Source organism: Vombatus ursinus, unplaced genomic scaffold, assembly GCF_900497805.2.
Source record: "Vombatus ursinus unplaced genomic scaffold, bare-nosed wombat genome assembly UNPS02014833.1, whole genome shotgun sequence".
Taxonomy (NCBI): Eukaryota; Metazoa; Chordata; class Mammalia; order Diprotodontia; family Vombatidae; genus Vombatus; species Vombatus ursinus.
In genome coordinates, this window is record NW_020954611.1 from 5988045 (window position 1) to 6060133 (window position 72089).

General features: G+C 38.2%; 3 protein-coding genes and 1 pseudogene across 3 annotated transcripts in view; 3 read left to right on the plus strand and 1 right to left on the minus strand.

The window, feature by feature from the left end:
- Nucleotides 1-9336: 9336 nt before the first annotated feature.
- On the minus strand, nt 9337-18360 carry LOC114026201 (interferon-induced protein with tetratricopeptide repeats 1B-like). Its single transcript, XM_027839826.1, is given in 2 exon segments — nt 9337-11104; nt 18242-18360. Coding segments are annotated over 2 exon segments (1413 nt in total). The 3' UTR covers nt 9337-9810.
- A 24359-nt stretch (nt 18361-42719) lies between these two features.
- Nucleotides 42720-52774, plus strand: LOC114026199 (interferon-induced protein with tetratricopeptide repeats 1-like). The gene is made up of 3 exons (XM_027839824.1): nt 42720-42738; nt 45033-45144; nt 50827-52774. Exons 1-3 carry the CDS (start codon nt 42735-42737, stop codon nt 52277-52279), a joined length of 1569 nt encoding a protein of 522 aa, XP_027695625.1. The 5' UTR covers nt 42720-42734; the 3' UTR covers nt 52280-52774.
- A 1783-nt stretch (nt 52775-54557) lies between these two features.
- Nucleotides 54558-55541, plus strand: LOC114026192 (annotated as a pseudogene).
- A 14121-nt stretch (nt 55542-69662) lies between these two features.
- The window catches only part of LOC114026200 (interferon-induced protein with tetratricopeptide repeats 5-like), a 7504-nt gene continuing 5077 nt past the window's right edge, over nt 69663-72089 (plus strand). The window contains exon 1 of the mRNA XM_027839825.1: nt 69663-69807. Within this exon, the coding sequence (XP_027695626.1) occupies nt 69803-69807 (5 nt within the window). The 5' untranslated portion in view covers nt 69663-69802. The remainder of the gene's footprint in view (nt 69808-72089) is intronic.

Here is a 72089-nt window from a genome sequence, read left to right on the forward strand (position 1 = left end):
CAGACAAATTGAGAAAATGCAGTGAGAGTGAATGCTGATGGGGAAATCCAGAAAAAGTCACAGTGAGTCCTTTGTCCAGCCAAGATCAGCAGATAGACAGGGAGGTCTGCAGATAATGGGAACAGGTCAGGCCAGGAACACCCTTCAAAGCACTCTAGTGCCCAGGGAGAAGCTATGCACCAGGGCAAGAGGAGGTCTCAGACCCAGACTAGGCCACCTCCAGACCCATACTGGGGCACTGCAATGAAAGCAGGCACAAACTATCATCTTTGTCACCCATTACCCTGTTCTGGGTCCCAGATCCAGGGAAGACTGAGAAGAGAACCTGTGCAGGAGAGTAACATTCTAGACTAAGAGGCCCTGGGCTATGTATGGAGAAAGGAGGAAGATCAAAAGCCATCAGCAACACCAGCATCGTGGCTCAGTACCCAGGCACAGAGTAGGGTCTCATTTTCAGCATCTCATTCAGCCTGCAAAGGAATAATCAGGGCAAGGATCCCAGACCAAAGGGCAACCAACCACTCTAAGATACCAGAGCTTTACAGCTGGCTTATAGGAGTAGAGTCCAGCAGAAATCTACTCTTGCACAAACCCAAATCCAGGTCAAGAACTTGAAAAGATTAGGAGGAGATGGAGGAGGAGGAGATGGGGCAATCTTAGTTTGCTTTGGCCCCATCCACTGTGGGAGCACTGAAAGCTTCCAGATTCCTAGTATGTCCCTGAGATCCTGGAATAGCACAACACTCAATAGGCAAGAAACAAACAGTAGGATCAGCCCAGACCTTCCCTCGAGAAGTGTGACAGAGCACAGTCCTAACATCAAGTCCAAAGTGAAGAAGTAGGCTGGAAGGATAGGCAAATAAATAAATTTTTAAAAAAAACTTTACCATAATTAGCTATTATGGTGGCAGGATGCTTGAGACAAACACAGAAGAGACTCCAAAACATCTACAAGCAATGCTTCAGAGAAAAAGACAGCTCAGGCAGAAACTCCACTAGAATTCTTGGAAGAGATAGAGCAAGAGTTTTAAGATATTTTTTTATAAATGGAATGAGAGCACTTAAGGAAAAAATTGGAAAAGAAATGAGAGTTATGGAAGAAAGAATTGGAAAGGGAATTAACAGCTTAGCACAAGAATATAAAACTTTACTGAGTAAGCAAACTCCCTAAAAATTTGAATGGACCAAATAGAAGCCAAAGACTTCATGAGGTAAGAAGAAAAATTAAAACAAAGTCAAAAGGCTGAAAAAAAAATAGAAGAAAATGTAAGACATCTCATAGCAAATACAACTGACCTGTAAAACAAATTGAGGAGAAAAAAAGTTAAGAATCATTGAATTATCTGAATGTCATGACCCACCCCCAATAAAAAGCTAGACATCATATTTCAAGAAATCATAAAAGAAAATTGTCCAGATCTCTTAAACTCAGAGGGTAAGGTAAAAATAAAGAGAATCTAGTAGTCAACTCCTGGAAGAAACCACAACATATAAATTCCCAGGAACATCATAGTAGAAATCTAGAGCTCCCAGGTCAAAGAAGGAATAAAACAAGCAGCCAGAAAGAAAGAATTCAAATATCAGGAAGTCATAGTCAAGATCACATATGACTTAGCAGCCATCACTATAAAGGAGCTGAAACTTGGAAAATATATGCCAGATGGTAAGGGGATGTGGGCTGGCAGCCAAGAATAACCTACCCAGCAACCTAAATAAAATATTATTGGGGGACAGTTAATGAAACAGAGGACTTTTAAGCATTCCTGATGAAAATAACAAAGCCATGGAGAAAATTTGAAGTTCAAATACAGGAGTGAAGAGAAACATAAAAAGGTAAACATAAATGAACAATGAAAAAGAACTAAACAAGGATACACTGCCTACTTTTAATATGAGGAGACAATATGTCCCCACCTGAACCATATCATGATCAAGGTTTATTAAGAGAGTCCAGTTAGATAAAGCCTGAGAGTGCATGGAAAGAAAAAAGGAGAGGAATGAGGGGGAGGGAACGGCAAAAGGAAAAGGAAGATTAGGGGAAATTATCTCACGCAATCAGTGTGCACAAGTAGATATCTATACAAAGAAGAAGTGGCTGTAGAGAAGTGGCTGACACTTGTACCTCACTCATCTGAACTGGTAAAAGGAAAGAATACACACATGTACACAGTTGGATATATTTCACTCAATAGGGAAATAGGAGAGAAAGAGGAGAAGGGGGGGGGATTGGAGCAAGAGTAGATTAAGGGAGGATTTAGTCTAGCAAAACAAATTCTAAGGATATGCAAAATATTTATAGCTCTTTTTGAGGTGGCAAACAATGGGAATCTGTGGACATGCCCGTAAATTTGGGAATGAATGAACAAGTTACGGTATATATACACATGTTAGAATACTGTTATGCTGAACTCTTATCAGCATGACCAACCAGAATTCTGGAGGATTAATGATGAACTATGTTACCCATGTCCTGATAGAGAGGTGAAGAGCACAGAATGCAAAATGTGACAATTTTTTTTTAGGATATGGCCAATATGGACATTTGTTTTGATTGATTGATTGATATATGTTGGTAATGTGTTTTGTCCTTCTTGAATTCTTAGTTAAAGAAGAAATTAATAATTATCTGTTAGAGGGGTAGGAGGATGAGAAGGTAGATCTTGTCTAAGTAAAACAGTTTTTTTAAAAGAAAACTTGAGATCTCTGATCAACACAATCACCAACCATAATTCCTTAGGACTGATGGTAAAATATGTCACCCAACTCCTGAGAAAAAGGTAGTAGACTCAGAGGGCAGACTGAGACATGTTTTTTAGACATGGCCAATGTGAAAATTTGTTTTGCTTGACTATAGATATTTGTAATAAGGGTTTTATTTTTCTTGTTTTCTCAGTGAAGGAGGGGTTAGGGAACATGAAAGGGAAGTGGGAGAAAGAAAAGGCTCATCTTTGTTTCAAAATAAATTAAAATTTAATTTAAAAATAAAAAGAGTAAGCTGAAATTCAGGCTCCATGTGGGGCCTTATGATTTTATTCTTGGATAATAGCTATTTCACAAGATCTATTTGGAAGTAAACAAGTTTCTTTTACATTTGAGAAGCTCAATGACATGTATGTTATTAGCCCTTGCTATTACTCAGTGAAAGGAGGTCTACTTACTCCAAAATCTTCTGGTAAATTTTTGGCATATTTATCATGAAATCAAAGAATGTCTGAGTCTTCCTCCTCCTTTTGGTAAAGAAATGTTGGCTGTTTTATAGCTGCCTTAGGGTAATGGGCCCCATGTTTTCTTGTAAGAGATTTTAAGACACTTTCTAAGTATGTTATGGTTCATTTCACAGTTCCAAAACCATATATTAAGAATGGTGTTATATGGACCTGGGTTCAGTGACCCTGGGCAAGTCACTTAACCCCCATTGCCTCCAAAAAAATAAACCTAAAAAAAAAAGGAATGGTATCATATAGGTGTTAATTACTTCTTAAAATGTCCTTTCCATTCAACTTTGATTCTAGGATGCTGATAAATTTCTTAACATAATCAGTATCAACCTCCATAATATGTCTTGCCTAGAGCAGGCTAAGGTGCTTGTAGGTATCACCTTTATAATGCATAGCATGATATCTGCTACTTAATAGACACATAAATTCTTGTAGATTGATTGACTGATTAATCTACTGGTTCATTGGGATTTCTGGATTCAAGCTTGAAGCCTTCAGTTTCTGTCTTTCTTTGGTGTGTGTAAAATCTGAACAACATTTTGACATCATTGGAGAAAGATTCCATGCGACAAAGGAGTTGTTGAATGTATTATATCATGGAGTCATATAGCTTGATGGCATCCATTTGTATAAAATGATTAATAAGACATTTTTATTTGATTCTCTGTTTTATTTGAAAGCCACATTTGGTTCTATTAAGGAGAGATAATAATAAATTTAAGGTTAGGCAAAACCATAATGAACTTAAACTGTCTCTTGAAAATTCCACACTTCAATACACTTGTTTTTTATATTATGTTGGCAGTGTATTTTAAGAAAGATTTTTGTGAACATCAAACACTAACATCTTCACTATGCAAGAGTTTATTTTATGTATTTTAATTAAAGGAATAAGTTACAAAACTGAATCAAAGACTTTATAATAAATAACAAGGGCGTTATAAATATTATAGTGTTTTTGGGGTGGCTTGTTCAATAATTACTCGATCAATAAAAAAAGATGCTCTTTATACTCTCTGGGATTTTTTTTTTGCTTTTTGGTGAGGCAATTGGGGTTAAGTGACTTGCCCAGGGTCATACAGCTAGTAAGTGTCAAGTTTCTGAGGCCAGATTTGAACTCAGGTCCTCCTGACTCAAAAGCTAGAGCTCTATCCACCACACCACCTAGCTGCCCCTAACCCTGGGACATTTTAGCACACACTTTTTGCTCTTTGTTTTCCTTTAAGTGTTTATGGATTTTTCTTTTTAGTGATACAATCTGTGAATACCATCTACAAAGTGCACAATATTTAACTGGTCTATATTTGCAAAAATCACCAGTAAGATATATGTGATGCCTCCTGATTAAAAAAAAAAGTGGGATCAGGTTTGTGATTCATAAAAATTGGGGACGTGCTTTGTTAGTAATTTATGCAGCACTGTGAAGTATTTGAATTGAATCAATAATTGTGGTTCTTATCTGGACTCTCCACTTTCCACTTCTGCAGAGGAAAAGGCAACTATCCTCTTTGGCAGAGAAGCTAGAAATTTCGGTCCCCTCCATTGATGTAATTATCTGGTCGTTCATTCATCTTACAAATGGAATGAAAGCTTTCTGTTTCTCATTAAAGCCAAACTCCATCTTCATTGCGTGGGATTTCTTGTGATCATAGATGGACAGAAATTTTCCTCATTTTTTTCTTTTAGTCTCTCTCTCTCTCTCTCTCTCTCTCTCTCTCTCTCTCTCTCTCTCTCTCTCTCTCTCTCTCTTTCTCTCTCTCTCTATTTCATTGTTTCTCAAAACTCTGTATTAAATATTTTGATGATGTTGAAAGTTTTGTTTTACTCTTTGAACTACTCTGATGCCTTGTGTTACCTTAATATTTTATGTAGTTGCTGATGGAAGTAAACTAGAATTGTAGATATGCTTTTCACCTGAATTCCTTTCTGCATAGATATTTCTTTGTTGTTGCTTTTAATTGGGCAATATACCATTTAAGTTTTCTATTGCTTGGTTCAGCTACACATTGATGTAATTTTCCAGTGCCTTTCTGTAGATTTTCAATAGCTTTCTTGGATCCCTTCTGCCACGTTTATGTTTGCTGTCTGTCCTTAAGGGGTTTTCTTTCATAATTCCTCTTTGCTTCCTATGGTTCTTACTATAACAACAGCTAGCAGGTATATTGCTGTGTGAAGGTCTTGAAATGTATTTACACTTTTTAAAAATACTGTGGAGAATACATTCATTCATTGAGGACAGTTATAGCAGATACTAGCTTTGCTAAATTACTTTACTTCAGAATAATTGGTCTGCTAATTGGACTCATACCATCAAACTTGAAAGAACTTTTTAGAAGTCCATAAAAAGTATTCCCATCTCCTTTTCAGAATCATTTCAAATACTTCAGATACATTCAGATATTTCAATGTTTTTTGTCATCTATTTTACTATTAATTATAATTTTTGGAATTTGCATTAAGCAAATATTTTCAATGGTAGTAGCTCACCAATTTCATCTCTTGTTTGGTTTAACCTTGGCTTAGAGTTGAAGTCATTTCTTATGATTGTCCTTCTCTGCTCAGCAATACATTATTACCATATTCCATTACATAATCATCACTCCCACATAATCATTGCACCCTGTTTTTTCAGTCCAAAAAATTAGCTTATAACCTTTCATCATGTAATCATCGCATGGTATAATTGTTTGTCACACAACTTAAAAGGCAGACAGAGCAGCAATGTATTCACCAGTGGCATATGGATATGCAGTTATCTCTCACTCATTGTGAGCCATGAGCCTAGAATTCTCCACACACAAACGTTGTCAGTATGTTTCCAAAAGCCGACTTGTGTGGTTTGTTTAGAGTGCTGCAGTACTAACAGTATTATCACTCAACCCAAGGAAGAGCCATGGGCACAAGGGAACAAGCAGGCAGGTGAAGCTGCCATGAGTAAGCCACATAATATGGTAAAACTTGTATCTTCCTGAGCTAGCCAAACTGTACAGTTCATCTGCCAGTGATACAATTTGGTAATAAATGATTTAAAAGTAATATCAGCACAAATTGTTTAAGCTTCACATACCTTTTTGCAAAAATTGGCATAAAATCAGCAATGACTATGCAGTGAAATCCAGCATGTGATTTGAAGCTGAGAATACCATTGACCAAAAGCATTACCAAGACTTTCCCTGTAACTGATTAGATGTGTTTTCAATTTTTTTTATAAAGAATTGCTGGCACATAAAGGATTTTTGTCTTTTTTCATTTCACATGAATTCATGGTTTGCCTACTTTAATGGTCAGCACCTAACTTTTCTGTTGTTGTTTTTTTCTTTGTTACACCTGTAACACTAGGTATTGCTGTGGATCATGAGGATCTGTACTTCTTCATTTTCCCCTCTTTTGGTTAATAGGGAAGGAGTTCAGCTACCAGGACCTTCACTAATGCCCTCAGTGGCATGATGCTCAGAGAGTTTCAAGGAAAAGCTAAGTGAGTCCAGAGTTTGAGTTTTAGAGTTCTGCTTGGGAGAATTATAAAATCATTCATAAAACTAAACTGTGACTCAATAGTCCGTAGTAGGTTCTTTTAACCTCTCATGCTAGAATTATAAGGTTTTGTGTGGATAGTCTGTGAAGTACAAAACCCCTCAGGACCATTCCTCTATGAATAGTCTGATCCCAAGTAATGACATGCCTAGAACTAATAAGAATGAATTAATTTATAAAAAGAGAGAAGCAAGATTACAAAATAGCACCAACAATGGTAAAGAAATAGGACATAGTTGTCTTTTTTTAGCTTTGCCTACACATGCAGAAGGATGGAAGAGGGGAGGATAAAAAAGAAACTCCTCAGCTGATAGGTTTTACAGACAGAAACTTTCAGTACCAATCAGGTCCTTCCTCCAACTGGGCTGTTGCAGGTCTATGTGACTACTTTGGATGCTGAGGCTGGCCACCAGAGGGAGCCCAATTGTTTTTTCCCCACTCCCAATAAACGGTATCTGCACCGCTTCCCAATCACTGTAGCCTGTCACATTGTATTCCAGCACTCCTCTGTCTCAGTACCCCAAACTTCTTGCTATCTCAAGCTATCATACCCTCTCAGTACAAATCCTGTGAAGTCAGGATAGACATCCCCACCCCGCCCAAGGAAGGCATCTCATTGATCTGTGGAAGTTTGTGAGAGGTGTCATAATAGAGTTAACTCTCATTAGTGAGGTACAGGTATAGGAAGGGGTCTATTCAGAAATGACTAATGTAAAAAAGGAAAGGAATCAATTAAACTAAATTGAAATTAAAACAATGTCAAACTTTCAGTCTCCAGAAAAGGGATTGTAGGTTTAGAACCAGAAGGGACCTTCAAGGTCACAAAGTCCACACCTCAGATTTCATAGATGAGGAAAGTGAGGCACACAAATGAAGTAACTTGACCAAGTTTTCCATGCAGAGCCAAAATTTGAACTTACTTCTCCTGACTCTGAAAATAACGCCTTCTTTTCCCACCATTTCCTAATGAGTTTCCAGGTCTGTTGGCCTCTGGAGTTTGATGGGCTTATGGGGCATCAAGACTTTTGTCTAAGACTCTTGAAAACACTTGCCAACAGAGAATGTGAACATGCCCATTAGCACCTTTTTCAGAGGATAAAAGTCAACTCCTAGCTAAGTCTCATTGACTGTGCCTGCTCCAAGATAAATTGGTTGGTTTGAAACCACCCTCTGGAGACCTCTAGGCAAGAGATAGACTTTAGTCACTGAGGCTGTCTCCAAATGAATTTTTTAGCTTAGACTACTGGGAGGATGGATTCCTGTTGGAAAAGCCACACCCTTGTACTTGCCTGTAATAGAAGTATTCATCTAGGTTTCTTTTCCTTGTTTTCTTTTTGCCTTTCTCCTGATGGAAATCCTGAAAATCCAGTAGGTGAGGAAGGTGTAGTTGGAGGTAGAGTTTTAGAAAAAGTTTGATGGGGCTAAGGCGTCATTAATGGCTGCCTTGTGACAGAAGCCCATAGAAGGTACACATGTTCACAGAAGTGGCCTGTGAGTTCCTGACTATCTTTCATCTCTTTGTTCTATTTTGAGTGCTGGTCAGAGACCTGAGACCTGAAAGTGTGAGAGAAAACGTGTCCAGCACCGTTCATTGCTTAAATATTTACTTACCATATATACACATACACATAACCCTGTCCATATACACATGCACATATACAGCAAATAGAGAGTGAACGTATGAGAGCTACTAGTTTTTTCCTAAGAAAGAAGCTCACATTTAGGGTATAACCACTTAATTTAATGTTTCAAGATAGCCCCAAAACAGTGCCTCCTGCACTGTCCTATCCTTTTTCTGCTGCCTTGGCAGCAATAGCCAAAAGGAAGCACATAAGATGAAGAACGATTTTTTTTGTCTTTTGTTTCATGAATTTTTTTAGTCACTGCCCTACTGGTGGTAATCCTCTCCATGCTTACTTATATTGGCTTACCTTAAACACTGGCCGTGTGTTCCTGGAATCATAATCAATGTCATTCCAGCATGGTAGAAGGTAGGGTATGGACTACCTTGGCACAGTCTTTAAGATCCTAGAGTCACCCACGTGATATGATTAGTCTTTGAGGTAGAAATTATGAGAAAGGCACTAAATCTATGCCTAACACATATCTGTCTACTGTGTGTGGGTGTATGAGAGAGACAGACAGACAGAGAGACTAAATGAGAGAGACTGAGTGAGAGAAAATGAGGGGAAGAGAGAGAGAGGGAGAGAGAGAGAGAAAGTAGAACCAGACGGGAAATGCATGACTATATTTTGTGATGGGTGGTGCAGTGGATAGAGCAGTGCCTGGAGTTAGAGGACCTGAATTCAAATTCAGCCTCCGATGCTTACTAGCTATGTGACACTGGGCAAGTCATTTAACCCTGTTTGCCTCTATCTCCTCATCTGTAAAATGAGCTAGAGAAGAAAATGGCAAACCTCTCCAATATCTTTGCAAGAAAATCCCAGATGGGGTCACAAAGAGTTGGACATGAATGAAATGACTGAACAACACCAATACTTTCCCAAAAGTTTTAGAATAGTGAATAGCATTTAACTTTTTACTTTTTTTCTTAATCCACAATAAATGACTGAATATTGGGGCTGATTGAATATTCATTCTTATTTATTTGCACACTTCTTTTTTATTTTTCGTTCAAACTTAATAAATATCAGAACTGCAAATATTTAAGCACCTATAGCAGATATGGAATAAAATTGTACATAAACCCATAACATTTAATATGGTAGAAGCAGAGAATTAACAGATGACAAATGAATATAAAATGTGCCTTTGTGTCCCTCTCCAAGACTACCTGAGGTTTCACTACATTTGGCTCTATTTTCTTCTTTTATGTATAGTTGTATCAGATGTTGCAGTCTGGCTGATCCTATTTTGTGTCAAAGACTTTTAAAAGCAATATACTGTAACAAATAAGTACTGATTGACTGTCGAGGCAGATTTCCCAAACAAACTTGATGCACTCAGCTACATGTCACAGAGTCTCCATAGATTCTTCATTCCTAGCATCTCATCTCTGAGCTTCACAATTCTCACGGACAAAATCTAGGCGAAGTAAATATTACATATCATCTCTACTTTGATGAAGTCGCTTTGCATCTAGCTTCTTCACAGCAGTTAGAAGAAGGGACCTTACATATGTCTCTTTTTCTACTTTTAATCCTTCCAAGTAGTGATGGAGGGCATTATCCTCAGACCTCCTGTGAAATTCCTGAAAGCGGCCATAATTGTAGTGGATCTCTTGCTTTCTCACATCCTCAAGCTTCTCCATGTGCAACACTCTCTGAAAGTTTTCTTCTGCATTTGTGTAGTCACCAGTTTCTGCATACATTTTGGCCAAATCCATATAAGCCAATACAAACCGAGGCTTGTACTCGATTGCCTTTTTAAAGTGATGCAAGGCTGATGTAATTATTCTGTCAAGAAGTTCTCTCCTTTGAGGCTGGTTTTTTACAGTTCTCTTTATCTTAATCATTTGATCCTTATAACAAAGTCCCATCTGGTAATGCAAGAAAGCAGATGATGGTATTTCCTGCAAAGCGAGTTTGGAGAAATGAAGGGCTTTCTCTAGGGAGCGTTTTGTTCGGTAAAATTTGGCTGCATAGCGAAAGACATAGGGCTGTGATGATCCGGCTTTTAAAGCCTCTTCAATGTACCTTTCTCCCTCCTCTGGATTTTGTTCCTGAAGTCTCAATGCAAGAAGAGCCTTAATATAAGCATCTTCTGGATTGAGTCTGACTGCCCGTCTTAGGGGTTCCAGAGAAACAGTACGAAGATCCCCTCGGAAACATTCACCCAGACGATACACCGCAATTGCAAATCCAGTGTTAAATTCAGGGTTGTCTGGCTTTAATTGAAGGGCCTTTTGGAAACAGTCTCTGGCCTTTTCATAATACCTCCCCCCAAACTTGAGCAGGGCCCACCCTTCCTCACAGTCAATTTCTGGAAGCTCCACTCTATAGCGAGAGGAACTTGAAAGCGTCATGCAACTTTCTTCTACCTTGTCCAAGTAAGTCTGAGCTTCTAAGAGTCTGCCCATGTGATAATAGATCCAAGCATAGTTTCCCCAGACCACAAGGCTTTGTATTTCTGCTTGGTCAGCGTGGTCCTGTTGGATTAATTCTTCAGCCTTTCTCAAGCTTTCCAAGGCTCCCTCATTTTGTCTTCTTAGGTGCTTTACATAGGCCAATGTGCTATATATTCCCACACTGAATTTTGTGCCCAGGAATGTAATCTCCTGCAAAATTCTGTCCTCTAAATCAGGTAAATCAAGGTCTCCTCTTGGTAAATCCCATGTGAAGTGACATCGCAACTGGACCAGGGCATCCCTCGTGGGATTTTTCTCAGACACCTCACTGTGGATACAAAGAGTGTTCCATTAGTAGGAGAGAATAACCAACATTGTCACCCCAAACCATGTAACATCCATTATACTTTCAGTTCCCTTCCTGCCCTATACTCCTGAGCCATGACTGGATAATAGTGGTTACCTTCTCACTGCTATGTCTTCTTTTGGGGACAGGGGTTCTTAACTATTTTTGTGTCATAGTCTGCTTTATCAGTCTGGTGAAGCCTATGACCTCTTCTCACAATAATAATTTTATATGTGTAAGACAAGATATAGAAGAATTACAAAGGAAACCAGTTCCAATGATATGTAGTTATCAAACTATTTTTTTAAAAACAATTCATTAAACCTAAGTGAAGAACCTTTGTTCTAGAGGGATCAGTATTGCTAGAATATGTCCATATCTCCATATCACTCAGAGCCCTGTGTAGTAGAAAGAAGGAAGCAAGAGTTTCAGGAACCTCCCTTTCTTACCTGCAGGAGCTGATATCTCACCCTCTGTAAGTGAACTACTATGGGAGCTGTTTCAAAATTAAAATTACAGTTAAGCTTTATGAATTCCTTTCTTGTACCAGAGAGGAAAGGAGGAAATAAGCATTTAAATAACACCTACTATGTGACAAGTACTAGGCTAAGTGCTTTACAAATATCTCATTTGATCCCTACAACCCTGTTGAGGTAGATGCTGTTATTAACTCCATTTCACAATTTGAAAAACTGAGACAAACTGGGTTAAGTTATTTGCCCAGGGTCACATAGCTAGTAAGTGTCTGAGGCCGGATTTGAACTCAGGTCTTTCTTATTCCCTGCCCAGCATTTTACCTACTACCTAGCTGCTTCTAGAAAACCCATGTGGGTGAAGAAGGCATGAAGAACATCCTTTTCATCCATCACTATTGCCCTTTGAATGAGTGTCATGCTTTGATTGGTGGCAGCATGTCAAGAAAAATGATTATTTTCTTTTTATATTAATAACCAATTTAATATATGGGATTCAAAGATTCTCTTTTTTGATTATTAATAACCAATTATTACTAGCTAGTTATTAGTAGGGGTTTTTTCCCTCTTTTTATTTCTTTTTTCACAGTCCAGGCCTAATGAAGGACAGAGATGACAATGAGACATTCTCCTAAGTCTTGGGTAAAATCTGGGAGAACTTATTTCTGATTACAGGGTAAAAAGATGTCAGTGACTGGTGCCATCAGGAAAGAAAGTAAGTGGTGCCATGACTTGTAAGTGAATTGTATTTAAGTGAGGGAAGGCTGTGTAAAGTCACTAGCCTCACTCCCTCCCCTGGAGCCATCTGGGTCCAGTGGCAAGATACAGATCAGGAGGATTGGAGATGGCCCTGGATGCAATGGGAGACCTTGGCCTTTTTAAGCTCAGGTCTCTCCCAGACACAGTACATGCAAGACGTGGTTTGTCCCAGGATATAAAGATGCCCATGACAGCACCACAATGAATCCTTTACTTAGCAGGTATATGGGGGGTTGGGGAGTGGAATGGGATTCTTCAGGAAGGAAAATCTTTGCTTGCTTCTGCACAATCATAATCTCCCCATGTCAGGGCAGGTACCCTAAGAGGCTGAAATCTGTATCAGCTCATCCAGACTGAGATGAATGAAAAGCCTGAGAAACAGAGTTTCTGAGTAATTAATAATCAATTTATTAATTAGGCTAGCACATAATCAATAAATCGAAATCAGTGATTCTCTCAGAAAGCAAAGACCCTGCATGGAAGCTACTGAATGTTAAAATACCCTTAGAAAAGGGGGTGTCCCTGAGGTTGAAAATCAATTCTGATTGGTTAACATTTAAAGAGAGAATGAATATTATAATGAGAGGCCTGGGGTGGGGGTTGGGGGATAACTTGACTTTGATTATGTCAACACTCTTGGACAAAGAGACTCATCTTCACCTAGACCACGTAACCAAGGCCCCTTCCAGCTCTGATATTTTACAAACTCTTTTTATAATATGATGTATAAGTCCTTATAATGTATGTATACCATCTAAAATATGGGGTTATCCAGAGCAGGGAAAAATAATGAATAAATTAATGAATTGTATTTCCATTCCTGCTCCCCAAGCTACTTAAGTTACGGTTTCTCAATCAACCAATCAAAAAGTACTTTCTGAGCTTCTACTAAGGCATAATCAGTGTGTTATGGGATACAAGTGGCATATAAGATAATAGTCCTGGCCTACAAGGGATCTTTATTCTTGATTTCTGCCATTAGTAAATGAAAATGTCTTTACATTTCATATTCCAAAGCCAGGCTGAGCAAATATGCTGGTATTAGGCAGTCTTTTAGATCAATGGGACCTAAGCACTGGCCTAAAAGCTAATCCTCATTGCTAATCACCTACTTGGGCTAACTGATCATATTTATTAAATAATGCAGCAACCTGAACCTTTACCTTCTCTAGCACAGACACATTTACCTTCCTATTGAAATGTAGCTCTCCCAGAGATACAAAGGAAAACACATCATCCTGGAATAGTGATTAGTACCTGATTGAATTAAAATCAAGATGTGGGTTGACTAACCACTGGAAAATTAGCCTCCTTGGCTGGGTGGGCAGCCAACTTTAGTCAGTTTATCTGGTCTACAGTGTTGCCTGCTCAGGTAGGTCCCATAGGCATAACCCATCAGGCATATAAACACAAAATATTTTCATGTCCCATTAACTCTAGTTAAAGCCAAAGGCAGCCTAGTATAGTGCTAAGCCCATTTGAACTTGGAATCAGAAGGCATGGATTTGAATCCCAGTGTTGCTAGGTGATAGCTGTTTGGCTATGAATAAGTTATTTAACCAATGATATCAGGAGGGTAATGTCCTGACTTGCATGTGAATTGGATTTAAGTGAGGTAGAGCTCCACAAAAGTCATCAGCCTCACTCTCTCCTCCAGAGTCATCGAAGTCCAGTGGCAAGACAAAGCTAAATGAACTGGTTATGGCCCAAGACAAGTGAATGTCTTTGGCCTTTCTAAATTAAAGTCTTTTGGAGGTCTCAGTTTGTCTGAGGCAAAGCCCATTTAATGACTAAGGCTAGATAAAAATTAAGACAAAAGATGGCCTAATTTACCCACAAAAATATCAATCTGGGAGGGTGAGAGTCTCAAAGTTTCTGGCCAGAACAGGAAAACAATTGCTATTTACAGTTGTTCTAAGCCATCAAAAGCTGAACAACAAGCCACAGAGGCTTGGGCTGGGGGCTACTATTGGCCATTCAACAGAAGCCCAGAGTGATTTGGTTTTAAAGGTGTACTCAGGTAGCACCCTTTGAAACACTAGGGGCTTTTTAAAAGTCCTTTGGATGGACAACAGCAGCAAAAGCCTACATTTAACCTCAGTTACCTCATCTGTAGCACTTTTGCTAGCTAAAACATCGTATTGTAGTAAAGCCAAAAGAAAAGAAGTGTTCTAAATGTTTCATGAGTGAAACTATACAAAATGAGCTTAAAATTTTTTCAGACAAAACAAATGACCTAAAGAACAAATATTTTAAAAGTAAAGCAATGCATATGAATTTAGTCACTTGCTCTCGAAGCCTCATAGACACATCCTAAATAGAGCCTTAATTCTCTGTTTCTAGATGCTCTTTTACTAATAAACTAATAAAACTGTCAACCTGGAAGGTATTTTAGAAATCAGAGTCATTAGCTTAGTGCAGGGCCCAAGAAAGATAGTATCCTTAGAGAATACTTTTTGATGATGATGATTATAAGATACTTTAGCCTAATATAAAGTTTCAGCTTCAAAACTGATTTGTGGAGGGCAGAACCAAGATGGCTGAGTAAAAGCAGTGACTTGCTTGAGCTCTCCCCTAAACCCCTCCAAATACTTGTAAAAAAAATGGCTCTAAACAAATTCTAGAGCAGCAGAACCCACAAAAAGACAGAGTGAAACAAATTTCCAATCTAAGACAACCTAGATGGTTGATTAGAAAGGTCTATCATGCCAGGCTGGGAAAGGAACGCAGTGCACACAAAGACCAGGCCTCAGTGAACCTGGAGCAGGCCTCAGGAAACTGAATCATGGGCAGCTGTGGCAGTTTCCAGACTTCTCAACCCACAAATGCCAAAGACAACTTAGAAGGTCAGTAGGAAAGGTCTGTGACCACAATGAGAGAGAAGCTCAGTCTGGCCCAGTCTTGGCACAGCCCTAAGGTGGTGGCTGCTTCCAGAGCTTCTGGGCCATAGAATGAGGTGAAATCTAGTGGCTGATCAGAGGAGGATTGTGGGGATCTTTTTGCTAGTGCTGAGGCAGGATTCTCTTGCTTTGCCTGTGCTTGGCTCTGGGTCACATTTCTGGATGGTGGTCACAGGGTGAGGAGGAGCACTGGCATGGTGGAGCTTGTAGTGATAGCAGAGAGGGAATCCTCCTCACAGTTCCAAGGCAGAAAAGAATGCTTGTGGGCACTCATAGACCAGAGCACAGGCCAGGAAAGGAGTGAACACCTCACCCTTGATCATAGCACCTTAGAAGAACTGAAAATTTACAGGTCCCTAGAAGTATCTCTGAAAACAGCTGCACAAAACTCCCGAAGCTTGGGACAGTACATTCTCCACACTGGAAGCAGACCCCTACCTTAACAAAGAGTTTAAAACTCAAGTAATTGGCTGAGATCATAAGCAAACTGCAGGAAAAAAAAAAGTCAGACCATAGAATCTTTCTTTGGTGACAAATAAGATCAAAACATAGAACCAGAAGAAGACAACAAAGTCAAAGCTCCTACATCCAAAGCCTCCAAGAAAAATATGAATCAATCCCAGGCCGTGGAAGAGCTCAAAAAGGATTTTGAGAAGCAAGTAAGAGAAGGAGAGGAAAAACTGGGAAGAGAAATGAGAATGATGCAAGAAAATCATGAAAAACTAGTCAACAGCTTGCTAAAGGAGACCAAAAAAAATATTGAAGAAAATAACACCTTAAAAAATAGACTAACCCAAATGGCAAAAGAGGTCCAAAAAGCCAATGAGGAGAAGAAGGCCTTAAAAATCAAAATTGGCCAAATGGAAAAGTAAATCCAAAATACTTCCTTAAAAATTAGAATGGAGCAAATGGAAGCTAGTGACTTTATGAGAAATCAAGACATTGTAAAACAAAACCAAAAGAATGAAAAAATAGAAAACAATGTGAAATATTTCACTGGGAAAACAACTGACCTGGAAAATAGATCCAGGAGAGAGAATTTAAAAATTATTGGACTATCTGAAAGCCACAATAAAAAAAAAGAGCCTAGACATCATCTTTCAAGAAATTATCAAGGAAAATTGCCCTGATACTCTAGATCCAGAGAATAAAATAGAAATTGAAAGAATGCACCAATCACCTCCTGAAAGAGATCCCCAAAGGAAAACTCCTAGGAATATTGCAGCCAAATTCCAGAGTTCCCAGGTCAAGGAGAAAATATTGCAAGCAGCCAGAAAGAAACAATAAGTATTGTGGAAACACAATCAGATAACACAATATTTAGTAGCTTCTACATTAAGGGATCAGAGGGCTTGGAAAATGATATTCCAGAGGGCAAAGGAGATAGGATTACAACCAAGAATCACCTATCCAATGAAACTGAGTAAAATCCTCCCACCATGGACATTTGGTGAAATAGAGGACTTTCAAGCATTCTCGATGAAAAGACCAGAGCTTAATAGAAAATTTGACTTTCAAATACAAGACTCGAGAGAAGCATGAAGAGGAGGCTGGAGTGCACACCTTCCAGGAATTGCACAGGCAGACTCACCTTGGAATTATTGTCACACACACACACACTCAGAAGAAAAGTTTGTATCGGTGCCCTCTATTTCCCAAAATCTTCCTAGGCTCTCCCTCCCCAGTAGAACATAAGCAACTTGAGGGGAAGGACTATTGTCCCTCTTTTTGTCCCTAGTTCCTTAAGCCTTTTCCTTACTGCTTATTAAGAACTATCTCTGAAAATCTGAAGCGGTATCCCTGACTGCTCAGCTGCCCACATAAACCACAGGAGATCTCCAAGTGTTTGCCACTCCCTATTTTTGGAAGCCACACTTCTTTGTTCCTCTTTTCGGAAAGAAGAAGAAAGTTTGGAAAGGATAGACTCTCACCTGGAAGATGATATTTAGGAAGGAAGGAAGGAAGGAGGGAGGGGGAAGGAAGGGGGAGGGAAATAATGAAGGAAGGAAGGAAGGAGGGAGGGAAGGAAGGAAGGAAGGAACAAAGGGAGGAAGGAAGAAAAGAAGGAAGGAGGGAAGAAAGAATAACACAGAGACAGGATCAAAGAAAGAAACAGAGTGGAAAAGAAAATCAGGTACAGAGACACAGACAGTAAAAGATAAGGAGAGAAAGTTGAAGGACTAAATGCAAGAGTGAATGATAGGGGGGAAAAGATACTTCAATAGAGACAGAAACAGAGATCTAGAGGAAAAGAAAAACAGAGAGAAACAATCACCAGAGACAGATATTTAGAGACAAAAAGGAATATAGGGGGGCAGCTAGGTGGTGCAGTGGATAGAGCTTTGGTCTTGGAGTCAGGAGGACCTGAGCTCAAATCCAGTCTCAGACACTTGACACTTAATAGCTGGGCAAGTTATTTAACCCTAATTGCCTCACCAAAAAAGAAAAAAAAATAGAGAGAGAATAAATGTAGTATAGATTGCATCTTCTATTTTCCCCCTTCCTTCTTCTCTCCAGATCTTTCCTCTTAGCATCCAAGCATAAACAGGTTGCTACTATATTGTAAATAAAACAAAACTTTGCCTGACCCTATTGACCCTTAAAGTTTACCACCTGAAGCCAAAATGAATCTCCTCCCATCTGGCCACAACTCAATACTGGCAATATTGGGTCATTTATAGAACATGAAATGCACTTCAGAAAAGTACAGGGTCACTGATGGACATAAGGAAATTAGTTAGCTACACCTATAAATATGGTACAAATGAAAAGGACAAGTATGTTCTGTTGCCCACCAGGAAGAAGTCACTATAAAATATTGATTATGGAATCTTCAGGAGTGCTGATGCAGAGGAACTGCTTCCATCAGAAATTTAGGCTGCCTAAATATGAGCTCATATGTTGATATGAGCTCAACAAAGAATATTGATTAGAAATTTTGAACGTAATCAATGGCTTAAGGGGGAGAAGCAGAAAAAGACCCTTACCTCATGGCTCTGTGTATACTTGTCTGTGTTCCTGAAGAATTGTAGCCCAGCATGATTTATGCTCCAATTAAGGAGGTGGTATCTTTTGGCTTATCATGGAAAGTTGGTGAAGTAAACATGAGTGTGTATGCAAGATAAGGGCACCTGTTAATGGATAACATGTGTTGGCAGGGGGAGAGAAGGGAGTGAAAACACACCAGGAAAAAAAAGTAAACCAAATATAAAATAGAATTACATCTAAGCTAGAGTCCCATTTGGGGGAAAGGAGCATTTAGACAGTAAATAACAATAGCTGTGAAAGAGGTCTGGTTGAAAGGAAAATCTCTCTCATGGGTCAGATGATTTGGAAGACATTTAGGAAAAGTAGTTTTACCTAAAGGTAGGCTTTCTAGTGAAAGTCAATGTGACCTAAAGAATCAAGAATGAGAACTTGGGGGAACTGGGATGTAGTCGCAATTCAATTTCTGCCACACTGTGAAATCCTTACAAAGTCAGTGAGTTCTGAGTGCCTAGTGGTGACCTAGTCTACATTCTCCATTTAAAATGGAAAGAGAGTACTAGGTATTCCTCTTTTACAAAGTGACAGGAGGAAAGAGCACTGACTTGCAAGTCAGAAATGTAGGAGAGAAATGTAGGTTTGAATCCAGATTTTACCACTTCCATTTACTCTTTACTAGCATAACATACTAAAAAGAATAGTAGACTCGGAATCAGGAATCCTGGGTCAAAATCCTGACTCCAGCTCTGTCTAGTTAGGTGACTCTGGCAAAGTTACTTAATTTCCCTGAGTTATTATTTTCTTATCTATTAAAGGAGACTAATAATACTAGCAATGACTACTTCATAGGGCTGTTGTGAGGAGAAATGTATAAACCTTAAAGCCTTATTTATATAAATGTGGGCTGTATGACCCCCAACAAGTCATTTAATCTGTGTCTCAATTTCTTCATCTGGAAAACAGCTCTAAGACTTCTACTTCCTACCTCACAGAGCTCTTGGGAGGGTGTGTTGGAAAGTGCTTTTTGATCGTTAATTACAATATCGTTATGAGATGCTCTCGTTGTCACTGTTGTCATCACCATAATCCCAGAACCCTCAGTAGTATTGAGAATGGAAATGACCTTCACAACCAGCTCAGATCTTCATATCACAGCTTGGTTGCTGACAAGATATTTTTGCAATGAATATAACTTTCAAAAGCAAATATGTATTTGAAGTGAGATTCAGAAGACCAGGGTTTTAATCCCAGCTCTGCAACTAACTGGCCCCATAACCTTGGACAAGTCTTTTTAAAAAAATTTCTAGGTCCCATTTTTCCTCTTTTTGAAATGAGGGAACTGAAGGAAATAATCTCTAAGATCACTTCCAGTTCTAATGTACCTTGGCATTGTGCCAAAGTATGCCCGAGGATGCCCTGGGCAACCCCAGGTTATGTCCACAGCTCTATGGACCCATTTCCCTCTCTATTGAAAAAATACAGTGGATGAGGGTTCCCTGACAACACTCAACAGAATTTTCTCTAGAACTTATCAGGACTGCACTGGGTGCTGGGTGGAGGACAGGTTGGTGTGCTTCATTTGTCAGAAATTAAATTTAGAAATTGCAGTTTTATACTTGGTACTGGCTAAGAAATAGAGTGGTGGATCAGTGGAATAGGTCAGGTATACAAGACGCAGTAGTCAGTGACTATAGTAATCCACTGTTTGACAAACACAAAGACTCCAGTTTCTGGGATAAGAACTCACTATTTGACAAAAATTGCTGGGAAAATTGGAAATAGTATGGCAGAAACTAGGCAGAGACCAACATCTTACACCGTATACCAAGATAAAGTCAAAATGGGTACGTAATTTAGATATAAAGGCTCATACTATAAGCAAACTGGGAAAGCAAGGAATAGTTTACCTGTCTGATTTATGGAGAATGGAAGAATTTATGACCAAACAAGAGATGGAGAACACTATTAATGCAAAAATGGATAATTTTGATTACATTAAATTGAAGTTTTTGCACAAACAAAGCCAATGCAACCAATATTAGGAGGGAAGCAGAAATCTGGGAATGAATTTTTACAATCAGTGTCTCTGATAAAGGCCTCATTTCTAAAATATATAGATAACTAAGTCAAATTTATAAGAATACAAGTCGTTCCTCAGTTGATAAGTGGTCAAAGGATATTAACAGGCAGTTTTCAGATGAAGAAATTAAAGCCATCTATAGTCACATGAAAAAATGCTCTAAATCACTATTGATTAGAGAAATGCAAATCAAAATAACTCTGAGGTACCACATCACACCTATCATATTGGCTAACATGACAAAAAAGGAAAATGATAAATGCTGGAAAAGATGTGGGAAAATTGGAATACTAATGCATTGTTGATGGAGTTGTGAACTGATCCAGCCATTCTGGAGAGCAATTTGGAACTATGCCCAAAGGGCTATAAAACTGTGCATACCCTTTGACCCAGCAATACCACTTCTAGGTCTGTATTGCAAAGAGATCGTACAAATGGGAAAAAGACCCACATGTACAAATATATTTATAGCAGCTCTTTTTGTGGTGGCAAAGAATTGGAAATTGAGGATCAATTGGGGAACAAGTTGTGGTATATGAATGTAATGGAATACTATTGTGTTATAAGAAATAATGAGCAGGCAGACTTCAGAAAAAATTGTAAAGACTTATATGAACTGATGCTGAGTGAAATGAGCAGAACCAGAAGAAAATTGTACACAGTAATGACCACAATATGTTATGACTAACTTTAATAGACTCATCTCTTCTTAGAAATGCAAAGATCCAAGACAACTCCAAAGGACTCATGATGCAAAATGCTGTCCACATCCAGAAAAAGAACTATAGAGTCTGAATGCAGATCAAAGCATATTATTTGCTCTCTCTCTTTTTTCTTTTTTTTTTTTGTTTGTTTGTTTCTTCTTTCTCATGGTTTCTCCCATTGGTTCTAATTCATCTTTACAACATGACTAATATGAAAATAGGTTCAATATGAATGTATATGGAGAGCCTACATCAAATTACATGCTGTCTTAGGGCAGATAGAGGGGAAAGATGGGGAGAAAATTTGCAACTCAAAATTTTATGGAAGTGACTGTTGAAAACTAAAAATAAATAAATTTTTAAGAATAAAAGAAATTTTAAAACTTTTTTTTAAAAATAAAAGAAATTACAGTTTTGAAACACCAACTATCCTTACTAACTTGATAGTATACACTGGACAAAGGAAATAATGCATTAGAGAGTACATACATACACACACACACTTTTTAATTACCCCTAACCCTCCAACTCCAACTCTAACCCTGAATGTAGACATTTGGTAAAGCTGTGTTATGCATCTCTTTTCTATGTCAGCTCTTTGCTACATAAGAGTAGGAATCATTGTCATCATCATCATCAGAAAGGCAGCATGGCATGGTATTCTATCATGGATAGAATCAGAAAGTCTTAGGTTAAAGACCTATCTTCGAACACATTGTCTATGAGACACTGGATAAGTCACTTAACCATCCATTGCCCCCAATAAGTAGAACTATAAGTTTTGGAACAAATGCTGACCTACCTTGGTAGAGGGGTTTCTTTATGTTGATTTCCTTATATCAATGAAATTACAGATACAGTCCAAAAACAGTAACAAGAACAATAATAATAACTGACCAGTATAGAATTTTAAGGTGTGCAAAGCCCTTTGGCCTGCACTATATCATTTGATAATGGTTTTAATATATTAGAGATTCATCAAGGTATGGTAGAAGATTTTGGGGTTTTTTATTTTTAATTTTATTTTTTCTCAATTATATGGAAACAAAGTTTTAACATTCATTTTTAAAAGATTATTTTATTTTATTTTTAATAATATTTTATTTTTCTCCAGTCACATGTAAAGATGATTTAACATTCATTTTTTAATATTTTTCTCCCCAATTACATGTGCAAACAATTTTCAACATTTGTTGTTTTTTTTAAGTTTTGAGTTTTAAATTCTATCTTTCCTTCCATTTTCTATCCCCTCCCTTCTTGAGATGGTAAGCAATCTGATATAGGTTATACATGTGCAATCATGTAGAACAGTTCCAAGTAAGTCATTTTGTGCAAGAAGGCTCAACCAGAAACAAAGAAATAAATAAAGTGAAAAATAGTATGCCTCAATCTGTATTCAGATAAAATCAGTACTTTCTTTGGAGGCAGATAACATTTTTCATCATGAGTCCTTTGACATTGTCTTAACTGCTGAGAATAGCTAAGTCTTCATTATACAACATTGCTTTTACTGTGTATAATGTTCTCCTGGTTCTGCTCACTATGTATCAGTTCATGTAAGTCTTTCCAGGTTTTTCTGAAATCATCCTTCTCATCATTTCTTATAGCACAATAATATCCCATTACAACCTTATATCACAACTTGTTCAACCATTCCCTAATTGATGGGCATCCCCTCAATCGCCAATTCTTAGCCACCACAAAAAGAGCTGCTATAGATATTTTTGTACAAATAGTTTCTCCTCCTCCTCCTCCTCCTCCTCCTCCTTCTTCTTCTTCTTCTTTCTTCTTCTTCTTCTTCTTCTTCTTCTTCTTCTTCTTCTTCTTCTTCTTCTTCTTCTTCTTCTTCTTCTTCTTCTTCTTCTTCTTCTCCTCTCCCCCTTGGATACAGACTAGCCCTTCAGGCATACTTCCAATTGCTTGCCTGAATGGTTGGTTCAGTTTACAACTCTAGCAACAGTGCATTAGTGTCCCAATTTTTCCACCTCCTCTCCAACATTTATCATTTTCCTTTTCTGTCATATTAGCTAATCTGATAGGTACGAAGTGATGCCTCAGAGTTATTTTAATTTGCATTTCTCTAATCAATAGGGATTTAGAGCATTTTTTCATATGACTATAAGGTAGCTTTGATTTCTTCTTCTGAACTGCCTGTTCATATCCTTTGACAATTTATCAATTGCGAAATGACTGCAAATGAATTTAAATTAAGATCTTCCTGATTCAATGCCTAGAGCTCTATCCACTCTATCACCTAGCTGCCTAATGGGAGGCCTATTACCTACTTAGCCAACTCATCATATGTTTGCATAACTATTATTAAAAAAGATTGTCCTTACATCAAGCTTAAATTTGCCTATTTTCAATTTTCACATACTGCTCCTGCTTTTTTCCTTTCTGGACTCTTTTTTTTTTGTTATTGCTCTTTTACTTTGTTGAATTTTTTGTTATTTTTGGATAATCAAGTGGAACCAAGCTGATACATGACCTCATCCTCAACCATCTCCCTGGAAGTCCACAGTTTATAAACCTTAATCTCCCCTTTTTTGAAAATTGGAACATTTGATCTCTTTAATACTAGGATTTAGATCCGAAATCGACTTTAGAGATTATCTAATCTAAACTCTTCATTTTACAGATGAATACATGGATAGTCACTGAAGTAAGTAGGATATATTAAATACATGTAGTATGTAGCAGGGACTGAAATTGACACTGGGGTTTTTTCCTCCAAATTAACACCCTTTAAACTATGCCACACTTTCTGTGGCAACTCTCCTATTCTCTGAAATGTATCAAACATTAATGGCAGCAACCCAACATTCAAATCTCCCGGTTCTTTCTATACTTTGGGAAATAATTCAGACTGATCATAAGCCTCAAGTGCAATTCTTCTAAGGATACGACTATAATCTTATTTATGTCACTATATATCCAGCACCAGAGTCTTTTGCTTAATGTTTATGACCACTGATGGCCTACAGTCCTAAAAGAGAAAATTTATTTACTGATTTCTAGACCTATCAGACTTTACAGGTTCCAAAATATATTGTATCAGCTCCACAGGTTTTGATGTGGTAGACATTCCTAAATCTTACTTCTTCAGATCATTAAATTTCCACACTTACTAGTGGAATCCTATATTGGCTTGGGTAGAAGAATTGACTAGAAATTCAAGAAAATTCCTAAGAAGTTCAAGGTATTCACATTCTATCTACATGAGTCTGGAGGAATGCCTTCTTGGGCAAAAGTACTTGTCACTTTAAATAGATCACATTACATACAGTACAGTAATCCAAAAATTGTCTGGACAGGAAGCTGTGTCAAATGGCTTGAAATTGATTCTCACACACATATGGTTGCGAGGGAGTATAGTCCAAGCTAGACTACTTGATTTAATAATCTGCTAAAAACACCATCAGAGAGTGACCAAGAATCCTTGGTCAAGATAACTCTATCTTGATTTTAGAGGACAATTCCAGAGAAAGTACTTCTCAAAATGTCTTGTTGTGTTCCTAATTCCATCTCAAACTTTGCATCAGAGATCAAAGATCTGCCCCAGTTACTCATAACACAATACTCTGTTATCATTTCTGACAATGGATCTTTTTTAAATAGCATTCTCTATAAGCATGCATCATCCTGGTCCCACTAAGCTCTCCACATTAAATGAGTTAGCTCATCCAAGCCCCTTTAGCATGTTTAGAGTCATTCATCTCTGTTGTCAATCATCATGGCGGCAATGCAGATGCACAGGATGCTAGAACTGATGAATCCATGTTCATCATTTCAATGTCCTTCCAAATAGCTGGACCATGATTTTATTCCCAGTAAGTTGTTCAGAGCCAAATGTGATTCAGTTATAGTCCATTTATTCCCACACAATATACATGTCCTAGATTCATTTTTCTGAAATTTGTACTGATGAATACTTTAAATTTTTCCTCAAAATTAGAATGATGGTGATGTAAATGATTATGCAAAGATTGAGAGGAACTAGTTTGATTTCCTCAGTTTTTGTGTTGGACTGGGCAAATAAATTTCAATCACATGTACCCTCTGAAATCATCTTTAATGAATGTAATTGTAGAATACAAAATTCTATTGAATTTGAAGATGTGACAGAACACTGCCCATTTTATTTATTTAATCTTGATGGTGCAGCAGAAAGAATTATGATGGATGTCAGAAGACCCAGGGTCAGGGCAGCTAGGTATTGCAGTGAATAGAGCGCTGGCACTGGAGTGAGGAGGACCTGAGTTCAAACCCAGGCGCAGACACGTAACACTCACTAGCTGTGTGACTCTGGGCACGTCACTTAATCCCAACTGCCTCACAAAAAAAAAAAAGACCTAGGGTCAAATCTTGGCTCCAGCACTAGTAACTTACCACAGGCAAAATTTCACCTTTATGAACCCCAATTTCATCATCTGTAAAATGGGAATAGTGATACTTCATTTCAACAGCTATGACACAAGATAGTTTTGAAGGTACTTTGTAAAATGACATAAGATCTGACATATTGTTTTAATCCTTATGCATTAGTTTCAGATAGGGAACTAATATCTAACAGCAAGTGTCCATTCTGCAAAAATACCTGAACAATGTATCACCAGAAGAGTGGGAGCTTCTAAGGAAATAGCAATGTGTATCAGAAGTGGCAACAAACTCAGTTAGAAGATCTGTTTTAGAGTCCAGGCTCTCTGATTGTTAGCCCTGTGAACTTCAATAAACAACGTAGCCTCTTGCATCTCAGTTTCTCCATCTGTAAAACTGAAACAATAAATTTAGACTCTCCTTCACAAGGTGGTTGTGAAAACCAAATAAGATGCTCTACGTAAAAGTGCTTTGAAACTATAAATCAATATATAAATATGATTTGTTATCACCACCATCATCATTTCATAGGATCTCAAACACAACAAGTTGTTGTTTTTTAAGGAAATAACTAATCCAATACATTCTCATAAGTCCATGGCCATCTCTACCTTGTCAGATTCCAGAATTTGACATCACAACGTTTTTTAAAACAAACTTCAGTGACTTTCTTTGTCTGATATTTAAGGTCTTCAATAACCTTCCCACTCTACTGCTGCACCTTTATCTTATATTGCTCCCTTCCATGCTTTCTATACTAGAATCAATCTTCTGTGTGCATCAAACGGGTGCCCCGTGGCTATTATGAATAATAGGCTAGGGTCCCTTCACTGGAAAATTATTAAGTATAGGAAGTTGATGTTTGGGGTTCTCCTACCTCCTCTATCAATGCTTGATTCCTTTCTACTTGCCACTGGTTGACTCTTCTGTCACTGTCTTATTCCTAATTGTTTTTGGTTGTAGAATACATATGACCATGTAAGATATGATCCACCTGAGTTGTCAAAATTTATAGATGCAACTCATGAATGGGTTATAAAGATATCACTGGAATCTGCCCACTCTTCTCCAAAGGAAACTTTTCTGCTTTGTGGGAAGTAAGAAAAAGGCCATGAATGGGCACTTGCTCCTTCCTTCACCTATCTCCAAGATAGTTATCAGGCTAGAATTATATCTATTTGCCCTCTCACATATTGGTTGTTCGATGTGGAAGAAAAGCCAACTCCCTGGTTGAATTGCTAGCTTGGCTCTAAACACTAGACAATGGTTGTACAAAAGACAATCACAAATAGCATATAGTAAATAAAGCCATTTACCCAAACAAATGGCAAAGAGAGTTTGGAGAAGTTATATAGATTAGAATATAAGAAAGAATGTAAAAGAGTAAATGATCTCTTTAGGTGGTAGTGAGATGAAATCTCAGTTCAAACCAAGAGAGAAGGCCCAGTGTCACCCAAAGGGGCATATTCTGCAATCTCTAGGGAGGCAAGCTGGAAATTAAGTACATATAGAAAAGCCACCTTCTCCTATATATCGTCTGTTTTTCTCTCCATGTATATCTCCTGAAGAATGTCTAGAACCACACATCTCCCTCTCAAGAAGTTCAAGCTCCAATTCCATCCTTTACACAAGAATTCAGTGTCCCATCCCACTCAGCATTCCTTCTGCCCATCAGATGTCCACTTTTGCAGATTCATCTGTATGCAAAAATTCCCAAGGCTAGGTCGGAAGTCTAGCTACACATTAATTCTTTCTGGGGTACAAACTGATCATTAAAAAAGTTGGAATCACAGAATTTTTTAAGTTGAAAGGTACCTCTGGGGCCATCCATATCCAAAAGGATGTATCAGACAGGTGGACATTCTGCCTCAGAAGACCTCCAGAGAGAGAGAACCCATGACCTACAGAGAAAGCTCATTCTGTTTTTGAACTCTTGTAATTGTTACTAAGTTTGTTTTTTTTTCTTTTTCAGACAACAAATCTAATGTTTCTTCTACATGACAGACAACCTTTCAAAAACTTGAAGATGCCCATTGATTTGGAGAGCAGATCATTTACTTTAGAAATTTTAGGGAAAAGATGGCTGAGTCCTCAAAGATCAAACTATTCCTGATGAGGTCAGAAAATCAAATAAATTAAATAAAATAATAAAATAAAATTGCCTGGGATGGGACAGCTCTTCCCTAGCATTTATATTACTGAATCATTGATCTCATAACTATTTCAAAGAACAGACTTTTGGCATGAACAATTCGCTTACAATCTTATCTAAAAAGTAGGTTATTTCTTTTCTATCTACATTTTTCCACGTTTTTGCTTCCAATGATTGTGGGAGCTTCAAGTGAAAAGATCACTTCCTTGAAGCGAACAAAGTATGAACTGACAATGTACCATCCCTCGGCAACTGTTCCTCTCACAACTCTACTACCAGCCTCACATATTTCCTTCTACTTTAGCTTAAAAAAATCTCCAAATTCAGCTTGATCTAAAAAAAACTCTCAAATAATTGGAAACATTACATTATTTCCTCAGGGAAAGTAGCTAATGGGATAGAAATAGGAAATGAAAACTAGTAGAGAATGAATCATCTGATTTTTAAAAATTTCATAAACTAGGATGCTTAACAAATTTTTTTAAATCTCTAGTAGGAGGATAATTTTGATCCTTTTCACTTACCTCCTGACAAAGATGTGATGAACTTAAAAATACAGAAAGAGACAGAAATTTTTGGACATAGCCAATGTAGTCATTTGTTTTACCAACTATACTTTCTCAAGAAGTGCAACAGAAACAGTGATGTTAGTGTCAAGCATGATAGCTCCACTGTCATTAACAATCAAAAGAATTTGTTATAAAAGTTCTCACAGATTGTTTCCCTTTTTCTTTTGCTTGTTGTTTTACTTCTAGATTCGAATGTCCTGGGGACGATTTATTTAATTGGATCTCTTGCCAAGCTTTCTTTAACCTTTTATTTTCATTCCACTACTTTCTTTCTGATTCATGAATTAATGCTCTTTTATAATGTCCACTACCCCCTATCCATAAGATTTTACAAACAAAGTTCATATTCTAGGCTGGTGGTATCCTTGCTTGCCCTATGTCTTCAGTTGGCAAACATGTCAAGTATTTGTTGACCAAGGTCGTTTTCAAAAGATTCTTCCCAGCTGTCAAGATTTAAATCTGTGCTTCTAATTGGGATTAGGAGACTGTGAAAATAGGAAAAATTACAAAATTTATCAGTTCTTCTTTCTTGGCAGGAAACTCAAGGTATAGAGGAGAAGGAAATTAACTGAAGTGGCCATAAGCATAAACCAACCCTTTAAGAGAGAAGCAGACAGTTCCATTACTAATGGTGCCAACAATTCTGGACATTTTGCAGGAACAGCTGACCCTGGAGAAGCTGCCCAACCAACAACAGTTGGCTGAAGATACATTGGTAATTGAGCTTCACGCCAATGGACAAAGGGAGTATATCCATACTCTTGTAATTGTGAGCCAGTTCTCTCCAAGTGTATGTGAGTATTTCAGGTCCCTCACTTGATCCCAGAGAAAACAAAAGGAAGCAAGGTATTAAATGATGGGACCCTGATAACCTAATCAGGGAAGTTGTATGGTATAGAGGAGATGCAATATGATATAGCAGAAAGACCCCAGGATCAGGGGTTAAAGCTTGACTTCCCATCCAAATTCTGTCTTATGTCAACTAGTTGAGCTTTGGCAAATCACACTCTTGGTATCAGTTTTATCAGTCTAAAAATGGGAGATTGGACTAGATGATTTTAAGAAGGGAAGGGAAGGGGAAGGAATAAGCATTTATATAGTACCCACCGTGTGCCAAGCTCTGTACTAAGTAAGCCCTTTGTAAGTATTAGCTCTAAATCCTATAGCCTAAATATAAACAGAAACATAATTCAGGGAATTTCTAAATACTCTTTCTCTGTGGTCTTATGCCAGACATCAAAACATGCACAGAATTCTACCCTTCTGGCAGAGCCACAGAGGGGAAGAAACCTTCCTTGTTCTCAGATTCCTGCAACTACCCAAGTAAATTCCTATGGTTTTAGATCATTGGACAGAATTGACAGAGGTAACAGTCTCACTGATGTTTATTTCTATCAGCCCTAGAAGTCAATGTAAAGTACAAATCACTTCAACTGATCAATGGGAAAATGTCTAGTCACTCTCTGAAACAGTCCAGCCATGAGTGGGTGTGATCTTTCTCTGTCTCCAAACTTTAAGATATTCAGAAAAGTGCCACAAATGAGTCTCAGTAACTGTCATTCACCATTGGAAGACATACCTACTCTCTAAGATCACTCTTATAGTGATTATAGAATATTAGAGCTGGAAGGGCCCAAAGAGGTTGTTTCATCCAACCCATTCACTTAATGAATAAGGAAACAGCTTAAAGAGGAGAGTTTCTGATATCATAATGACAAGACCAGGTTTTCTGAGTCCTCCTTAAGTGGTCTTTCCACTGGATCACATTGTCTTCTCTCTTCTCCTCCTCCAATGTATAGGTTGTAGGTGTCTTAACTTGAAAAAGGAAAAAAAAAACACTCAGAAACCCCTGCTTAGAATGTTTCATCGAGCCTGATCTCCTGTCTTACCCACTCCACAGTGATGCTGTTAACAAAACTCTTATCTAGGTCTAACCACCCTTTGTTGCTGTTGTTCAGTCTCATACAACTCTTCATGACCCCATTTGAGAGGTTTTCTTGGCAAAGATACTGGAGTGGTTTGCCATTTCCTTCTCCAGCTCATTTTACAGATAAGAAAACTGAGGCAAACAGGGTTAAGTGACTTGCCCAGAGTCACACAGCTAATGAGTTTCTGAAGCAGAATTTGAACTGGGGTCTTGCTGACTCTAGGCCTGACATTTTATCCACTATACCACCGAGCTGCCTGTCTAACCACACTACAAGTTAACAAACTGAAAACCATAGATAGGTTCTAATCCCACCTCCACCACTTCCTAGTTGTGTGACTTTGAACAGACCACATCTCCTCTCTGGACCTCAGTTACCACATTTCTAAAATAAGAATGAATTGTGCTGCCTTTTTCATATGGTTGTTATAATGATCAAATGAGAAAGTATAATACAAATGTAAGCCATCAGTGTCATTGTCAACCATCAGCATTTTCATCTTCATTTCTCAAAAAAAAGTCAGACCAGAGTCAACACTGTCCTTCTCTAGTATCCTAAATGTATGCACAAATGCACAAAAGGTGAAATTAGTTTTATCTAATTAAGAGAATGATCTCAGCAGAATGAAAATGTAAAATTCTCTATAGATTTTTTTTTTACCAGAACTGAATAACGCAGGACTACAGACCACAGGGATCTCAGGGTATAGGTTTGAAAACAGCAGGATCATTATTCCTCGTAAGAAACCACATGGCTATTGGAATGAGATAAGTATGGCTAAGATTTTGAAAAGAGACCAATAATAAAACCTAACTATAAGCAGGACCCAGTGTGAAGCAAAACCACCCCTGTTCTATCACAGGAAGCTACTTCTCTCCCATCAAACAGCAACCATATCTAATTGGTTAACGTGATTAGAGTATATTAAAATGAAAGACCGAGTATCTCTTGGATAGGAAAAGTAACTCAACATCAGAGGACCCACAGCTATAGGTGATCAATTCAAAGAATGTATATCCCACCCAAGCCTGAGCAGAACATTTTTTCAAAAAGCATCCAGCCCAGTATCTCACCATGTTGACATTTAAAAAGGTTGAAGAGGCATAGTTTCTGGGTAATTTAATCATTTTATTAATAAGCTCAGCAGGTTATTAATAAAAGCATGGTCATTTGGTGTCTCTCTTAGACTAAAGACAATCATAGTGGTGGACTTACAGTTTATATACCCTTGAAAATAGTAGGCACTCCATCAAGCAGCAATCAAATCTAATTGGTTAATGTGATTGGAGGTGGGTTATATTAAAATGAAGGACTGAGTATCCCTTGGATAGGGAAAGTATGGTACATCAGATCACCCACGGCTTTAGGTGATCAATTCAAAGCCTGAGCAGAACACAGTAACTTTCACCAGGGTGGGACCTCAAACAAGATCTAGGAGAATTAATGCAAACTCATTATTAGTAATGTCCTTCTGAAGAAAAACTGAACTTTTCAAATGAGGGGTTTAGAAAAAGAGGAGAGTCTCTGAATCTCCCCAAGATGTTAGTTATAAATAATCATTTCTCGCACCATAGTTGCTATTTAATCAATGTTTGTTGAATTAAATTGAATTGAATTGTTAATGTGCATTAAAAGCCTTCTGGAAGGTCAGAGGTCATGCAGGAAGTCAGTTCCTGTTTTATTAGACCCAATGGTAGTTAAGTTATCTTGGCAATGTTGAAAAAGAAAAGCCTTCAGCACCTGCGCTCAGGAAAGCTTGAAGAAAATAACCTAGCCTGGAGAAATAGAATTTAGTTATTTTCAGGCTTAATTAAGGCCTTATAAATGGTCTGCTTAGGCCAGCAGTGGGCTATGTTAAAGTACCTTAACTGTCGCCAGGGGCCAATGGCCATAATCTCGGCCTTGGTCAGCAGAATTGACTGCTTGTGGGTTGAGCCATAATGAGGTCAGCATATTCTTATTTCAGAGGATATTTAATAGGATATTTGTAACCACAAAGGGCAAAAATCAGAGTCTGGTGCTATCTATTCAAAACAAGCCCAAAAAAGTGTTTCTAAAACCATTGGCGATCATAATAAATAAATCCAGCAATCAAACCACTGAGGACTTGTATTTGCCCAGTTGCCTACATTCTGTGAGATTTTCATGAATTAAAAAGTAGCCTATTTGAAGATATATTTGTAGATAATGTAAAAAAAAGAAAGAAATCAATCAATAAAAAAAAAATTTAAGCAGCCTACAGGTGACGTGTCAAACACACACAGCCACATCATTCCCAAGGGCTGCTGAACCAAGTTAAAATGACATTGGAAAAACTTAATGAAATAAATAAAAATTCAATAAAACATAGATAATGTTAATCTATGGTTTTCTGTGTCACTATGCAGGCTTTGGGGATCCTTATCTAATGGTTTAGTGGCCCCTGTTCTATCTGAATTTGAGACATTTACCTAAATGTTCAGGGGCCACAATGAGGGAGGCTTGTTTTTATATGGAGACGAGATGGCAGCTAAAATCATATCTAATGTCCAGGTGCCTGAAATTCCACCCCTGGAGTTTCATTCCTTTAAGTTTAAACAGAGTTTTCTCTTTTTCTGTGCCTACTTTGGAAAAAAACAAAACAATTTCTCCTAATAAGTAATGAACAGAAACAACAAAAATTCTCCTGATTAACAATTTCTCCTAAATAACACATTAGTTACAAAGGCCCTTGTCTAGTCACCTAACTTCTCTGAGACTCAATTTCCCCTTCTACCTTTGCACAGGCACATGTATCTGCCACCACCACCCCCATATGCCCTTCCCTCCACATTTCTGCCTCTTAGAATACCTAATTTTCCTCAAAACAGTTTAAATACCACCTTCTCAGGTTCTTAGTGTCCACTGACCTTGTTTCTTTAAATATTTCAATAACAGTATTTCAATGTCATTGGTTTCCTTTGTAATATTATATTTTATACATTTGAAAACATCATTCTGAGGATTCTGTAGACTTCACTAGACACAAAAAAAGGAGCTAAGGACCCCCTATTCTTCAGGGAGCTTTTCCTAATTAACTAAAGCTGCACATGCCTCCTATACTCCCACACACACAAGTTATCTTATAATTTATTTTATATATACTTATAAGGGTACATACTGTCTCTACTGATTGAATATAAGCTCCCTAAGGAAAAAAAACTGTTTATATGTTTGTCTTTGTGTTTCTAACAATGTCTGACACATACAGTAAGTTCTTGATAAAGGTTAGTTGACTGAATGATTGCTAATACTTTCCCTACTTATCTCACAGTCCATCAGTGAGAATTAAATGAGATGCCATATGTAAAGTGCTTTATAATAACAAATAAGCAACATAAAAGTAAACCACAAATATTGGCATGATTAACAGTGTAACAGAAGGAATAATAAGGCAGAGTTGATTGGATCTCTGCCAAGAGAGATAGGAAATGTGTCTAAACAGGTGCCTCATTGACAGTAAGACTGGGTGAGAGACAGAAAAGTAGAGAATCACAGCGAGGAAGGCGGGCAGTCCAATGGACAGAGTGCTGGACCTGGAGTCAATAAGATCTGAATTCAAATATAACCTCAGATTTAATTCCTGTGTGACTCTAGGCAAGTCATTTCACTTCATGTGGCCTTTAAAAGGTGTGAGAAACATAGTTTAATTTAGTATTTAGTAAGTTTAATAAGTTTAAATTTAGTAGATAATTTAGTCATTTTATTAATAATGCCAACAGGTTTATTAATAAAAGGAGGTCAGTGACACTCTTGAATGCCAAAGACCCTTTATGGCAGTGAGCTCACAGTTCATATACCCTTGGAAGACTGGATGTTACTGAGGGTGGTAAGGAACTCTAATTGGTTAACAATTAATAAGAAAATGAATATTACAATGACAGACCGGGCTATATTCCAGTCAGGATCTTGGGGGTACTTCTCCTTCCAGATTGATTTTTTTTTTGAGTAAAGAAAAGGCCATTTTTTGCCCTATTTCTTACCTAGCCTTAATCACCAAATGAAAATTGCCTCAGTCAAACTGAGACCTGGGAAAGATCTTAACTTAAAAAGGCCAAAGTCTCCCACTGCATCCATGGCCATCTCCGAGTCATCCTGATCTACATCTAGTCACTGGATCTAGCTGGCCCCAGAGGAGAAAGTGGGACTGGTGACTTTGCACAGCCCTCCATCACTCAAATCCAATTCATTTGCAAGTCAAGCCATCACATTTCTTGATCCAACCATTTTGGAGAGCAATTTGGAACTATGCCCAAAGGGCTATAAAATGTGCATACCCTTTGACCCAGCAATAGCACTTCTAAGGCTATATCCCAAAGAGATCATACAAATGGGAAAAGGACCCACATGTACAAAAATATTTATAGCAGCTCTTTTTGTGGTGGCAAAGAATTGGAAATTGAGGATCAATTGGGGAATGGCTGAACAAGTTGTGGTATATGAATGGAATGCTATTGTGCTATAAGAAATGATGAACAGGCAGACTTCAGGAAAACCTGGAAAGACTTGTATGGTCTGATGCTGAGTGAAGTGAGCAGAACCAAGAGAACATTGTACACAATAACAGCCACATTGTGCGATGACTAATATTGATATACTTAACCCTTCCCAGCAATACAAGGATCCAAGACATCTCCAAAGGCCTCATGATGGAAAATACTATCCACATCCAAAGAAAGAACTATGGAGTTTGAATGCAGATCGAAGCATACCGTTTGCTATTTCTTTTCTTCTGTTGAGTTTTGTTTCCTCTTTCTGGTGGTTCCTCCTATTAGTTCTAATTCTTACTTACAACATCATTAGTGTGAAAATACATTTAATAGGAATGTATATGAATAGCCTATATCAGATTGTGCGCCATCTTGGGAAGCGTAGTAGGGTAGGAGGGGGACAAAAATTTTAAATTCAAAAGCATATGGAAGTGATTGTTGATAAATCAAAATAAATTAATTAAATAAAAAAGAGGAAAAAAAGACCTCATTTCTGATGTCATTGGTCCTCTCAAGAAGGAATGACAAACAACAACAACAGGGTGCATGACTTGGGTCACCCAAGTGTTGATCAAAGAGACTTCTCAATTTCCACGTTACCTGTCATACAAAAGGGAGAATCTACATTTTCCCAGACCTGTCTAAGTAAGCACAATAAGCAAAAATCCTCCCATTAACCCAAATTTAGAATTTCTTTTACTGTTTGATTAGATCTAGGCCTGAGTAAGTCTTAGTATAAGATTTCTGACACTGGTTATTTCTGGATGAGGAAGTAGAAAAGGGGGGAAAACTTGGTTAATTAGTTATTAATATAAGAGAGAAATAATCATTTCTTTCACTCAGTTTGTTCAACCATTAAAACAGGAATAATAATAGCATGTACCTTCCAGAGTTGCTATGAGGCTCAAATAAGAAAATGTTTGTAAAGAGCTTGGCACACAGTAGGCACTTAATAAATGCCTGTATCCCACCTCCCTTCCATCCCTATGTGGAAAGGATATTTGAAACAATCTAGTCCAACCTGCTCATTATACTAATTCAGGAAAAAGGAGACCAGAAGAGGTTGAATTAATTTGACCCAGACAATCTAGTTAATTAGTAACTAAAGAAGAAACTTGGCTTCATAATTATGTCCTGGTCATTTAAACCTAACACAGACACTTAAGACATAGTGAGTATCTATGTGATACTATAATTATTAATTTGACTCTACAAAGGCTCTTTTTCAGCTATTCAGCCAAAAACACGCTGAATTCATTTATTTCAGTGCAGAAATTGGCCTTTATCTTATTCTCTCTCACTTCTCTGAGAGGGTTTAAAAGTGGTCAAGAATGAACACACATGTGTGTGATTACTTATTTAAAAATGCAGACTCCCTATCACCACAAATGAAGGACATTTTCTTCACAGAAAGGGATTTTAAAGGTTTTTCTGACAATTCTTGTACCGTTTTTTTAACTGCCTGCTATCTATCATGGGACAACCACATCTTGCAGCTAAATGCATGCCATGTTGTGACTCTATCAGAACTCAGATGGAAATAATGGTGCTCTTTAAAAGAGGGATATTGTTGGCCAGCTAGTTGGCATATTGGATAGAGTGTCGGGCCTGAAGTCAAGAAGACTCATCTTCCTGAGTTCAGATCTGGCCTCAGACACTTACCAGCTGTGTGATCCTGAGCAAGTCACTTAACCCTGTTTGCCTCAGTTTCCTCATCTATAAAATGAGCTGGAGAAGGAAATGGCAAACCACTCCAGTATCTTTGCCAAGAAAATCCTCACATGGAGTCACGAAGAGTTGGACACAGCTGAAACTACAGAACAACATTATCAATGTTGTGTTGTATTTTTATTCATTTTGTTAAACATTTTCCAATTGCCTTTTAATTTGGTTCCTGAAGCACTAGGGAGTTTTGTATGCAAGACCTGCTGAGTTTGACCCCTCTGCATTAGAGGAAAGCAAGCAATCTAGAGCTGGTACAAAGTAGCTTCCTGGAGGGACTAGAAATAATCAGAGACACCTGTGGCCTGCAAAAGCTCTGTGTCTAAAAGTAGCAAGACTGGGGACAGAGGATTCCCCCAATACTCTGTCCTTAGCCATAGGAGAGAGCTCTGAAGACCCAACACTCCAAACTTCAAACATCTCAGGAGGTCAAGATCAGCACAAGAACTCAGAGAAACCAGGGCAAGACCCAAAGCCCGGTTTCAGAACTAAAGATGGAGAGATGAAAAAATAAAACATTATCTATTATTAAATATTATTGCAAATCTAATACCATAACAACTGCAAATGCTCCAAGGAAAAATGGATTTTCCACAAGAGCTACATGAATACCTAGAAAGGTTAAGCAAGAGATAAGATGAAAGGAGGGAAATAAAGAAATGGAGAGAAAATGAAATAAAAGCTCTTCAGGAAAGAATTGGAAGGAGAATAGTTTAGAAAAGAAAGTGGTGAGCTTTACCCAAGAAATAAAATCAGCAAAAACTAGAATATACCAGAGAGAAATCAACTCAATGAAAGAGCAAGAAATGTTAGAATAAATTTTAAAAATTAAAAATAGATGAAAAGGTAATATACCTGATGTAAAAAATAACTGACCTCAAAAACAGGTCAAGAGAGGGAAAAATTATGAATAATTGGACTCCATGAAAATGAAAACCATGGTAAAATAACAAACACAAATCTAGATACTATATTTCAAGAAATCACAAATGAAAACTGAAAAGATATATTAGAACCAAAGGTCAAAGTAAAGAAAGAACCCACCAATCACCTCCTGAAAGGAACCCCAAAAGGAAACAAAAATCTAGACTTCTCATAGTGAAGAAAAAAATATCACAAGTATCCAGAATGGAGTTCAAGTAAAGCTAGCAAAGATTGCACAAGACCTGGCAGCTTCTAATGAGAACAAGAGGAGTTCCTGTAATACTATATTCCAAAAGGCAAAAAAGATAGACTTACCCTATGCCAGGCATTATGTTAATCATTAGAGATACAAAGAAAGGCAAAAATAATCCCTGCCTTCTAGGAGCTCACATTTTAATGGGGCAGATATCATACAAACAATTAGGTACTACAGGAGACATACAGAGCACATTGAAGGAAATCTCAAAGGGAAGGCCCAACAGTAAGGAGAATTAGGAAAGGCTTCTTGCCAAAAATCCTAGATGGTGGGTTGTTGTTTGTCCTGGTGGAATTTTAGCTGAGACTTGAAGGAAGCCAGGGAAGCCAGGAGGTGGAGATGAGAAGGGAAAGCATTTCAGGCATTTGGGGCAGATAGTAAAAATACCTGGAGTTAGGAGATGGAATGTCTTGTTTGGGGCAGGAAAAGGAGGCCAGCATCACTGGAGCATATCTGGGTAGTATGTAAGGTGTAAGAAGACTGGAAAGGTAGGCAAGCATCAGATTATGAAAGACTTTAAAAGCCAAACAGGATTTTTTTTGTCCTGAAGATGATAAATAGAAAGCCATTGAAGTCTGGTGGTGGAGGTGGTGGTGGTGATGGTGTTTTGGAGGTTTGTTTGTGTTATGGGGGATGACATAAAAAGACTTGTGGTTTAGGAGAATCATTTTGGGAGCTGAGTGGAGGATGGACTAGATTTTAGAAAGACTTGAGACAAGGAAGGAAGGAAGGGAGAAAGCAGGCATTTATTAAGCACCTACTATGTGCCAGGCACTGTGCTAAACACTTTACAAATACTATCTCATTTACAAATACTGTCTCATAACAACCTGGGGAGGTAGGTGTTATTAATGTCCCCATATTACAGTTGAGGAAACTTAGGCATACAAAGATTAAGTGACTTACTCAGGGTCACACAGTTAGTAAACATCTGAAGGAGATCAAAGGAGAGTCCAGAAGTAGGTCATGGGAAGCAGAGAGAATTCTGACTCCCCTACAATGACTAATGCAGGAAGGGGGTATGAGTGAAGTTGCAACCAGTGCTGGAGACAGTAGTCAGTACTGCCATGTCATCAGGAAGGAGACAGATTTCTCGACAAGTTCAAGAGGATAGAAGGAGTGAGAAAGCAAAAGGTCTAAGATGCTATCAGAATTCTTAACTATAGAGTCATCAGTCATTCTGGAGAGCGCAGTGGAAGGGGCAGGTGGATCTGGAGTGCAGATTGGACCCCTTGTGAGGAGTCTGGTTGAAGGGGGATGCAGAAAAGGGAGCAGGCAGAAAGACAGAATGGGATTCGTAGAATGACATCTAGGGTTTCAGAATCATTGGGATGAGAGAGTATGACTAATATGAGTTAAGGCAGATTAGTAACTGGAAAGAAATCCATTAAGGAAAGGAGGTGATTAGATTGCACAGGACCCTCCCTTGAAGTCCAAACTGTTGGCAAATAATGATGTTGAGTCTTATAAAGCCCAGGAGGCCCAACTGACAACAAATATGAGCTATCCAAGGTACGTCCAGAATGACTGGACAGGAAGTAGGAGCTGGCATTTCAAGGTGGGTCTGACCTGATCTTTGGAGTGTTGGAAGAGATCCTGGTGCAAAGACAGAAACCAGAAGGCTGAGGCCTGGATCAGGGCTGATACAAAGGACCTGGGAAGACTCAGGAGTAATGTAACATGCTGGGTCAAGGCGGATACAGGAATGTGGACAAAGAAGCACAGGCAGGTAGGCACACAGGCAGGCAGGCTGAATCTAGGGCTCTAAGTTGCAGGTGTGAGGGCAGAGACCACAGGGACACTGGAGCTGAATTCCAGAAGTAGCACCACCTGATAAGTCCCAGATGCCACTGCTCCGGTGTACATATAGTATCTGGCCCCCTAATCATGGCTCAGAGAGATAAATTTCCCCTTAATCAAAAAGGTGTTGTATTTCTGTACAACAATCAGTGGCATCAAACTATAATACAAGGCAAGCCACTAATCTGTTCATCGGGATCCCCGCAGGCCACAGGTTGACTTAGTTTTAAAATGTGATGTTATCTATATTGTATTGTATTTGTATTTCTTCTGTTGAGTATTTCCCAATGACATTTTAATCTGGTACGGGTTGCACTGGATGTGATGCCTACAGGCTATGTTTTTGTTTTTGACACCTCTGTCTTAGATGACACTGTCTTCCTCTTGTCATTCTGGTTTTAAATAAACCAAGATATTTGCCCTAAGTATCTTCCAAATCTTTATGCTTCAGACAGTCTATGTTCGTTGACTTTTTTTTTAAACCTTTGTTGTTGACAACTCACTAGGGAGTGCAGTAGGAAACAAGGCATTTAGAAGATTATGTAAAAACAAAATATATCAGTAAATTATGTCTGTTCTTATCCCAGCCTCTGTCAGAGCTCTCAGAATTCACTAATCAAGTTTCCTTTTCCTCATGCTCATTGTGAATCAGTTTCACTTTCCACTTTCTATTCCAGTTTTAGTTACCACAACACTGCTCTCCACCCCCAAACACACACTCAGTTTCACTTTCCAGTTTCTATTCTGGTTTTCGCTGCCACAATTCCACACTGTGCCGCCCCAAAACACACTCTTTATCTGCCGATTACTTTTTCCTTTGAATTCAATTGCCTCGAGAAGCCATCAGACAAGTACACTAAGCTTCTAAATAGGAAATCAGACTCTTTCACATCCCTACAGAACCACAAAGAAGTAGCCAGAATTGATGAAGAGAAGAGTTTTTTTTTCTTTTCTATTGCCTTTGAAATTTTATAGCTGGTATTTTATCAGACTTAAATGGATGAGCATCATTCATACCCACTGAGGGCAGATGTTCATCTGACCCAGTTAGGAGAGAGCTCCCCCTCCAAGACAGTATATGATCATTGTCAAATGAGTAACACAGCTAATTGCTAGGGCAGTTCAGAGGGGGGAAAGAGAACAGCAGGCCAAAGGCTTTACAGAGAGTAAGACTTTAGCTGTATTTTAGAAGATGAGTAGAATTTGATTGAGCAGCCCACTGGGAAGAGGGCATTTAAAGGGGAAACGATATGGGCACAGGCACCATAGTCTAGATAGGCAGAAACAGAGCTTGAAAAATATGAAAGAAGATCTCAACAAAGTGAGCAGACACTGATCAGATTGAAGTACTTACTTGCATAAATAAGAGAGCAAGGTTCAGGACTTGAGGGTCCAATGAAGGAACTGGGACCTTGTGAATAATGGCCTCGTGACAAAAGTCACTCCCAAATGTCATTCTTTGTTCTTCAGGGCATTAACGCTGTATTGACTATGAGACCCAGTCTGAACTCTGACTCTTAGATTGCTGTGACTCACTCTCCCAACCTTTTGAACTACCTAGGTCAACATGGTTTCTCAACAGCTGTTGTCACCTTGGGAGCCACCAAAATTCCCCAAAGCGAATGAGGCAAAGAGACCAGACCAAAACTCTTTCAAGCCTTTGATGAGGCTGGCAGTTCTGCTTACACAACAATAGAAAAAGATTCTTCCTAACAAGTCAGTCGATTTCAATAAACGTTTATTCAGCACCTATTTTGTGCCAGGCTCTGTGCTAAGCCCTGAGGATACAAAAAGAGGAAAAAACAGCCCCTGCCCTCAAGGAGCACATGATCTAATGGGGAAAAAAACAAGCAATTAAAATTACATACTTTACAGGATAAATAGGAAATAATTAAGAGAGAAAGCATGAGAATTAAGAGGTGTTGGGGGATAGCAGGAGAAAATGGCCAGACCTGAGAGATAGGGTATCTTGCTCATGGAACAGCAAGGAGGTGGGTGTCACTGGATGGAAAAGTACTTTTGGGGAAGTAAGGTATAAGAAGACTGGAAAGATAGGAGAGGGTTCCATTATGAAGGGCTTTGAAATCCAAACCAAGAATTTTGTATTTGATCCAAAAGGCTATAGAGAACTCCTGGAGTTTATTGAGTGGGCAGATGACATTGTCAGGTCTGTGCTTTAGCAATGTCACTTTGGTGGCTGAATGGAGGGCGGGTTGAAGTGGGGAGAGACCTAAGGCAAGCAGATCCACCAGCAGGCTATTGAAGTAGCCCAGACATGAAGTGATGAACAATGTTAGAAGAGAGAGGGGGGTGTATTTGAGAAATGCTGCAGAGGTGAAAAATGAACAGAACTTGTCGACAAATCATATACGGGGAAGGGCACTGACACTGTTGGCTATGAAAACCAGTCTGAACTCTGACTCTTAGATTGCTGTGACTCATACATATACAGGGAAGGGGGGTGAGAGATAGTGAAGAGTCAAGTCTAGGTCGGTGGCCTGAGGAACTGGAAGGATAGCATGGCAAGGGGAAGCAAAGAACATTCCAACTTCCCCACCTTAACCATTGAGTAGAGGGGAATGAGCGAAGGTGCAGCCAGTACTGTAAAAGGGTGGCCAGGGAGTCTATGTCATGAGAGGGGAGCCAGGTTTCAGGTATAACTAGAAGATTTTAGGAGAGAGAAAAGATTTTGGATGAAGGAAAGTGTGTTGTTTATGAAACAGGCATTCCAGAAGGCATAGTGGCAGGAGTAGGTGGCATTTGGTTGGAACATTAGGGTGAGAGGGTTGAGGGGGGTGGGAATAAGAAATAAAGTGGTAGGGGATGGGGAATAAAATTTGGATGATGATCTACAGGGCTTCAGAATGCCTAAGATGCAATGTGTATGACCAGATGTGAGAATGTTCATCATTGGGTGGAGGACACCACGCCTCAGGGGAGGCTAGAGATGGGTTTGGAGACAAGTAGATCATGAAATGGAAGGCACATGGTCAGATAGGAGGCTGCCTTTCACTACTCCTCTTCCATCTGAAGGCTGGAGATTAGAAAGGAAATTGTGCAGCAGGAGACAGAAGCTGAACCTGCAGAGCAGGATATGAAAGCCCTGTTCCTCATTTATTTTCTTCCCCTTCCCTCTAGAACCAGGATCAGGAGGAGATGGAAGGCCTGCAGTCAAAAGGGTTGACGCTCTTCTTTGCATGGAGGTTCTCCACATCACTATTGGGAGATCAGACCAGCAATATAATATGGAAGCTGCCTTGTGTGGGCATGGATAGAAGGCTCTCTCTAGGCCTCTAGCAGACCTCCCTCAAGGGATATGTTTTAAATAGAAAGAGTAATCAGGGCCTAAAAACAGTGCTCTCTCTCTCTCAGGGCTCTCGATCCTCCCCTCCACCAAGAGAAGGGAAATTTGCAAAGTATATCCAGTTGGGCCAAGGAAAGGTAATCCATTGCCATCTTCTTTTCAGAAATAATTATGGGTAAGTATGAGTCTCATTTATTTAAGGTTATTGTTAAGGAGTCTGTTTTCATGGGATAGGAGTCATTTAATAATGTATTTGGAGGTTTGTATTGAGAAAGGAATTTTTCCTGATTGTGATTCATAATATCCAATCAACAGACCTTTCACTTAAGCAGCATTGCACATTTTTAATTGCGTTCAACTAGCCAACTACACAAACAAAAAAAGATCCCTTTGTGGACCAAGTAGCGGTCCTTAAACAGGCGCAGTGTTGTGGCCTCCTTTACAACTTTTGGTAGAAAGATATGGGCATAGAATCTATTAAAAATCACCTCCTTCTTAGATATTTATTAAATGTCAGACAGATTCGATGAAAAACTGGGAGAGCATCTCCTTAGAAATCCATGTGTTCTTATGGTAGAGAGCTGGTACAGAAAATCAGGTAGTCATTGTTGATACCATGAGGATAGGGATCGTGGCTTATTTGTGTGAAGATTCATCAAGAGGGCCTGGTCACCCTGATGAGGTTTAAAGAATAATACCCTTATTTGGAATATTTATTATGCGTAAAAAAAATGACTGCATAAAGGTACAGAGTTGTGCCTCTTTAATAAGAGAGAATTTCCCAATGGAGTCTTTAAGGTTTAACACTGGATGATTAGAGTGATTTAGGCTATTGAGGATTGTGGCTGCCCTGTTCACACTGGAGCTACAAAAGAAAAAGGGGCAGCTAGGTGGTACAGTGGATAGAGCACTGGGCCTGAAGCTGGAAAGATCTAAGTTCAAATCTGGCCTCAGACACTTACCAGCTATGTGACCCTGGAAAAGTCACTTAATTCCTGTTTGCCTCAATTCCTCATCTAAAACTTGGAGACATACTAGAGAAGGAAATGGAAAACTACTCCAGTATTTTTGCCAAGAAAATTGCATGGACAAGTCCATGGCATTATGTAAAGTTGGACACAATTAAACACCAATGAAAGAAAAAACTATAAGAGTATATTTGCTGATTCAGTCAGAGAAATATGTAGATCTGTGAACACAGATCAGGCTGGAGAACTGAGAAGTACATCAAGGCTTCTGCTGATTGAAGCTTGTCTCTTTGTAGAATTGCCTTTTCTTATCCAAGAACCTATCTTGAGACTCCCCCAAGATTGAACCTGTTCTAAAGTTCATGGCTTTGGGTGCTGGGCCAGAGGTTACATATGTCTGTGACAAGGTCATGCACAAAAAAAAATTGTTTAATAAATGTTGAATTCCCTCTGTTCCCTTCCTGGGTTTCTGTTCATTCTTCTAGCTCCTTCACAGGCCAGCCCTTCATCTTCCTTCTTACCACTAAATATCAGCCCTCTCTCTGTTCTTCCTTCTGCTCTTACCAGAAAGTTTTTGAACACTTTTTTTTAACACATCTCTATTTCGCAAATCACTTTCCAAATGACATTGCTGAGGAGATCAGTCACCACTCTGCCAGCCCCATATCTCCAGTAAGGGGGCATTTTAATCTGAATACTCCCCTGTCCCTGCATACAGTGGATCCCTTGCCAAATTCACCTTTAAGATGAAAAGCTGTTAGACTTCAGTTCATTTGGTCCTATGTTCTCATTCGGAGACAAGGAAAGTGAGGTTCAGAAAAGTGAAATGTCCCAGATCAAACAGTTGTCCCACTTCTGCCCTCGGTCCCTTACACCAGAGGTGTCCAACTCACAATACTCAGACCTCAAGTGACCAGCAAAACTCCCAAAGACTGAACCAGATTAAAATGTAATTGGGAAATGTGTAACAAGAAAAATAAAAATGCAATAAAACATAAAGGAAGTTTGAGGTTTTCTAAGTCAATACGCAGCTCACAGAAATCCATTTTTTTCTTCTGAGTTTTAACCCCACACTGCCTTATATCACTTTCTCTACCACTAGTTTGCCTGATTTTTAATAAAAAAAATTTCCCAAACATTTTCCAAATCATTCTGCCCCAGAGAAGGGTCTATATTCGTGGCTTATTCCTTTCAATCACGTATATTCTTTGTCATAAGGAATGGTTCCCTGGGCAAAGTAAGGGGAAGGTGGAGACGAAGGGGAAGTAAGGGTGGGCAGAGGATGGGTAAATATTTAGCAGTGATGGTAATAATACAACAAAAGACAGGAAGTATTGTTTTGTTTTGTTTTAAAACCAAGTCGGTGCCTTTCAGTATCCCTCATTGCTGGCATTTAGTGCTCACTCAGTTCCTCTGACTTACTGTGAGTGAGTTTCAGTTTCTATTTCTCCAAACCCACAAGCACATGACTTAATAAGCTCCTCCTTTTTTGGCTATTTAGCTCTGTCTGCCTTGTGCTGCCTGAGAGAAGCAAAGCTGGCCTCTGAAGAGGAAATCAGACTCTTTCCCATCTCTTCAGAACCACAGAGAAGGAACCAGGAATCAATCATGAGGTAAAGAGCTTGCCTTCTATTGCCTTTGAAATTATCTAGCTGCTGTTTTATCAAACTTAAATGGATGAGCATCCTTCATACCCACTGAAGGCAGATGCTCATCCATCCCAGAAGGGGGAGAGAGCTCACCCTCCAAGACAGTATATGATCAATGTCAACTGAGATTCCAATGAAGGAATTGGGACTTCGCCCTGTAGAGAGTAGGGAACTATTCAAAGGTTTGCAAATGGAGACATGACCTGATGAAAGGGGTTATGTTAGGAATATTAATCTGGCGATGGTGTGGAAGAAGGACTAGTAGCAGTACAGACTGGAGTCTAGTGAGAATATTTAGGAGGCTCCTCCAACAGTCCAGGCATGAGATGATGAACTTAGAAGCAAAGTCTGAGTCCTGGGTCACTGGACATATATGTATAAATACATGCATATAAGTATACATATAGGTATGCATATATGCATGTACATGCACACATTTAAATATATGTACACAGAGTTAGGTTCTCAAGTTTCCTTGTTTATTTCTTTAATCCAAAAATACTTTTCCTTCACTAGAAGTAGCAGGACAGGAAAAACTTGGGAGGATGAGTCTTCCTGACACCAGGCCAGATGCTCTATGCACTATGGCACCACCTAGCTGCCCACAACAAGTCTCTCTCTCTCTCTCTCTGGGCTTCAGTTTCTCCTGTCCCTTCCCTTCCATTTCTAGATCCTCATCATCTCATACCTGGACTGTTGCAGGAACCTCCTGAACATTCTCACATTTCCATATTAGTCATGTTGTGAAAGAAAACATAGACCAAAAAAAAATCCTCAAGAAAAATAAAGTTTAAAAGTATGCTTTAATCTCTATTCTGACACCATCAGTTCTTTCTCTGGGGATAGATAGCATTTTTCATCATAAGTCTTTCAGAGTTGTCTTGGATTATTGTATTGCTGAGAATAGCTAATTCACTCACAGCTGATGATCTTACAATATTGCTGTTACTTTGTACACAGTATACTTCACTTTGCATCAGCTCATATAAGTCTTTGCAGGTTTTTCTGAGAGCATCTTGCTCATCATTTCTTATAGCACAATAGTATTCCATCAAAATCACATACCACAATCTGTTCAGCCATTCCCCAATTGATGGGCACCCCTTCAATTTTCAATTCCTTGCCACCAGAAAAGAGCTGCTATTAATATTCTTGCACACACAAGTCCTTTTCTCCTTTTTTTAAAAATTTCTTTTGTGATATAGATCCAGTAGTGATATTGCTAGGTCAAAGGGTATTTGTGGCCTTACAGCCCTTTGGGCATAGCTCCAAATTGCTCTACAGAATGGTTGGATCTATTCACAACTCCACCAACAGTACATTAACGTCTCATTTTTCCCACATCCCCTCCATTCCTTTTCTGTCCTTATTAGCCAATTTAATAGGTACCTCAGAATTGCTTTAATTTGAATTTCCCTAACCAATAGTGAGTTAGAGCATTTTTTCATATGGTTGTACATAGCTTTGATTACTTCATCTGTAAGCTGTTCATATCTTTTGATCATGAATCAATTGGGGAGTGGCTCTTATTTTTATAAATCTGACTCCATTCTCTATATGTTTGAAAAATGATGTCTTTATCAGAGAAACTTGCTTCAAAATTTTTTTCACAGCTACTATTGCTAACTGTATTTCCCTCCATTCTATCCCCTTCCCTGTTTATTCTATTCTCTTTCCTTTCGACCTATCTCTCCTCAAAAGTGCTTTGCTTCTGACTACTCTTCCCCCAATCTGTCCCCCTTCTATCACACGCTCTCCTTCTCTCATTTTCTTTCCCTCCTACTTTCCTGTAAGGTAAGATAGATTTCTATACTCAATTGGGTGCATATGTTATTCCCTCTTTGAGCCAATTCTGATGAGAGTAAGGTTCACTCACTCCCTCTGAACTTCCCTCTCTTCCCCTCTACTGTAAAAGCTTTTTTTCTTGCCTCTTTTATGTGAGATAATCTTTCCCATTCTACCTCTCCCTTTCCCTTCCTCCCAGTACATTTCTCTCCCCCCCATTTTATTTTTTAGATATCATCCCTTCATACTCAACTCACCCCTGTGCCTTCTGTCTATATATATTCCTTCTAACTGCACTAATAATGAGAAAGTTCTTAAGAGTTACAAGTATCATCTTCACATGTAGGAATGTAAACAGCTAAATCCTATTAAGTCCCTTGTAACTTCCCTTTCCTGTTTACCATTTTATGGTTCTCTTGAGTTTTGTATTTGAAAATCAGGTTTGCTATTCAGCTCTGTTCTTTTCATCAAGGATACTTGAAAGTCCTCTATTTCATTGAATATCCATTCCCACCCCCACCCCCAAAAGGATTGTACTCTGTTTTCTGGGTAAGTGATTCTTGGTTGTAATCCTAGCTCCTTTGCCCTCTGGAATATCATATTCTGAACCCTCTGATCCTTTAACATAGAATCTGCTAAATCTTGTGTTATTCTGAGTGTGGCTCCCCAATTGTTTTTTTCTGGCTGCTTGCAATATTGTCTCCTTGACCTGGGAGCTCTGGAATTTGGCTGGGAGTTTTCATTTTGGGATCTCTTTCAGGAGGTGATCAGTGTATTCTTTCAATTTCCATTTTACCCTCCGGTTCTAGAATACCAGGGCAATTTTCCTCAATAATTTCTTGAAAAAGTAATGTGTAGGCTCTTTTTTTTGATCATGGCTTTCAGGTAGTCCAGTAATTTTTAATTATCTCCCCTGCATCTATTTTCCAGGTCAGTTGTTTTTCCAATGAGCTATTTCACATTGCCTTCTATTTTTTCATTCTTTTGGTTTTATTTTATTGTTTCTTGATTTTTCACAATGTAATTAGCTTCCACTTGCTCAATTCTAATTTTTAAAAAAATTATTTTCTTCCATGAGCTTTCAGCAAATTCTACTTTTTAAGGAGTTTTTTTTCTTCTTCAGTGAATTTTTGTGCCTTTTTTCTATTTGGTCAATTCTGCTTTTTAAGGCATTCTTCTCCTCATTGGCTTTTTGGACTTCTTTTACCATTTGGCTTAGTCTGTTTTTTAAGGTGTTATTTTCTTCAGTATTTTTTGTATCTCCTTTACCAAGCTGTTAACCCATTTTTCATGATTTTCCTGCATCACTCTCATTTCTCTTCCCAATTTTTCCTCTACCTCTCTTACTTGATTTTCAAAATCCTTTTTGAGCTCTTCCATGGCCTAAGACCAATTCATATTTTTCTTAGAGGCTTTGGATGTAGGAACTTTGACTTTGTTATCTTCTTCTGAGTGTGTGTTTTGATCTTCCTTGTCACCATAGTAACTTTCTATAGTTAGAATTTTTTTCTGTTGTTAGCTTATTTTCCCAGCCTATTTCTTGATTTTTAACTCTTTGTTAAAGTAGGGCTCTGCTTCCAGGATGGAAGGTGCACTGTTCCAAGCTTCAGGGGTTTTGTGCAACTGTTTTCAGAGATACTTCTAGGGACCTGCAAGTTTTCAGTTCTTCCAAGGTGGTATGATGTAAGGAAAGGTGTCTACTACTCTCCTGGTCTGTGCTCTGGTCTGTGAGTGATCACAAGCACTCTTTTCTGCCCTGGAATTGTGACAAAGGTCCCCACTCCACTGTGACCACCAGCTCTGGTGTATTAGTGTACTTCCTCACTCTAGGACTTCCATCCAAGACTTTGACCCAGATCTGAGTATGGGCAAAGCAACAGAGTCCTGCCTCAGGGCTAGCAAAAAAAAAAAAATATTCAGCAGCTCCCAAGGACTGCTCATGGGTTGCTGGAGCTGGGTTTGTGCTGGCATGCTCTGCACTGGATTGTGCCACACTCTTACCCAGGTGTGACAGACCTTTTCTGCTGACCTTCTAAGTTGTCTGTGGCTGGAAAATTATTACACCCTGTACTTTTGTGGGTTTGGCTGCTCCAGGAACTATTTTATGGCATTATTTAAAGGTATTTGGAGGGGTTTTGGGGACAGCTCAGATGAGTTGCTGCCTTTTCTTTGCCCTGTTCAACAGTGGTCATTCTAGTCTCCTTTCTATTGTTTGTTCAGTACTTAATAATGGAATATCCTTCCTTCCTTCCTTCCTCCTCTCCCTTTTATCCACATGGGGAATCATACTCTTACATATGAGTGCTCTAACCAAAGGAATATAAATTTTGATCACTAAAACCTTGCAAGATATTTTGGGGTTTGGAGGGCTAGATTTTTTTCTCTTCCCTAATTATTTATTTTATTTTTTAAAAACTGGGACAATTAACTCTTTTGATCTGCGTAGGTTTCATTTATGATTTCTTGAAATAGAGCTCTGGAAAACCAGGCTTTGATAATCCATTTGGATTCAAAGGGAGTTACTTGACCATGCCTTAAACCCAAATCACTCTGGTTCTCGCTGGTTGGCCAGTAATAGGTCCCAGACCAAGCCTCACTTGATCATTGTTTGGGTTTTGATGACTCAGAGCATAGGTTCCCAAGATAGGTGCTATCACCCCCCAGGGGGTGCTGGAATGATCCAAGGGGGTGGTAGTAGCTTCAGATGTAATTGGGGGGCATTGAATAAAAATAAAGGAGTGGTGGAAGCATAAGGAAAGAAGAGAAGAACATTTTGCAAAATCTTTCATACATGTTTCATATGTTGTATAACAGAGTTAAAGTCAGTGATCACATTATCTTCCAAACAAATACACAAATACAAGTTTTAACCACTCAGTGCTCAAGTCCACCAACAGGTTTTAAGAGCAAGTGTTGGCAGATGAGCATGTCAGGCATTGTTGGGAAGTCCAGCATACATCAGCTGGAATATGTGTGTGTTATGACATGCTTACAATATGATACTACACAGTTATATGACATAATATTGCATCATCAAAATTTCAATACAGGAAAAAACCCACAAATTTACAATAAACTATTAAATTTAAGATGCATCTTTTTTTAATTTATATTTTTTTTGAAATGACAAAATTTTAAAAAAAACCACAAAAGATTAAACAAAGTAGATTCCCAAGGGGAGCATTGAGTAATTTTTTTTTAAAAGGGGATGGTAGGGGAAGCTAGGTGGCACAATGGATAGAACACCAGCCCTAAAGTCAGGAGGATCTGAGTTCAAATCCAGCCTCAGACCAAACACTTGATACTTACTAGCTGTATGACCCTGGGCAAGTCACTTAACCCAAATTGTCTAAAAAAAAAAAAAAAAGAAAGAAAGAAAAAAAAAGAAAAAGGGATGGTAGGCCAAGTAAGTTTGGAAATCTCTAGCTCAGAGTAAGTGTATATAGCAACTGTTTCTGTTCTGGCCAAAAGCTGTAAGGGTCTTCCCCTCCCATCTTTATTTATTTATTTATTGAGTGGGCAAACTAGGTCATCTTTTGCCTCATTTCTTACCTAGTCTTGGATCACTGAATGGGTGTTGCCTCAGACAAACTGAGACCTTGGAAAGACCTTAGCTTAAAAAGGCCAAGGTGTCTCACTGCATCTGGGGCCATCTCCAGTCATCCTGACTGATGTCTTGCCACTGGATCCAGATGACCCTGGAGGAGAGAGTGAGGCTCTTAACTTTGCACAGCCCTCCCTCTCTTAAAAACAATTCACTTGCAAGTCAAGACATCACCCTCCTGCTGTCATTGGTCCTCCTTGAGAATGAAGGATGAACAACAACAACCTAATAATGAAATATTCTATTTGTGTCCACAGTGAGATGTCCAAGAAGAATCCTATGATGGATGCCCTGCTTGAGTTGAGATGCCACTTCACATGGGATTTAATGAGAATAGACATTTACTTGCCTGATTTAGAAAACAGAATTCTGGATGAGATTGAGTTCCTGGACACAAAATTCAATGTGGGAATTCACAACATGTTGGCCTATGTGAGGCATATAAGGGGTCAAAATGAGAAAGCTCTGGAAAGCTTGAGAGAAGCTGAAAAATTGATTCAAAAGCTGAATGATGATCAAGGAGAGATAAAAAGCCTCGTGACCTGGGGAAACTATGCCTGGATCTATTATAACATGGACAGACTCCCTGAAGCCCAGACTTACCTGGAGAAGGTAGAAGCAAGTTGTAAGAGGCGTTCAAGCCCCTTCCGCTATAAAGTAGAACTTCCAGAAATTGACTGTGAGGAAGGGTGGGCCCTGCTCAAGTTTGGAAAGGAGTATTATGAAAAGGCCAAAGATTGTTTCCAAAAGGCCCTGGAATCAGATCCTGAGAACCCTGAATTTAACACTGGATTTGCAATCAGCATGTTTCGTCTGGACGGTCAGCACACTATTCCTCAAGTATCTAGTATTTCTCTAGAGCCGCTACGACGGGCAGTCAGAATCAACCCAGAAGATAATTACCTTAAGGTTCTTCTTGCCATGAAGCTCCAAAGCCTTCATCAAGAGGAAGAAGGAGAAAAGTACCTTGAAGAAGCTTTAGAAAATACATCATCACAGCTCTACGTCCTTCGCTATGCAGCCAAATTTTACATCAAGAAAGGGTGCCTGAATAAAGCTTTTCATTTCTTAAAAATTGCTTTGCAAGCCTCTCCATCGTCTGCTCTCCTACATCACCAGATGGGATTTTGTTACAAGACAAAAATGATTAACATCAAGAAAGCTACCAACTACAAGCCACAAGGCAGGGATAGACAAGAGCTTGAGAAAGTAATTCAATCAGCCATATTTCATTTTAAAACTTCAATAGAGAACAGACCCACATTTGAGATAAGTCATATAGAACTAGGCAACATGTATGCAGAAGCAGGTGACTTCCAAAAAGCAGAAGAAAGCTACAAGGAGGTACTAAATATGAAACAACTTCAAGATAGTGTAAAGCAAAATGCCCTCTATAACTATGGCCGCTTTCTAGAGACTCACAGAAGGTCCGAGGCTGATGCTCTCACCCTTTACCTGGAAGGACTAAAAATAAACAGAAAACATAAATGGCTTCTAATTGGTTTGGAGAAACTCGCTAAAAGGCGTCTTCAGCGAAATGCATCAGATGTGGAGAGTTTGAGTTTCCTAGGATTCATCCATAAAATGAAAGAAGAGCCAGGAGAAGCCATACAGCTCTATGAGACAGCCCTAGAGTTGGGCTCCTCCCTTCTGCTTTCTAGAATGGCTCTATTCCCTCCAGATGCTGCTCAGGCACTAGCTTCTTCATGAAGCCTTTCCAGATCCCTTCAGTTGCCGCTGCATTCTTTTCTCAGCAAACACCTTGCATCTACAGAGTTTAGTTGTACCTATTCCGTTCAAACTCATTGTGCATTTTTTTCATATTGACTTGTTGTCTACTAGAATGCAAACTCCTTGAGAGTAAGGATCATTTCAGTCTTTGGAATTGTATCTCAAATGTCTAGCACAGTGCTTAGCACGATGCCTGGTACATAGTAGGTGCCTAATAAACTAATAATTGAACAATGATTCAAACAAGTACAAAGGACTCATAAAGGAAAATGCTATCCATAGCCTGATAAAGAACCGATGGACTATGAATGCAGATCGAAGTATATCTTTTTCACTTTAGTCTTTCTCATGTTTTTATTTTACTTTTGATCTGTATCTTTTCCCACAATTGTAGTGAATATGGGAAATATGTTTTACATGATAGCATATGTATTAACTAAGAGGGGAGGGGAGGGGAGGGAGGGAGAAAAATTTGGAACTCAAAATCTCATAAAAATGAATGCCAAAAATTTTCTTGATTTGTAATTGTGGGAAAAACTAATACTATTTAAAGCAAAAAAAATGTTTTAAAAATAAATGTTTATTGACTGACTGATTGCTGGCTTATTGATGGATGGATGAATTGGATGCTGAAAATAAAAGCCTCCATCAGTGGCTATGATAGATTTATCTCTTTGTCTCTTTTTATTCTTCTAACACCTTCACAGGCTTTCTTCTTACCTCTGAACACCAGTCCTCTCTGTTCTGCTGCCACTCTTCTCAGTGAGAGTTTGGATGCTCATCAATAATATTTACCTCTTTTTGGCAGATCACTTTCCAATCTATATCTCTAGTGGACCGATCCACATTGTTCCAGTCCCATATCTCCAATATCTCAGGACATTTCAACTCACATATCTCACCATAACTGCATACTGTAAACGCCCCCAAACCAAACATATCTTACAAATCATAGCCTAATTGTCCCTATGCTCTTTTTTCACTAATAAGGAAATTGAGGCTCAGAAAAATGGGGTGTCCCAAAGTCAAGCAATGATCTCACTGACTGTTCTTGTCCTTTATACCACCACATCACCTCCCACTAGTTAATCTGGATTTAAATGAAATTACTTTCCCCAAATATCTTCCAAATCATTCTGCCCTAAACAAGGGTCTATATTCTTAGATTTTTCTTTCTTTCTTTTAAAAAATGCATAATTTTTAGAGATTGTTCATAAGATATAGTATAGGGGAAGGGATATAATCAGAAATGACAGCGATTTAAAAAAAAACATCTCAATTAGAAAAATAATTCTGTATTCTTAACCAATCTTCTGTCACAGTATTCAGCCTTCACTATTAAGTGACCTTTCCCCAAAATGACCTCTAGCTAATTTGTGAATCAGTCTCATTTCCAGTTTCTTTTTTCCCAACTGTCCCCACCCCATTCCCTATGGCTAAGTATTTTATCAGTTGATTGTTTTTTTTTCTTTGTCTATAATACTGTACTTTATCTCCTTGAGCCTTCCCTATGATTCTAGTCTGAATGTTGGGTCCTGGGAACAAAGGGTCATGAGACATAAATAAGACTTCTTTTGGGGAAATTAAAAATATAGACAGAAATTTTGAAATAGATGAACTTTGTCCCTCCTCAAAACCTCAGTCACAGAATTCATACAACTGGAAGGGAACTTTTAGGCGGATCTTATCCCTTTCCTAATTCCCTCAAAGCTTCATGCTTTGAAATTACCCTGTCTCTTTTCCTACTTTCTAATTCTGAATTCCATTTGCGTTCCAGTGCAGTTTTTTTTTCCCATTTGGGATATAATTCATTCCGATCCATAATGTAATAAACTTAAAAAGTAACATATCTTGCAGAAACAGTTTGCGGATGACAAAATCTAGAATCCAGATAACTAAATTCTGTCCTCTGATGGATTATGATGGTTGCTGAAAGGAAAAATTGATCTAAAAGGGAAAGCAACATAAGTTAAATCTCAGTAACACTAATACCTTAGAACCTCCTTAGTCTTACAGAAGTATTTAGATTTTTAAAGAGTTAATATTTGTTGGGGCAGCTAGGTGAAGCAGTGGATAGAGCACTGGCCCTGGAATCAGGAGGACCTGAGTTCAAATTTGGCCTCAGACACATAACACTTACTAGCTGTGTGACCCTGGGCAAATCACTTAACCCCAATTGCCTAGTCCAAAAAATAAGTTAATATTTGTTAACTCAAGGTTCAATTGAATAAATGAAGTGAATGTTTCAGGCCACTGATGGAAATATTTTCACAGACTCCCTGAAGCCTAGACTTACCTAGACAAGATAGAAGCAAATTGAAAAAGGCTTTCAAGTCCTTTCCGCTATAAAGTGGAACTTAGAGAAATTGATTGTGGGGAAGGGTGGGCCCTGCTCAAGTTTGTAAGTAAGTATTATGAAGGGACCAAAGTTTATTTCCAAAAAGTCCTGGAATCAGAGCCTAAGAACCCTGTATTTAACACTGGATTTGCAATAGCCATGTTTTGTCTGGATAACCCTAGCAGAGGAGATCATCCTAGCATTTCTCTAGAACCACTAAGACAGTCAATCCCAATCAACCTAGAAGAAGCTTACATTAAGGTTTTTGCACTGAAGCTCCAGGTCCTTGATCAAAAGGAGGAAGGAGAAAAGTACCTTGAAGAGGCCTTAAACAGTGTGTCATCACTACTACCTTCTCTATGCAGCTAAATTTTACTACAAAAAATGGTGCCTGGATAAAACTCTTCAATTCTTCCAAAAATGATTCAAATCAAGACATCTAACAACTACCAACCATGAGGCAAGGATAGACAAAATCTTGAGAGAGCAGTTCAGTCAGCCACATTTAATTTTAAAAGTACAATAGAATATAATCCCACATTTGTAGATAGTTATATAGAATTAAGCAACATGAATGTAGAAGCAGGTGACTTCAGCAAAGCTGAAGAAAACTACCAGAAGGTACCGAATATTAAGCAACTTAAAGATTATTTATATGGCTGCTCTCAACAGGAGGTATGAAATTGATAGTGTCTCCCATTACTTGGAAGGATTAAAAATAGATATAGAGTCAAATATACAAAATGTATACAAATATACAAATATCTATCCACTGTGGAGAAATTAGCTAAAAAGGTTCTTCATTAAAATGCATCAGACATGAAAAGGTTGAGTTTTCTGGAGTTCGTCAGATCAAAGAACCCTAAGAAGCCAGAAAGTGCTATGAGAGGAATCTGGGCCTGAATCCTGGAAATGAAGACCCTCTTGGCTATCAGTGATTTATAGTTACTTGTTATAGCTTGGGAAATCACTCCCAAAGTTCAATAAAAAGGTATTTCAATATAACTACAGTTACCTCTTCTACATCACAACTTTCCCCATCATGGTTTCAATATATCATGGGTCAGCACAAGAATGGGAATTTGGGGGGATTGTTGCAGAAGCAACAGATGACATGCAAAGGCCAGCAGATAACACAGAAAAAGTTTAGAAACTCAGAAATTCATAAAATACATGTATAGTACTATAGAATATCAGCATATTTTATCTTTTAATACCATAACAATTCACATTTCTTTTTTGGTACAAAGATGGAGCCAAAAATTTTACACTGATTTTCCAGATTACAGGGAGGCACCATGCCCCTAATCTCCATGATAAGAAAGGGATAACTGTTTTACTTTAATTAATAAAATATCTATGTTACTTCCTACTCTAAATAAAATTGATATGCCACTACCTAGCCTCCCTGATTCTAAAAGGCAAAGAAGAAAACCAAACTCACAGGAGCAAACATGAAAAAGGAGCATTTACCACAAAGAAAGGTAAAATAAGGCAAATTATTAGAAACTATTTTTGTAAATTGTATTCCAATAAAATTGATGACAAAGTGAATAAAATTTTACACAAATATAAACCACTGAGATTAACAAGGTATGCAATAAAAAGATTTTAATATAATCTCAGAAAAAGAAAGTGAATTAAGCTCAAGTACAAATTAATTTATGTGAACTTTCAAAGGACAAAAAAAACCAGATCCAGTTGGATGTGCAATTGAATTCTATCAAACATTTACACAATAATTCTTTAAATAAATTCTTTGCTAAAATAAGGGGGGAAATTTCTACCAAATTCCTTCTAAGAGGTAAGTATGGTCTTGATCCTTAAACTAAGAATAGACCAATAATTTTAATGAAAATAGACATAAATAAATATAACAATATTAGTGAAGAGGCAAAGCTTAAAAAAGATTGGATTTTTATCAGGAAAGTAAGGTTGGTTCAATATTAAGGAAACTATAAAACAACATATCATATTAATATCAAAATACAAATGATATCTCAATAGATACAAAAAAGGCTTTTGACAAAATATAACATTGTTGTTTTTAAAAAATATATTAAAATCACAGGAATAATCAAATTTTTTCTTAACATGGTAAATAAAATGCCAAAGGTCAGCCTTTCTAAGAAGATCAGGGTAGGGGCAGCTAGGTGGCACAGTGGATAGAGCACCAGCCTTGGACTTAGGAGGACCTGAGTTCAAATGCGGCCTCAGACACAAAACACTCATTAGCTGCGTGACCCTGGGCAAGTCATTTAACCCCATTGCCTAGCCAAAAAATAATAATAATAATAAAATAAATTCTAAGTAAACTTTAAAAAAAAAGATTAGGGTAAAGCAAGATCTATTACCACTATATTATTCAATGTAGTATCACAAATGCTAGTTATAGCATGGTGAGATGCTCTACATAGAAATATAGTAAAAAATTAATTGAAACAATTAACTAACCAGCAAAACTGCAGGGTTAAAAATCCACAAAATTAATCTTTTCTACATTATCAATAAAGCCAGTAAGAAGAAATATTCCATTCAACTTAACTACAGAATGTAAAATAAATTGGGATTCTACCTGCTAAGACACACATAAGAATTATATAAATAAAACAGAATCCTTTATGTAAAGATAGACTTAAACTAATGGAGAGATATGAATTGCTCACGGTGGGGGAGGGGGACTGAGCCAACATGTTTAAAATGATGTACGATTATGCTCATTTACTTATTCAGTACCTTACTTATCAAACTGCCAAAGAATCCCTTAAGAATTAGTCCAAATAATAAAATTCATATGCAAAAACAAAAAGTTAAGAACTTCAAGGGAAACCATGAAAAAAGTGGGAAGGAAGGAGGCCTAGCATTACCAAATCTCAAATTATACTACGAAGCAGTAATTATTTTTTTATTAATTTATTTTGATTTATCAGGAATCACTTCCATATGCTTTTGAGTTTGAAATTTTTCTCTCCCTTCCTCCCCACCACCCTCCCCAAGATGGCACACAATCTGATATAGGCTATGCATTTACATTCATATTAAACATATTTTCACATTAGTGATGTTGTAAGTAGAAATTAAAACCAATAGGAGGAACCATCAGAAAGAGGAAACAAAACTCAACGGAAGAGAAAAAAATAACAATTCGGCTTCCATAGTTCTTTTTTTCCTTCACGAGGCCTCTGGAGATGTCTTAGATCCTTGTATTGCCAGGAAGGGTTAAATTTATCAATATTAGTTATCAGACAATGTGACTGTTATTGTGTACAATGTTCTCTTGGTTCTGCTCACTTCACTCAGCATCAGACCATGCAAGTCTTTCCAGGTTTTTCTGAAGTCAGCTTGTTCATCATTTCTTATAGCACAATAGTATTCCATCACATTCATATACCACAATTTACTCAGCCATTCCCCAATTGATGGGCATCCTCTCAATTTCCAATTCTTTGCCACCACAAAAAGAGCTGCTATGAATATTTTTGTACATGTAGGTCCTTTTCCCATTTGTGTGATCTCTTTGGGATATAGCCCTAGAAGTGCTATTGCTGGGTCAAAGAGTATGCACATTTTGATAGCCCTTTGGGCATAGTTCCAAATTGCTCTCCAAAATGGTTGGATCATTTCACAACTCCACCAACAATGCATTAGTGTTCCAATTTTCCCACATCTTCTCCATCATTTATCATTTTCCTGTTTTGTCATGTTGGCCATTCTGATGGGTGTGATGTGGTACCTCACAGTTGTTTTGATTTGCATTTCTCTAATCAATAGTGATCTAGAGCATTTTTTCATATGACTATAGATGGCTTTAATTTCTTCATCTGGGAACTGTCTGTTCATATCCTTTGACCACTTATCAATTGGGGAATGACTTGTATTCTTATAAATTTGACTTAATTCTCTATATATTTTAGAAATGAGGCCTTTATCAGAGAGACTGGTTGTAAAAATTCTTTCCCAATTTTCTACCTTCCTTCCAATCTTAGTTTCATTGGCTTTGTTTGTGCAAAAACTTTTCAATTTAATGTAATCAAAATTATCTATTTTGCTTTTCATAATGTTCTCTATCTCCTGTTTGGTCATGAATTCTTCTGTTCTCCATAGGTCTGACAGATAAACTATTCCTTGCTCTCTCAGATTGCTTATAGTATCAGCCTTTATATCTAAATCATATACCCATTTTGACTTTATTTTGGTATATGGTGTGAGATTTTGGTCTATGCCTAGTTTCTGCCATACTCTTTTCCAGTTTTCCCAGCAGTTTTTTTTTAAAAAGTGAGTTCTTATCCCAGAAATTGGGGTCTTTGGGTTTATCAAATAATAGATTACTATAGTCATTGACTACTGTGTCTTGCATACTTAACCTATTCCACTGATCCACCACTCTATTTCTTAGCCAGTACCAAGCAGTTTTGATGATTGCTGCTTTATAATACAATTTAAGACCTGGAATGGCTAGGCCACCTTCCCCTGCATTTCTTTTCATTAGTTCTCTTGATATTCTGGACCTTTTGTTCTTCCAAATGAATCTTGTTACTATTTTTTCTAACTCTATAAAATAATTTTTTGGTAGTTTGATTGGTATGTCACTGAATAAGTAAATTAGCTTAGGTAGAATTGTCATTTTTATTATATTAGCTCGGCCTACCCATGAGAAACTGATGTTTTTCCAATTATTTAGATCTGATTTTATTTGCCTGAAAAGTGTTTTGTAATTGTGTTCATAGAGTTACCAGGTTTGTTTTGGGAGGTAGACTCCTAAATATTTTATAATGTCTACAGTAAGTTTAAATGGAATTTCTCTTTCTATCTCTTGCTGTTGGGCTTTGTTGGTAATATATAGAAATGCCGATGATTTATGTGGGTTTATTTTATAGCCTGCAACTTTGCTAAAGTTGTTTATTATTTCAAGTAGTTTTTTATTTGATTCTCTGGGATTCGCTAAGTATAACATCATGTCATCTGCAAAGAGTGATAGCTTTGTTTCTTCTTTGCCTATTCTAATGCCTCCAATGTCTTTTTCTTCTCTTATTGCTAAAGCTAATGTTTCCAGGACAATGTTGAATAACAGTGGTGATAATGAACACCCTCCTTTCACCCCCGATCTTATTGGAAATGCTTCTAGCTTGTCCCCATTACATATTATGCTTGCTGAAGGTTTTAGATAGATGCTATTTATTATTTTAAGGGAGACTCCATTTATACTTATGCTCTCTAGTATTTTTAATAGGAATGGGTGTTGTATTTTGTCAAAAGCTTTTTCTGTATCTGTTGAGATGATCATGTGGTTTCTGTTAGTTTTGGTGTTGATATGATGGATTATGCTGATAGTTTTCCTTATATTGAACCAGCCCTGCATTCCTGGTATAAATCCTACCTGGTCATAGTGTATTATTCATGTGATAAGTTGCTGTAATCTACTCGCTAATATTTTGTTTAAAATTTTTGCATCTATATTCATTAGAGAAATTGATCTATAATTTTTTTCTCTGTTTTGACTTTTCCTGGTTTAGGTATCAGCATCATATTTGTATCATAAAAAGAATTTGGTAAGATTCCTTCTTTACCTATTTTACCAAATAGTTTATATAGTATTGGAATTAATTGTTCTTTAAACGTTTGATAGAATTCACATGTAAATCCATCTGGCTCTGGAGATTTTTTCCTGGGGAGCTCATCAATGACTTGTTCAATTTCTTTTTCTGAGATGGGGTTATTTAAGTATTTTACTTCCTCTTCTGTTAATCTGCACAATTTGTATTTTTGTAAATATATATCCATTTCACTAAGATCACCAAATTTGTTGGCATATAGTTGGGCAAAATAATCCTTAATTGTTGTTTTAATTTCCTCTTCCTTGGTGGTAGTTTCACCCTTTTCATTCTTGATACTAGTAATTTGGTTTTCTTCTTTCTTTTTTTTAATTAGATTAATCAAAGGTTTGTCTATTTTATTGGTTTTTTCATAATACCAGCTCTTAGTTTTATTTATTAGTTCAATGGTTTTCTTAATTTCAATTTTATTAATTTTTCCTTTGGTTTTCAACATTTCTAATTTGGTGTTTAATTGAGGATTTTTAATTTGTTCTTTTTCTAGTTTTTTTAGTTGTATGCCCAATTCATTGATCTCCTCTTTTTCTATTTTATTTATGTAATCATTTAGAGATATAAAACTTCCCCTAAGAACTGCTTTTGCTGCATCCCATAAGTTTTGGTATGTTGTCTCATTATTGTCATTCTCTTGAATGAAATTATTGTTTCTATGATTTGTTCTTTGACCCAATTATTTTTTAAGATTAGATTATTTAGTTTCCAATTATTTTTTAGTCTACTGTTCCATGGCCCTTTATTACATATAATTTTTATTGCATCATGATCTGAAAAGGATGCACTTACTATTTCTGCCTTTCTGCATTGGATTGCGAGGTTTTTATGCTCTAGTACATGGTCAATTTTTGTGTATGTGCCATGTACCACCGAGAAAAAAGTATATTCCTTTCTATCCCCATTCAGTTTTCTCCACAGGTCTATCATACCTAACTTTTCTAATGTTCTATTTGCCTCCTTAACTTCTTTCTTGTTTATTTTGTGGTTAGATTTATCTAGTTCAGAGAGGGGGAGGTTGAGGTCCCCCACTAGTATAGTTTTGCTATCTATTTCTTCCTGTAACTCCCTGAACTTCTCCTCTAAGAATCTGAATGCTATACCATTTGGTGCACATATGTTTAGTAATGATATTACTTCATTGTCTATAGTGCCTTTTAGCAGGATGTAGTTTCCTTCCTTATCTCTTTTGATAAGATCTATTTCTGCTTTTGCTTTGTCTGAGATCAGGATTGCTACCCCTGGTTTTTTTACTTCAGCTGAAGCATAATATATTTTGCTCCAGCCTTTTACCTTTACCCTGTATGTATCACTCTTTTTCAAATGTGATTCCTGTAAACAACATATTGTAGGATTATGGTTTTTAATCCAATCTGCTATATGCTTCCATTTTATGGGAGAGTTCATCCCATGCACATTTACAGTTATGATTACTATCGGAGTCTTTTCCTCCAGTAATTATTAAATCTTTGGCATTGATTTAAAAAAAATGTTGATCAGTGGAAGAGATTAGGTACACAGACACAAATGAGCATAGTAACATAGTATTCAACGAATCCAAAGCCCCCAACTACTAGGGTAAGGACTCACTATTGGACAAAAAATGCCAGGAAAATGAGAAAACTTGAAAGTCTGGCAGAAGTTTGGTTTATGAACATTTCACACAATATACCACAGAAAGCTGCAAATGGATACATGACCTACGTGTAAAAGATCACATTATAGACAAGTAAAAGGAGGATGGAAGGAGATACCTTTCACAACCATGAATAAGGGAAGAATTCATGACCAAAGATATTATAGAGAGGATCGCAGAAAATAAAATGGATGATTTGGATTACCTAAAAATGAAAAGCTCCTGTGTCAACAGAATTAATTCAGTTAAAATTAGAAAGGAAACAATCTTTGTGGCGAATTTCACTGATAAGGTCTGATGTCTGAGATATTTAGGAAACTGATTCAAATACATAAGAACAAGAGCTATTCTTCAGTAGGTAAATTGTCAAAGAATATGAACACACATTTCTCAAAGGGAGAAATCTAAGCTAACATGTAAAGAGAATACTCCAGATCACTAGCAAATTAGAGAAATGTAAATTAAAACAATTCTGAGGTTCTATATCACACCATCAGATTGTCAAAGATAACAGAAAAGAAAAATGAACTGTTAGAAGATCTATGGGAAGATGGCACACTCATGGACTGTTGGTGGAGTTGTGAATTGGAACAAGTTTGAAGAATACGCTAACTGCATCCAGAGAAAGAACTGATAAATATAAGTATGTATAGAATGATTTTATAGATAGATAAGGAGGTAGATAGGTAGGTAGATAGATCTACACATACACACATATTTGTGTCTAATGGTAGTCATCTCTAGGGTGGGGGAGAGAGAAGAAAAAAAGGGGAAAAAAGTTATAGGATAACTATATATTTAAAAGGAATAGCAAATTGTACATAATGGATTTGCAGTTTCATGTGTTATTATCTTTTTTCTATTATACTATTATAAAAATGCTTGTTTTATTCCTTAAGTTCAGAATAAAATAAATAAAAAATAATACATGTTTAAAAAAGGAATTCAAGGGGCAGCTAGGAGGTGCAGTGGATAACGCACCAGCCCTGAAGTCAGGAGGATCTGAATTCAAATCTGGCCTCAGACTAAACACTTGACACTTACTAGCTGTGTGATCCTGGGCAAGTCACTTAACCCCAATTGCCTAAAAAAATAATTAATTAATTAATTAAAATAAATTAAAAAGGAATTCAGAGCTATGTCTCTAAAAGACACTAAATTTTGCATACCCTTTGAACCAGTGTTACTACTACTAGGCCTATATCTCCAAAGTAATCAAAGATATGGGGAAAGGATTTATATGCAAAAAATACTTGTAACACCATTTTTGGTTTTAGTAAAAAAAAAAATAAGCTATGGGGGTGCCGAGAATGTCTAAATAAAATGTTATATGCATTGAGTGGAATATTATTGCCCTATAGGAAGTGATGAAAGTGATGAATTGAGAGAAAACAGAGAAGACATATGAATTGGTGGGGAGTGAAGTGAGAAGACCCAGAAGAACAATTTACTCAGTAATGATAACATTGTAAAGAAAAATAAGTTGGAAAGACTTACAATTCTGCTCAATTCGAAGACCAACTGCTACTCCAGAGGACTGATGAAGTTTACCATTACCCTTGTCAGAGAAGCTGGAAGACCAAGGTGCAGATTAAAAGATCCATTTGTGACACGGCTAATGTGTGGATTTGTTGTTTGACTACATTCATTTGTTACTAGAGAGGCATCAGGGTTTTTGTGGTGATAGCTTTGGAGAGGGGGATAATAAATAGGACAGAGAAAGAAAGAGAGAGAGAGAGAGGAAGAGGAAGAGAGGAAGGGAGAGATGGGAGGGAGAAAGGAAGGAAGGAAGGAAGAAGAAGAAGCAAGCTTTTTTTTTAATCTGAGCAGAATAAAGCAAAAGGAGGTTCAGAAGGAACAAGCAAGACATTTTTGAAATTAATACGCTGAATTTATTCTATTCAACAGTTAGGTGGCATAATAGATAGAGAAAGGGACCTCAAATTAGGAAAGTGAATTCAAACACAGCCTCAGACACTAGCTGTCTGATTCTGGGCAAGTCACCTAACCTTTCTCTGCCTCAATTCCTCAACTGTAAAATGGATTTATACCCATTTTAAAAGCATCTATCAGGGTTATTATGAGGATAAAATGAGATAATGTTGGTAAAGGACTTTGAAAACCTTAAAGCATTATACAAATTCAAGCTTTTATTATTCTTTTAGTTTTTTTTCTTTTTTATTCATTTTAAGCCTAAGTACAAAGTGAGAAAAGAAAGAAGAACATTTTCATATACACAGAAGAACATGAGAGAATTCAGTATAAAACAATAAATGTCCATTTCAAACTGTTTACTTTTTTTAACCTATGTAATCAATACTATACATTGTTTTCAAAACTACTCAGCTTTTCTGTACTTCCTTCCAGGTTTTCTTTTGTTCTCTGCTGTGCACTTTTTATTTTTTTCTCCCTCCCTCCCCACCCCTCCTTAGAGAAGGCTATAACTACACATGAATATATTCATATACATACACATATACATATACATACAGATCTATAAACATGCACATATATACACACATATGCATATATGTAAGACCATACTATGCCTATTTCTGTCTGTCAGTTCTTTCTCTGGAGGTGGATAGCATCTTCCTTCACAGGTCCAAGTCTTTCCATGTTTTTCTACATCAACCAGCTCATTATTTCTTATATCATGGTAGTATTCCATGATGATCAGATACTACAACTTGTTTAGCCATTCCTCAGTGGAAAGGCATCTATCATTTTAGCCAATCTGATAGGTGTAAGATGATATCTCAAAGTTGTTTTAATTTTCATTTCTCTATTCAATATTAATTTAGAGCATTTTACATGATTACGTATAGTTTTAATTTCTTCATTGAAAAACTGCCTGTCCATATTCTTTGACCATTTATCAATTGGGGGATGACTCATATTCTTACAAATTTGACAAAGTTCTTTATGTATTTGAGAAATGAGACCTTTATCTGAGTTTATCTATGAAAATTTTCCCCCAATTTTAAGCTTAACTTCTAATCTTGGCTACATTAATTTTATTTATACAAGAAATTTTTAACTTTGAATAATTTAAACTATCCATTTTATACCTCAACAATGCTTTCTATCTCTTATTTCTTCATATCCTATCCATAAACCTGATAGGTAGTATATCCCATGTTCTTCTTATATTCTTTTTTTAAATGCAATGTGTATGTAATAGATTCATGGTTTCATACAAAATACTTTTTTGTTCATCTTTGCATATGAAAATGCTAATATCTGATGATGTTCATTAAGTATAGAACCACAAAAAGAAACAAAAATAAAAATTTATTTTAAAAACTACTTTCTTCTCCCTCCCTCATCCCCATTAAAAAGGCAAAGTCAATTCACCTCATCTTTAAAATTTTAATGGGAAATGCAACCCAAGAGAAGATATAAAAACCTATGCACTGAGCAGTGCAATAACGTTTATAACCGCACTAAATGACCTATATATAACCGCACTAAATGACCTATAAAGTATTATGCAGAAAGTCTGTTTTTCAAAAGAAAAACTGTAAGTATTTGATGAGGAATTTTAAGCAGCTAGTTTAATTTCCATTGCTAGTTACATGTTTTATCTTTTTTTTTTTTAATTTTTGCTTAAGTAAAACAAAGACGTGCCTAAACCGGGACCAAAACAAAACAAAAAACCCAGGATCTGACTATTGCTGTCTCTGAACTGCCTCCCTCCCTCCAGTCTGGATTCTCTGGATTCTTTCTTGGCCCTAGGCTCAAAAATAAGGCCTGCTGTTGCCAGGCAACAGTGAAGACAGTTGCCCCTGGAGCTTATCACAGCTGTATAGACTGTTGAGGGGTGGGGGATGGTGGCCAATTCTTTCCAAGAATGTGAAACCTAAGAGGTTGCAGAATTCTGTTTAAAAACAGGGCCCATCCTTTCATTTGGTTGCTATGCAGGATCTATGATAGTGGATAATGATCTTTCTTCACATTATCTCCAATATTCTGTTTGGTTTTCTTATACTAAATCTATTCCAGGCCAGTCTATGCAAATACTTTGTGCTCTCTGAGGACAGCCAGGTGCCATAACTTGGATACATTCTACACACCTACCTACCAACTACTAGTGGTCCCCTGAGGCAGAATGGTGACAGAAATTCTCTTCCTTCCCTTCCCACCCTCCCAAAAAAGCTATATGAATTCAGGGTAGGTATTATCTGGTCTACTTTAAGCAGAAGTCAGGAAAGGTATGTGGCACAATGAATAACACAGACCTAGACCTAAACCTAGACGCCAATTTCAGAGATTTGCCATGACACTCCCTCACCCTAGCTAGTAATAATAGTTTCCATTAATGTTTACAAAGCACATTACACACATTAGGGGTGCATGGGTGTCCAGGGAGAACTAGCACTCCTGGTGTAAGGGCTTTGCAGGGCTGCTCATTTACCTTTGATGTCCACCTTAACCCAGGGAATACTTTAAAGTACTAACAAAATACAAATTATTAGTTTTTGTTCTTAACCTGATCTATAACATACTATAATTATTCATACACACACATATACATACACATATATGTGTGTGTATGTGTGTGTATCTTCCCTACTAAATTATAAGCTCTTTGAGGTTAGAGGTATTTCTCATTGTCCTTCATTTACACCAAACTCCCAGAACGATGCTTTGTTAGTGAGGGTTCAATAGTTGTTTGTTGTTGATTCACTAAAAATAATTTTTCACAAGCCTATTTGCATGGTGGACTACAGTAGAGCAGAAGAGACAAGAAAATCTAGAAATCAAAGGGTGATGGAGCAATCCTCTCCCTCCCTCCACAAATTCCCTATACCAGAAGCCATGAGCATCATGGGTGGACCAAACCAGGTCTTTGCTTGGGCACAAATATGAGTCAAGACCATTAATTCAAATACTGTTAGAGTTCCAAGAGAGCCTAAGAGATCATATAGCTCAACCTCTTTATTTTACAGATAAGGAAACCAAAGCCTAGAGAGGTGAGATTACTCACTTCAGGTCAATGCAGCAGAGCCATCGTTTTGACTCAGGGTTTACTAATAGCTCACATGAAGTAGCATTTTAAGGTTTGCAACATGTTTTCCTCGTGATGTCAAATGAGGCAGGTCATTCAAGTATTATTATGCAAAAAGTGAGGGAATTCTAAGGTCTTTTTCAGCTCCAAACATATGATCCTAGAGATAAACACAGCCTAAATTCCAGTATGTTGGGCTAGGAAATAATATTCCCTTTTATGACCAAGGAGAGAAAACAGAAAGGCTGGAAAGAGAGAAAGAAAGCAAAGCCTGTGACAGTGACTAAGTGTGGTGTGGTAGAAAGATGGCCTGGGAATTCGGGATCTTCAATTCCAGGCCCACACACACTAACTTGTTATTACCTTGGGAAAGTCACTTCCTAACTGTGAAACTGTTTTCTTCTCTGTAACATGAATTCCTTGGAGTAGCTGGTGTCTGAGGTCCCTTTCAGCCCTGCCATTCTGTGATTCTAGGAGAGTGCAGGCTGCTTCCTACTGCTGGTTAGAACAAAGACAGATCAGTGAACCTTCTCTGTTGGAAGACAGATAAGAAATAATAGCTAGTGTTTATAAAGTGCTTCAAGGTTTACAAAGTGCTTTACAAATATTATCTCATTTTATTTTCACAGCAACCCTGGGAGGTAAGTGCTTTTATTATCATCTTTTTACAAATGAGGAAACAGAGGCCTGGAAAGTTTAAGTGACTTGTTCAGGGTCACACAGCTTATGAGTGTCTAAATCTAAATTTGAACTCAGGTCTTTAGTTTCAGGTCCAGTGCTCTATTCACTGTGCTACCTAGCTGCCTCAAGAATCAGAAATAACTGAGGTCAGTAACTCAGGATTAGATAAACACAAAAACATAAATTTCCTGAAAAAAGAACACATTATTTGACAAGAAGTGTTGGGGAAACTGGAATGTAGTTTGATAGAAATTAAGTTTAGACCAACATCTTAGCCTATTTATAAAAAGTTCAAAATGGATATCTAATCTGAATATTAAAGTTCATACCATTTTTAAAAATGAAATGAAAAACACATTAAGTATGTTTCACTCATGGCTATTGGGAAAATCCTTAACTAAACAAAGACTAGAGAGGATTACAAAGGTCTGATCCATGATACGTAGGAAACTAACAAAATGTCTAAGTCCAAGAACCATCCCCTAATGGACCAGTGGTCAAGATATGAACAAGCAGTTCACAAAAGAAGAATGGCAAAATATTAACAACTGCTCTGAATCACTAAGGCTAAGAGAAACACAAATCAAAATGTCTCTGAGAGCAAATGTTGTAGGGGCTGAGGAAAAGCAGATGCACCAATAAACTACTTGTGAATCTCTGAATTGTCCCCCCCCCCCCATTCTGGGAAGCAATTTGGAATTGTGATAAGAAAGAGATTAAAATACTCATAGCCTGGATTTGGAGCCAAAGGACCTGGGTTTAAATACAGTCTAAGACACTACCTATGTAATCCTGGGTAAGCCATGGAAGCTCTCTATGGCCTCAGTTTCCTCGTTATAAAAGGATGGAATGGGATTCATTGAAAATGTCTTTCCCAGCTCTAATTCTATGAATTTATTATCTTTTACCTCAGAGATCCTTCTGCTGGGTATATACTTCAAAGAGGTATATCAAAGTTAGAAATAAAGTTCCCACGTATCTCAAAATAACTGAAGTGACACTTTTTGTAGTAGCCAAGACTGGAAACAAAGTTGATGACCATGGATTGAGGAATATATAACAGAAAAAAATGTAATGGAATATTAATTATTGTGCTATAAAAATTATTAATATCAAGCTTGGGAAGACAAACAACAACCTTCTCTTTCCCACTGAAAAGAGAAAAACTCTGTCTGCTTTTTCAATGACAAAAAATAAAACAAAACCCAACTTAATACAAAGTAAAATCAACAGACCCAGGAAAATGTATACAATATAGCCACAATGTAAATGCAAGTTTAAAAACTGAAAAGAAAAAAAAACACCGCTGTGTAATAATAATGCCTAAGCTTGGTCTCGAGAAGAAATATAACTTACCTCAGTCCCTTCTTTGCAGAAGTGGGATGATTGCAGGTTCTGAATAAGACATATATTGCCAAGTTAGTTTATGTGTTTTGCTGAAATGTTTTTATTTCTCCATTATTTGTAATGAGGGATGGCACTCAGAGGAAGAGATGGGGAGAGATTTCTTTGGAAATGAGGGTGATGTAAAAATGAAAGCTATCAATAAAACATTTTAAAAGTAAAAAACCTTGCTTTTCCACATCCACCTAAAGCATACCATTTCAGCCACTCAATTTTTTATAATTATCGGATATAGGGTTGGGTATTTATGGCTGGGTCAACTCAAATCCATCATCACTCCTGAGAAAACTATTCCAATCAGAAAATGTAGAGGATGTCTCCGTGGTATCACCTTTAGATACAGAAGGTTTCGGAACGAGGACTCGATGAGTCAAGTGTTGGTTGGACCCCAGGCTCTTTACCAACTCTCCCCAACATCCCTTCTCCATCCAACACTTGTAAATTTCGGGAGAAATCAATCAGCTTTCCACAAAAGCTAGCAACAGAACACTTACTCCAGCAAGTGAGGGTTTCTTCTGAGAAGCAGGGCCTCTGACAGCCCTCTACTCAGAGCTCTCCACTCACGTCAGATTCCACCCACCCCACAACAGGATCCAGTTCAGCTGGGAAGCAGTCTCACTTTCCGGTTTCCGTTTTTCTCCACGTTGCTCAACTTTAAACAAACAATAAGAAGAAGAAATAATAAAAAGGCAAGAACAGCAGCAACAACAAAACTCTCAACAATTAAGCGTGTAACTTTCCCAGCGAAGAAGCTTCGAGAAGGAGTAGTCAAAAGAACGAAAAAGAAATCCCCGGGACTAGAGCGGCTGCAGACCAGCCCCTAGCCAGCATGAGGTAAATAAATGGCTTTCTCTGCCTTCTCTCCCCTGAACCTCCTTAGCCCCTTTGCAGCTTTTCCAAACTAGGCTTTCCTTGAATTCAGGTGTTTGAGCAAGGAAAAGTCCAGATGCAGGCGCGGACCGCGGCTCTCTTTAGCGAGCCAGCTCCCAGTAATGCCAGGCAGAGCCGTAAATGGCTATCTCGCATCAGTCGGACGGGGCTCCTTCGGGGATCCTCTGTGCCCTGACCGAGGCTGCCCAGCACTTGCTACCATCCCGGGGTCAAGGGGAGAGGCAAGAACACCAGAGAGCCCCTGGATCCAAAGTCAGAGCCAGAAATTGAGCTCGTCCCTAGAGATGCAGGAAACTTACAAGGCGACTTCTGCAAACTTTGAATAAGGTTTTTGGCTTGTTTGTTTTTCAAAACGGAGTCAGAGCGGGTGACTTCTTTGTCCAAAAAAAAAAAAGTCTCGGTGAAAAAAGAAAAGGTCTGCTCTGCTTTGTTTCTTAATGACAAAAGAAATACCTCACGTTTTCTAACTTTTGTGGTAATGGGGGTGTAACCAAGACTGTACGCCTGGAGCCCTTTGCAATGTTTGGGGACGAGCCAGCCACCCTAACAGCGCAGTTCCTCCCTCCATAGACAAAGAGCTGAGACCTCGGGATGGGCAGGAGCAGTTGCCTCTGGCTGCAGCCCGCTGTCCCAAACCCTACCCACTCTGCCCCCCAACCCCCTCCCCTCGCACCCCAGGCTGTTTGCATAGGACTTTCTGCAGATCCTCAGTGGCTCTGGTTCTGCCTCCCCATGGCCCCAGGAAAGGCTGCCCAGGGGTTCAAAAGAGGGGGTGTGAGGCTTGAGGGGGATAGGGGAGGAGCAAGCTTGCTCTCTCTTTTGAGGACAGAGACAGCCATCTTTTCACCCCCGTTCTGGCAGAGAGTGTGAGGAGGTGGAAACTCGGCCCACCAAAGTTCTGGTTATGTGTGGCTGGTGAGGTCGGGCCCCCCTCCCTGTTCCAGGAGACTGCTAGAAGGGAGGTCGAAATCCTGAAATACTGCCCACGTAGGCAGTGTAGGGCCAAGTTCCACACTGCCTGTTTGCTCTCCGAGACCAAGCCCTGATCCTTTGGAGGTGGAAGGTGTATAGCTAGAGAGGGGAGATTGCATCTTTGCTCCCCACTATCTCCTCTCCCCCTTTCTCCCTCCTTCTGTCTTCCCCTCCCCCTCCACCACTTTGGCTCCCGCTCAGAGTCCAAATTCCTGCTTCTGCAACTGCCTGAGAATTATGAAAGGTTCCAGTAGTCTCCAGGGTCACAGAAGAGTTTGTCCAAGTGAACCGGACATTTAGGGGGGTGCCCACCTGCTTGCTGCCTTTAATGCCCTTATTTCAAGGTCTTTGCTGGGTCACCATATATGATTTGATGGTTAACCCTCTCACTTTCCCTGAGACTGGAGGGAGCTGCCCCATTCCAGACAAAATTTCCAAGTATAGTTTGTCATTAGTATGTTCCTTTCTTCCTTTTCTGGACCTCTGCCCTTTTTCCATGTCCAGGCACCTCTACCCTCAGGGTCCTATTGCCTTTGTAGGGCCCCCCCACCCACCCACCGAAAGGGTGGTGCAAACTTTGAACAGGATTAACAGGCCCTGAGTGAGAGGTCTGCCACTAATTTACACTAAGCATGCAATGTGACAACACATTTAATCAAATGAAAGGAGGAGGGTATAGTGCCCAGTGCTAACCCTGAAACAAGAGAGCCTAGATTCAAACTTCAGCTTTGCCAATTACTGTGTAACCTAGTGAAAGTCACTCAAACTCTCTGGGCCTTGGTTGCCTCCTGTGCAAAATGCAACACAATAAACATTTATTAAGCACCTACTATGTGCCAGGCACTGTGCTAAGTGCTGGAGATATGAAAAGAGGCAAAAGACAGTCCCTGTCCAAAGGATTTTTAAGTCTAGGTCTGTGATTCTATGACAGTCTAAATTCCGTCCTTCCCCAAGGTGTCTCCATGCACCAAAATTACTTTTTCCCCATCTCAGGGCCAGCCTCTCTGCTTGGTATTAGGAGAGAAGTAATCCAGTCAAAGAATCTTGGATTTCGAGTGACATATATAGTTACAAGGCACACAGAAACATAAGTGACCTCAGATGGGGGAGTTCCCTAATGCCCCAATATAGCTAAGAGCCGTTGATCAAATAAACCTGAAAGTAGCAGAGCCCATCAGTCAGTCAACATGCATAAACTTGCACAGATGACCAAGCAATAGTAATGTTCTCCTCTATCCTCCTGGCACAGACAG

Coding starts and splice junctions, on each gene's coding strand:
- LOC114026199 (XM_027839824.1), top strand. Junction 45,145..50,826: donor AACCAGGAATCAATCATGAG/GTAAAGAGCTTG, acceptor TTGTGTCCACAG/TGAGATGTCCAAGAAGAATC.